At 41.6% G+C, this 54,326-nt stretch overlaps 1 long non-coding RNA gene across 7 annotated transcripts; it reads right to left on the reverse strand.

The window, feature by feature from the left end:
* Window positions 1-3,452: 3,452 nt before the first annotated feature.
* Window positions 3,453-47,936, reverse strand: LOC134547116 (uncharacterized). 7 transcript variants are annotated; one of them, XR_010079381.1, is made up of 6 exons: window positions 46,985-47,936; window positions 23,788-23,906; window positions 20,368-20,471; window positions 19,283-19,348; window positions 11,994-12,059; window positions 3,453-8,461 (listed from the first exon to the last, which is right to left on the reverse strand). It is a non-coding gene; the product is annotated as an uncharacterized LOC134547116 (long non-coding RNA). The 7 variants fall into 7 exon arrangements; XR_010079379.1 differs by having other exon boundaries at window positions 23,788-23,924; XR_010079377.1 differs by having other exon boundaries at window positions 23,788-23,936.
* Between the last annotated feature and the right edge of the window lie 6,390 nt (window positions 47,937-54,326).

Below are 54,326 nucleotides of genomic sequence, written 5' to 3' on the forward strand. Positions count from 1 at the left end.
CAGAGGGGTAGATCATCCACCAGAAACAGTGGTTATGCTACCTTGGCTTCACTGAAGTATCCTGTCAGGTGAAAATGAACGAATATGAACCAGAACCTGCGGTGATTTGGCTGAAGACGTTGAGCGGAGGAAACATTTGCACACCCCTCAGCAGCAGGGCATTCTTGGCTTCCTCTGCTCTGTTGTCCAAGGGTTTGGTGTGTTTGCCTCCAGCAGTAACTGCATTTCAGCAGTAAATGAAATGACTCAAATACTTGGGACTGGGATGTATGCAGGTAATACCCTAGCCTATAGAGTTATTTATGCTCTTCCCCGGGGTAGGGGAAATGGGAGTTATTTGTTTGCATATTTTTTAATTTGAACAAAGATTTGGAGAATGTATATTCAAACCAATGGAATAAGGGAAACTCCCTTTTTGGTATCTGTGGTCAGTGATGGGAAATTGAGTTTAGAAGAATTTTAAAGCATTCTATGTAAGGGCTGCAATCTTGATCAAGATGGTTGACTTCTTCTTTAAGACAAGTAATAACAATAACAATAATAATAATAATAAAGATTTCCTCTGTCCATCAGTACATTTTTCAGGGAGAAAAAACGATCTTAACACATAAATGCTCCTAGCATTTGAAGGCAAACCCAAGGAAGGAAGTGTCTGTTTCTGAGCCATTCAGGTCTTCTAACCTTCAGCAATGGCAGATCAAAGACCATGAGGGAAACAGACTGCAGGTGCCAGTCAGGGCAGGTTTCATCTTGTCACAGCACTCCGGGAAGAGGCATTTGCTAGTGTCTGTTAATCTCATGGCACGCCAAAGGAGAAAGACAGAAAAAAATTGCCACAAATTCTTCCCTTTCCCAAGCAACCCACACCCAGGCTCAGGGTGGCTGCACAAAGGCTTGATGGCTTCCTCTAGAAGGGAGAGCAGCGTGGGAGCCTGTGCCTGCCCTGGGGTGGCTGGGCAGATGTGGAGTCACCCTGCAGGAAGAGTGTCTGGCTCTGTCAGGGAATAAGGATTGAGGCAGCTGCAGAAGGAGCAATGCACTAGAGGTGGTGGCAGCAGCAGTAGCTGAGACCATGAGAAGAAAGTTCTTCCAGTGAAGAGAGCCTAAAGTCCATCGTGACTGTTGCTGTCTCCCACAGAAACACTCTGCAGCCAAGGAGGAAGCTTAAAATGCTGTCCAGCACCATGGGGAAGAAGTAGCAGCAGTGGAGGTAGCAGGGTCTTTACCAGCTGCAGGGAAAAGAAAGGATTAGGCACAGCTTAGGGCGCTGTAGGGGATGTCTTTGGCCAAGAGCCAGATTTGCCCCTATCTTTCTTTTGAGGTGTAAATGGCATGCAAGGAGGCTTCTCCCAGTGGCTTTCCTGTGAAGATAAATAACCTGATCCCCCGGTTATTATCCCCCTGCTCTCCTCCCCTTCCCCCTGACTGACTTTGATTATTGTAACTTTACATGCGCTTTTAATTTGCGTGCAGGCAAGTACAAAGGCACAACCGGATATACCTGTTATTTGCCAATGACCTGAAAGAGCATAGTTTATGTTAAGCCTTGGGTTATGGTAAGGTTTGCACGCGATTCCTCAATATACATGCTGCAGGCAACTGATGGATGGAGGTGATGGAGGGTGGAGGAAAGTTTTAAAGTGACAGAACCTGATTTGGTTCCTAATTAATCCACCATTTACGTAAAGGCCTCTGTGGCAATTTTGTGTGGAGACCAAGTCTTGGCCTTTCTTCAGGCAAGGAATGTATGATCACATTATCCGGGCTGTAGTTTGTTCACGGCTGCACCTGCAACTGATCGTGAACGCTTTATGAAAATTAGGCAAAAAAGGCAGTAGGATATTTACACCTGCCTGTTTGTACATACTCTTGCATGGCAGCCAGAAGATTGGAAGTGGGGGAGGAAGCTACACATGAGATAATTCATGGCAGCAGAGTCAGAGCAGAGTGTGGGGGGATGCACACCTCGACTGAAGTGTGGGGGCCTGAGTAGAGAGGGGATCCACATTTTGTTGAATGGGACTCAGCCCCCACACAGTTTGGAGAGGTTTCATTTGACCTAAACTCCCTGAGCAAGATATAAAGAGCATCCATCCTTCATGGGTTACAGCTGAAGACACGTAGTTACAGCAAGGAGGTGTGGATCCAGTGCTCAGCCCAAACACTGACTTGCTTACTCCACAGAGAAAGCTTAGTGATGTTTGCTAAAAATTTCTTTTCAGTGATTTCACATCAAATTAGCTAGGTCTTCAAGTGGAAAAGAAGTGTCTTTATCTGCCAGGCAGATTAACTTTGAGGTCTTAAACTTCAGTGGTTTTATTGCTGGTATGTGTTTTAACCTAGTGTTAAAGGTTGCACCAGAGGAATTAATTACACATTTTGTTTAGAGGTTCAGGAAAGGGAAAGGATCCCATTCATCGTCAGCTCCACCTCTTATCTCCAGGGAGTGGAAAGCAATATGAGTTAAATTAATCTTTATGGGATTTAAAGGACAGATCTTCTACTCACACTTCTCTCAGAAACAGTGGGAAAAGGTGCAGAAAGTTAAGAGCTACTCTTACAAATGAGGGCATCATTAAATGATTGTTAAAATAACAGAAAACAAGATGGACCTATTGTTACAAGACCTCGGTGTATGTTTGCATTTCTGGACAAAAGCACATTTAAACTTTTTTGCCTCTGGTTCCTCCTAAAATTGGGAGAGGTCATTGTGTGTGGATCTGCCCAGTATCTGTTCTGCTGTTCTCCAGCTTAAAATAGACCTTGTACAGCCAGCATCCAGGAAAATGTTGTTTACATTTGTAGGACAATGATTGATGGACGGAGTTTTCAGTCATGTTTTTAAGTCAAAAAATGCAACTCTGCCTTCCCCCTGCACAAGCCCACAGTCATCAGGCAAGCATGGTGCACTTACAAAAGGCAATTATCTGAATCACCTTTCAAAATGAATCCATTTGATTTTCCCTCTTTTCCTCTGGTATTTTTTTCGCTTCTTGCTTGCAACCCTCCTTAGCTGTCTTTTTGAGGAATTTGTTTTAAAAACTCTTCTTTTCCTTATTAGTTTACAATTTACCCAGTTTTTCAGTTCTAGGAGTCCAAAATATATAAGTTTTACATATTTGCATTTTATTTCTGCCCCATTTGTCTTGATAATTAGTGCAAGTGTAGAAAAATCACATCTAACGGTGACTTTGCAAAAGCTGTGAACTCTTAAACACACGGTTGGTCTTTCTGTGGTCAGTATATTTGCAAAAGTGTAAATGTCTCTATAGGCGTCTTCTGATGAAGAAAGGTTTTCATTTAAAAAACCCAAACAAAACCCACCCAAAGGAAAAAAAAAAACAAACCAAACAACCCAAGACATATTGCTGTCCACAACCTGTTTATTAATAAGTGTAGCAAATTACCTAATGTTACTGTAAGCACTGAGGCACAAACCCCCCCCCACCCAAAATTCACCCCCACTCCCCCTCCCAAAAAAAAAAACCAACCCCAAAACAAAATCCATACCAACCTTGAAGTTTTTTGCACCTAGAAACTTGAAAGAGTGTGAAACTGTCTGCTCCAGCCCTGGAATAAAGCATTCACAACAGCAAACTCTGTTGCGACAGGGTTAAACAGTCAGGAAAGGGTTACACGCTGCCTGCTTGTCACTTGATTCATCAGGGGCTTAGATGAAGATGTGTGCCCTTTTTCTGGCATGGGAAGCCTGGGAGCCCCTGCAGCTGGCTTTGGATGAGGGAATAGCTTTGCTTTGTGTTACTTTATGAATTTGATGTTTGGATAATAAACTGTGTCCTGGAGCGAAAGCTGAAGAAGACTTGGGTATTTCTGTGCCTTGACCTTTCCCTTCCCCCTGGGCAAGAAAGCCCACCAGCATACAGGCTGTGAAAGAGCGTGTGACAAGTGTGGTAAAATATTTTCCTTTTCCTTCATTAAAGTAATCCTGGGTTATGTTATTGAAAGAGAAGTGTGAGGAGGCAGGTATGAAGAATTAAAACAGCAGCAGGCCTACATTTGACTTGTACATGCAAGAGAAACTCCTACTGAAGATAAAAAGTAGATGAAAGTAGAGTGATTGAGATTAGTTCAGGATATCTGACTCAGCATTTGCATTTGGTCAGGTTGCAAAGCTGTGGCTGCTGGAGCATGAGTTACATCTTCTGTCTTCAGAAAATTCTAAATTCCCAGATAGGAAACTTGACATCAGATTAGGAGGACAAACCAGTTACTGTCATCTTCAGCTGCATAAGGATCACAGAAATGGATGCCAAGTCTGAAACAATACAAGGGTAAAATAGGGTGGCAGTAACAATCTGCTGCAGTTTCCAAAGTGGGCAGAGCTCTGCCAGCATGGCACTTACTGCTGTGGAGGTAAGTGGGAAGTCACTCCCAAAAGAGTGCATAGGTCAGGAGAGAGAGAGGAGGGAGGTACAAGTAGTTCAGTAGGTGTGACCACTGTTTATATACTGCCCGTGGAAAAAGTGATCATGCCAGTCATGCTAGGCTTATAATAAACATGGCATGGCAACAGGTTTTGAAAAATCTTGACAAACTCAATATTTTCCACATTATCTCACTGAATTGTGCAGCATAACATTTTCTTTAAAGTTCTTCCAATCAAGAGACATGATAGACCATTTGATTTAAGTCATTATTTTCAGATTGATTCGAGTTAGAGACGAAGGCTTCAGCAGGCTGCAAACATGGGAAACAAGCTCAGTATCTCAAGGGATTTGGGTATGCTGCAGAGAAGACTGGACACCAAACTGATGAAGTAATAGCGGTGCAGAGAACGAGATACAAATGATATTGGTTCATGGTGCCTATCTGATAGTCAGTAGTTTTAATACTCATGTCCCTGAATGGCAGCCTTGCCTGAGAAGGCAGCCTCTGCATAAGCATCAGGGAACTTTGTCAAGTTAATTAATCAAAGCACTGTATTCAAGAGACACCTGTAGCAATGTTTAAGAGATGGAAACCCTTTGCCTTGCTTAGGCTGATAAAGACTTCAGTAGTTAAGTGGATATCTTAAAAGGTAATGAGGGCCAAAGCTGTTTTTTTCTAGCTCTTACGCATGTCTAACCAAAACTTCCATGATCACCACACAAGATCTGAACATAGAAAAACTTGGTACCGAGACAGCACGGGGAAAGGCTCCCCATTGGAGGTTTTGGCAAATTAGGAAAGTGTTTCTCTGCTGTTGTCATCATGTACTTGGTTCTAGCTTGTTTTGATTGGTGTGAATGAGTTTAACTGTGGCTCATTTCAGGATTGCTTGGCCTGTGGTATCTTTGCAGAGCAGGGGTGGTGGTGGCTCTGGTGCACTGTAGTGCACTTTAATACACTTTTACCAAATATTGGAGGTGGAAGCAGCCAGGGAGCTGCCTTCTCTGTGCTAGCCCATACACCTTTTCTCTTGCAGGGCTCTGAAGCTGACTCTTTGTCCTGGTAATGTCACTCACATCTGAGTGCTTTTTCTATCCTATTAGTTAAGAGTCTTGTTAGATTATTTTACTATGCATTTCAATGTTCACCTTGATGAGCACTCCTCCTTTCTGGTAACATTAAGAACTGAAACCCCTTCATTTAACTCTCCTTCAAGCTCTTAATTGTTGGAAGCCAAAGCAGCACACAGCATGCACACTCCTCTCTGGCCAGCCATCTCCCAGCATGCTGAGCTGTGGGATCCATGGATGCACAGTAATGCCACCTCTATGTGCTATCAGATCATCTGACACAACAAACTTGTCCTATCACAGTTTCTACACTTTATACCTGCTGCATAAGATGTGATACCCATAAGAGCAACCTGAAAAGAGATCCTATCTAGTCTGGCATTACCTCTGCACAGGTGACCGTGTATCTTTAGAACAGTCTGGAGCAATCTGAACCGACAGAGCAAGTTTGTGGCAGTTTTACAAGCCCAGATATTTTAGATATATATTCCAAATAAGCTTGGCTTGTGGAGGTGTATTACTGAGTTGTTGCCTGACTTGTTCTCTGTGGAGCATAATTCTTACTCTTCCATCAAGGTCAGCTGAAATCATTATTTCAACAAGTAAGTACATGGATTCTCTTTATTAAGCCAACATTGGACATTTTAAAAAGTGTTGCTTCCTGTGATTTTTATGGACGCCTCCTCAATATATTTTGCTCTGCAGCATCCTTGTTACACATTACAGGACAAATTTTTACTGGGCTCTTCCCTATTTGGTGTCAACTTAAGATTAGGCAACTGTCCAGATTATACAGTAAACCAGTTTGTAATAAGTATAAGTAACTCTGTCAATCCATTGTACTAACTATTGAAGAACAATTTAAGTGTAAGGAGTTACTTACATCTAAATTCCAGCCAGCATCTGAAATAAATCACCTGGGGACACAGATGTATTTGCATAAATGTGCACAGATCATAGAGATAATTATGTGAACAACATTTTTTTGCCAGCTAATCACAGACCCTTTCGCAATCATTCCTAAGCACAGCACTACAGCACACTTGTGAGGTGGGTAATTAATAAAATTCCATTTTAGAGAGCAAAACAGTGAAACAACATGATTAGGGACTTTCCAGAGGCCATCCCTGACATTTTTTACTTGTTTGGAAATAAAAGCAATTTTAATTACTTCTGTTCTGTATTTTATCTCCAGATTCATGCTCCTTTTTCATAGTTCTGTCTGGAATTACTTTTCATACCTAGTATCTTTTTACATTCAGGCATAACCTTGCTAAGTGTTTCCAAGGATGGATAACATTTGACAGATTTTTTCATCTTACTGAGAAAATGTGAGAAAAAATCCCAACGTCTTCGATATCAGGAGGAATAAATACATGCACCTGCTTCTGCTGATTCCCAAACCTTGTTTTGACATGTCAGACCTGTATTAATATGAGCTAGGCACCACACTCACTTCCATTTAATGCCAAGTGCTGAGGCTGGCTGATAATACTGGCTCACCCTACTTAAAACATTTTCTCGGCACCTTTTATAAACTCCTTTGGGAAATCTGTCAGCAAAGCACAGATTTAAAACAGCGAAAATAGAAGGAAAATAATTGTGGCAAAACACAGTCAACTCCACATGTGGCCAGGGAGAGCGTGCTCTGTCACACCTGTCAGGTTGTCACCTGGGACAAAGGACTCCAATTCTGCTGTGGATGTGGCCATGCCCTGGCTCATGGGAGAGGAAACCCGTGCATGGCTCACCTGCTGAGACCTGGAAACACACCTTGGCTGCAGGTGCAGGTCTCACAGTACCAGCAACGCGTGCGTGAGCATCCAGAGCACACAGGATGGGATCCCTTGTTCCTTGGCTTTGTGTCCCCGTGCACAAGGTGGAGCGAGCAGCCTAGGGGGTCAAGTGGCTGAAAACTACAGCTGGAAATTGCCAAGAAGAAGAATTACAGGTCTGGAGCCATGGAGGGCTGAGGAGAATCTCCAAGGATAACACAGACCACCCTGTTGCTGCCAAACCTGGATCAAATGTGCCTTAATGCTTCCAACAGATGTGTGTGTGAGCTCTCCTGAAAACCCTTCCCTCTGGAGATCCCACTCTGTCCTTTGACAGTACATCTGGGGCTTTGTTGCCCTTTGCCAAATGTCATGCTGCAGGTTTCCTTCTTGCAGTTCAGACACATCACTTTTTATTCCTTAAAGATCCAGTGAATAAGTTCTTCTGTCTGCAGCCTTGAATACATTTGAAGTCTGACATGCTGTCTCCCCTTAGTTTTCTTTAGATAGAGCACACAACATTGTAAATTAGAGCTCCCAGAGTTATGGTGATTCTTGTTCTTTTTTTTTTCCAGATGCCTTGCTATTCTCCTATGTTGCTCTAAAACTGGACAGAGTACTCAAAAAATTACAAGTGAGTAGAACAAAAATATTTCATTTTTTTAAAGATAAATCTTGTGACACATCACTCTAGAATTTCTATTTGTATTAGCTTGTGCCTTTTCCAAGCAGGAAGGACTTTATTTCAATATTGTATGTCCTGAAGCAAGATCTTGTGAACTAATGAAAAAAGTTGAATAAATGCAATGTGAAGAAGTTGTAATAGTTAAATACGTGGATGTGTCTCTCTCTTTGATTTACATTGCTTTTATTAGTGTTTTTATCATAACAATGTTGTGATAATTAAAAGTGTTCCCCGTTTCCATGGGAATGACACAGGGGTTTATGTGTCCCCAGGAGCAGCTATTCTACTTTAGCAGAAGCGATTTTTTATCATCTTGGAAAACACTTCATTCATTTCTGACTTCTCATTCTCATCTCCCAGCAAGTCTATTTTGATGCTTGAAAAAATACAGTAGTGTTTATTTGGGTAGAGTATACAGTAGGATCATCTTCTTCATCAAAATTATCTTTAATTTCTTTCCTTCAGTATCTGTCCATCCCATCTCTTCAGCAAATGTCTCTGGTACTTCACTGGCATATCTTTTATCATTCAAAATAGCTGTGCTGTTAGGGACAGAAAGTAGAAAGAGGGCAATTTTGTAAACTGGGCAGACAGGAAAGACTAACGAGAATCTTGCTAAAGAAATCAATGCCTACTAGGATAAATTCCCTCTCTGAAGCTGCTGCAAGTGCAGTAACTCCACGTCCATGGTAAATGCCTCTGCTCATTGCAGATGTGAAGGACTCATTTAATTACTGCACCCAATTATCATGTTCTTTCCCTATTAACCACATGAAATGTGGGATTCTTCTGGGATTTAGTGGAAGTTACAAGGCATTTCTGTATTCCAATAAGGTTCTTCATGTGTTCCTCACACCTCTGGCTTAGCATATGCAGTAGCATTTCTTTTGACTTGGACCTTCTTCAGTTGGGAGGATACAGGTTAACCCTCTGTGACAGCAGACCTGTTTTTCCATGGTATATGGGGCTGATTCCTTGATTTTCACTAGAATTTTCTTCTATGACTAAGCTGATGTCTTCTAGCATGAGAGGCTTAAACTGCCATGAGTGCACCAGCTTGGAAAGATTGTGAGTGAGAATGAGGACAAGAATCATTAGTACAGAACATTACACTAAAAAAACACTGAAAATACTTGGCTGTACTGTGGAACGTTGAAACTATTAAAAAGTGAGATGTGTCATTTTTTTTCTTCCAGCTACATGCAGCATGTGTTTCCCATGTCTCGTATTACAAGCAAATGTGAACTGAGGGTTTATGGTAATACCACCTAGGAAGTATGATATCATCTTCCCCACAGGTGGTAAGTCAGTTTTCCAAGGTGTGTTTACATGGAGTGTTTCAGAGCACCAGCACATACACCAGATACTTAAATAATATCTGTAATTATGGAAGAGTTTGAAGAATAAACACTGTCTAGTCAGGTATGACTTCTAAAACTCCATATGGCCAAATATTTGATGTCATTCATATTATCTGGATAAATCCTTGTTAGGGCATGAATTCAACTAAACTTAAATGAAGCTGATAAAGTGGTTTATAAGTGTGAGCACGCAGAGCTTTTGTAAGCAGACTAGTTGCTAATAAGATAAATAATCTGATAGTGTGGAAACAAATCTGCTTGTATTTTGGGAGTTATAAATCCTGTGTTTCGGGATGATGGTCTGTTTTTATCTAAGTTGTAAACCACAAACATGACAATTTGTACAAGGTTACTAGAGGAAAAGTGACAAACATTACCATCAGTCACATACCCAACTTGACACATTTATTTTCCTTTTGGGTCTTCAAAGGACTGAATACCAAATATTGTTAGGTTTATTGAAGTATTAGCTTCCTTTTATATTCTTTTTCTTTGTTTTTATTGAAAAAATGTCATGAAGTTTAACAGGCTGGAAATTACTCTTGCCAGCTAAGTCTGTTTGCTATTTGTTATTTTTTTGCATTGGAAGCACATATATAAAATAAGTGCTTAGAAGGTGTTAAATGGTGTTAAACCATATCTCTATACATCACTTCAGTTTCAGTGCTGGCTCCAGGACAGATTCACAGCTGTCTTTCTCTAGGACCTGGGACATTTTTGTCAGAAAATGGAACAGAAGGGTGAGACTCTCTGTGCAACTGCCATTGCAGCACTCGTCTCTCACTTTGTTTTCCATTGTTGCTTTTTCACAGTCTGATCCCGTTCAAGTGGCTTAGCAGATGTGCTTGACCACCTACAGCCTTTTTGGACTGTTTTGCTTCCTGGCTTTTCAAGTTCAGCTATTCATGAAATCTGAACTATGTGTTGATCTCTGAGGCTGTTCCAGCTTCCCTTAATGCAGCAATTATTTAAAAGAAGTAGGCAGCAGTCCTGCAAAGTATTTGTCCACATTTCTCTTGGATGCTTTCCTTTAGTGAGCAGATGAGTGTCTGGTTTAAGCTAGTTTCCTGCAGAGGCAAAGCAAGTGCAATACTTGCTGTCTGCACATATGTGTGTGTCTTAATGACCCACAAACAGCTTTTGAACCCATTGGCCTCCCTAAACTAGAAAAACTGAGATCCCCAGGGTCCTGGAAATCCTATAAACTTCAGTCAAACTAAACAGAAGAGAGATGTATCATCAGAGGTTTGCTGAAGGGCATACTTCATCACAAGCTCATCCTTTAATAGACAATTCAGCCACAAGACCCTACTCTGCAGGGGCAGGTTCAGCAGTTCTACATCCCTTGGCCAGAAGTGAAGCAGTGCTCTTGTGGGTGCAAGTCTTGAATTTTATGAGATACCTTTCAGAGCATATTTCTCTTGACTTCCACATCAGTCTCTTGATAATTTTTTTTCTGGTCATTTTATGCATTAAGGAGCACCACAAGGCTTGATACTGCACCTACTTACTTTTTATGCATATATATTGTTTCTCAGTGCATCTTTTCACTACAGAGCTACAAGGCATTGCTACATTAATCATTCTTCAGCACTCCTTCTTTCCTGATGTGTCACTTTCTTCTTGTTCGTGCTGTGTTCGAGAGAGAACATTGATATAACACAAGTTTTTGATCAAAAAAACCTGAACCAACGTGATGTTTTGCCAGTTTTGTTGTTTATGTGACAGCATTTCCAGTGTCTGTTTATAAACTCTTTAATCTGTGGCACTTGAACGTTGCTGGTCTTCCTTTTCCTTTTTCTCTCCAAGGAGAAATCTCTGACTGTCAGGCAGGTCTTTAGGTGTGGCTCTTCCCAGCAGGAGCCCCAGAGGGCTGTGGATGGCAGCTCCCAGAGCCTTGTCCCCTCCCAGTGGTGTGGTGAGGGCTCCACCAGAGCTCAGTGCCAGGAGGGGCTGGCCTGGGACAGGCAGGGCACCCCGTGGGATGCCCACCTCGGCATGCCAGTACGTGCTGGTGTTGCACAAGGCCCTCGGCAGTGAGAGGGCCTTGCAGCCGTGCAGGGGCAGGCTGCTTCCTAGGATCATTTGAGCCTTTTCTAAGCTATTTAGTCTGCATATTTTGGATACCATGAATATGCATACTCAGGACTTGGCCATTGCCTTGGGTTTCCAAAGCAGGTGGTTTATCACAGTCAGCCCAGTCATTTTTCCTCATGGCCTCAGACTAGTCAATCCCAGCTCCTATTTTTTATAGTTGGTACAACTTGGTTCTTGCTGGAGCAGCAACAAACTCATATTAGCTATTAGGGAGAGATTTGCTGCCAGACCTCCTGCTCTCAGTTTTTTTGACTGCTGAGTGTGATAAATACAGTAGGGATCCAGATCTAGACACATTCAGCTCATCTGCATTTCTTTCTAAGAAAACTATCTATTTCTGCCCTCTCTTATTACATCTTCAGACGTATGGGAATTTTTTCTAGTTTTGGATGAAGCATTTGTTTTTTGCATTATAAAACAATAAAAGACCTCTCCAACTCACTGATGTTGCTCAAAGGGTGGCTCTGGGAGGAAAGATAAAGTAGCCTGGGCTGTGCAGAATCCAAGTATTTCAGTTTTTGTAATTTGGGCCTCTCTAAAAATTATGTGCATTGCATGAATGAGACATTTGGGTCCACTTTCCTGCAAAAGTTTTGAGATGAGGATTCCCACTTACAGCAAGCTTTATCCCACGTGGTATGACCCATTCATGGCAGTCTTCAGTTTTTCAGTCATTTCATATCTATGAGAAATAAGATTATGCTGTGAAAAGTATTAAACCAACAATGACATTTGAAATCTGAGTATCTGCTTTCACTAGAACAAAGCTTGTATTCTCCTTGGGCCACTGTAATCACTATTCCTTTTAGGAAATACATTTCTAAGATGGATTTGAAATGGTAATATTGAAACCTAACAATAACTAAAGAAATGTGTTTGAAAGATGATTTGCACAGCTCTGCAACATTTGCCGTCAGCGATGCTTTAGAAGAAGAGTAAAGTTTCTAACTTGAAAGGAAAGAAGGCAGCACTGGATTTAGAAGTGTCTTAAGGTGACTAAATGAATTACTCCTGTTTCATCTGTTGACATGTGAGGTGGGAGCTGCTTTTGTTAGTGACTGACAGCACAGAGACAGAGTTACCCAGGAAAGCACCTGATAGTCTAACTTACTCATTGCCTTCCTCTAGCTGACAACCAAGAAATCTACAAGCAAACAATTTTCTCAGGATGCCTCAGGCTGATGTATAAAAAAAGCTGGCTTTGTCTGGAGCATGCTTGGTCCAGCAATTTGGTCTCCATGTCTTCAGATATTCCTCATCAGGCGTGATGTGTCAGTCCGCTTCCGACTGCAGAGGTAGCAAAGCTTCCTCAGTTTCCCCTTCTAGCACATGAAGAGTAGAAAGAGGCTGCTTCTGCCTCCCTCAGTGAATCCAAACTTCCATAGAGAAAGAAAAGATTGATGCTTTTTCATTTGGCATGGCATAAGCAAAAGGGAATGTGTAAAATTGGACAACATGGTAAAGCATTCAGAGCAGTTAGACTTGTTGCTTTTATTACCTTTCTCACAACACAGGAGCAAGGGAGATGAAATACGAGCAAATCCCAAATAGATTAAAGGAAATGCATTTTATGTAACATACAGCTGGAGCTTGAGACTCATTGCCAAGAAATAACAACTAGACTCAGGAGTGAGTGAGACTAGGAAGAGGACTGGGTCCTTCTGTGAGCAGCGGGAATTTTAGAAGTACTTTGAAAGGGCTCAAAAACAGCTTTAGAAGGGATATAAAACCTGAGCTAGTTGAGAAATTTGCGTGAATCAGCCCCCTCAGATTTAAACATACAAACTGAATGCTCTTCATCATTTGATCTTTTGAGCCTGTAGGTAAACATCTCTGTCAAACCTCACTGGTGTTAATTTCCCTATGAATTAAGAGTGTGCATGGGGTGCTGCAGTTACACAGACAGCACTTTGTCAGTGTCTAGTCTGGGTTTTTCCAGTCTTTGGGTTTTCACTGTCATCTTCTAGGAATAATTCAGCCTCTCCTTTTTCTTCAAGATTTTAGACAGGTAGGAGAGCCTGTTTCCCTGTAGGAAATGTTTGTCTGGGGGATTTATTTGAGCAAGTCCTGAATGCTCATAACATCAAGTGAGTTTTGAACAGAATAGGATTTTTGTGTCTGGTCGTGGTTTGTATGTTAGTTGTTCACCTCCAGATCTAAGTGCTTTTTCTTCAAAAAGGAGGATTCTTTTACTTGCTGGATCAAAGAATCACAGAATTCACAAAGAATCACAGAATATGAGTCCTATTCTGAATTGAATAGGACTCATAAGGATCATCCAAGTCCAACTACTATCCCTGCACAGGCCGACCCTAAGAATCACACCATATCTCCTCTGATAATGCAGAAGAGCAGATTTATTTATGGGTTCTTTTGTTCCTGTAAAGATGTCAGCCTGCAGGTTTCTTTTCCCTCTGGGTGATTGCATGGTCACCATTTGCACATTTCCAACAATTTTTTATCTCCTCAGGGCATGTCTCTTTTGAATGCAGGGTTGTGTCAGGAGGTTGAGAAGGAACATACAGGTAAGGTGAATTTCTTGTAGGAGACAAAAGACCTGGCTATTGTCCCCATGTCCTTCTGGTAAGACAAGAGGGAAGAGTCAAGCAATGTAAACCCACAGTTGTATCATCTGTGTCACCCACATTGTGAAAACTAGATCCACGAGCAAGGAAAGAAGAGGAAAGCTTGCTTTGTCATGTGAGAAAAAATGCTTAGCCACAGTGAGGCATTTCAGACTACCTTCTTATTTATTCTTAAAACACTTTTATTTCTTTTTAACACTAGTCATCAAACAAAACATTTGAAGTTTTTAAGAAGCACAGTTACTTTTTGCTTTGTAAATAAGAGACTAACGTACTCAGCTATAGCTGTCTTTGTGATCCGTTTTGTGATTCAATGGAAAAGTGATGACAGGTGTTGTCAGGCAGTAATGAATTCTTTCAGCATAACTGTCCAGGCTCTTGAATGATTTATTTTGTGCAAAGTATTTGGCAAAAACGGAATATACTTAATCTGTTTAAACAAGAGAAAATTATTAAACTAAACTTGCTGCCTGCCTGGGTGCTGTGTGGTGGAATGCAGCACCTCATCACTACAGTGAGAGGTGCAGAACCAATTAAACTGATACCTGAAAAGGTCTCATAATGAGTGATTTTCTCAGTGAGAAGAATGACAGCTCTTCTTTTAGATCAGCACCGAAACCATAGAATCATAGAATTATAGAATTGTTTAGGTTGGAAAAGACCTCTAAGATTTTCAAGTTTAACCTTTAAGCCAGCATTGCCAAGGTCACCACCAAACTGTGTCCCTAAGTGACACATCTATCTATCTTTTATACACCTTCAGGGATGGTGGCTCAATCACTTCCCCGTTGGTAGCCCTTTTGTGAAGAAATTCTTCTCATATCCAAACTAAACCTGCCCCGGAGCAACTTGAAGCCATTTCCTCTTGTCCTATCTCTTGTTATTTGGGAAAAGAGATCAAGCCCCATCTCACTACATCCTCCTTTCAGGTAGGTGCAGAGAGTGATGAGGTCTCCCCTGAGCCTCCTTTTCTCTAGGATAAACACCCACAGCTAGGGTAAACACTCTCTAGGATAAACACTCAGCTGCTCCTCACAGTATTTGTGTCCCAGACAGCCTTGTTGCCCTTCTCTGGACACACTCCAGCACCTCAGTGTGCCCCCCTAATGATGGGTCCAGAGCTGGACAAAGCCCCAGAGTGTGGCCTCACCTGTGCCAAGTACAGGACAGTCACTGCCCTGCTCCTGCTGGACCACTGTTGCGGATACAGGCCAGAATGCCTTTGGCCTTCTTGGCCACCTGGGCACACTCTGGCTCATGGTCAGTGACTGTCAACCAGCACCCCCGGGCCCTTGTCCTGCAGGCAGCCAGCACTTGGCCCAATTGAGCATCCTACATTTGGTGTCACCCAGTAGATCCACTCTGTCCCAATCCCTCTGCAGACCCTTCCTAAAATCCAGCAGATCAGTGCTGCTGCCCAGCTTGGTGTTGACTGCAGACTGACTGAGGGTGCACTTGATCCTCTCATCCAGGTTGTTGATAAGGTTATTAAACAGGACTGGCTGCAGCACTGAGCCCTGGGGAGCACCACTGGTGACCTGCTTCCAGATGTAACTCCATCCAGCACCACTCTGGGCCTGGGCATTCAGCCACTTTCTTACCCTGCAAACAGTGTGCCTGTCCAAGCCTAGAGCAGATGCTTTTTCCAGGAAGATGCTGTGGGAAATGATGCCAAATTCTTTACCACAATCTGGGTAGACAACACCCTGTCCTGTTTTTTGCTGAGATAGAGTTAATTGTCTTCCTGGTACGTAGTACAGCACTGTGGTTTGGATTTGGGATGAGAATGATGTTGGTAACACACTGATGGTTTAGCTGTTACTGTGCAGTGCTTACTCAAGGACTTTTCAGTTTCCCATGCTCTGCCAGTGAGGAGGTGCACAAGAAGCTGGGAGGGAGCATGGCCAGGGCAGCTGACCTGGCCTGTCAAAAGGGATATTCCATAGCAGGGAACACCATGGCCCATATATAAACTGGGGGTGTTACCTGGAATTGGGTTGATGACTGCTTAGGGAATGGCTGGGCATCAGTCAGAAGCTGGTGAGTAGTTGTATTGTGCATTGCTTGGTTTTTTGAGTCTTATTCCTTTCTCTTTTTGCTTTCTCCCTTTTCATTACTGTTATTACTAGTATTAGTATATTTTACTTTCTTTTAATTATTAAACTGTTCTTAGACCATGAAGTTTGTTTTTTTTTTCTGATTCTGCTGCTCATTCCAGTGGGGTGGGGGAAGTGAGCCAGTGTCTGTGTGATAGTTGCCAGCTGGGGTTAAATCATGACACATCCACAAAGTTTGTGGATCCATCATTGTTCTTGTTCTTGTTGTTGGTTTTTGCTGCATTACAACAGACTACAGCATTAAAAACAAAGGTCTTCATTCCCCATATCCATTACTTTGTTCTCATGAGAAGAAACCCGTGTCTGCCTGTTATAATAAACTGATGTACCAGATTATGGTGAAGTTAATCGGAACTGACAGTATAATAGGAGCAACTGCAGCTTAAGTTGCAATAAATTTGTTTGTTTATAGATGGGATTTTGCAACAAAGAGAGTGTTTTATAAATCAAAGAGATCTCCCACCAAACTTACCTTACTGAGGAGTAAAACAACATCTAATAACTAGAAAACAGAATTGTTCTGAGAAAGCTGTTTATCTAATTTCTTTTTAAATAGCTGGTAGATGAGCATTTTGTTTACTTGGGCCAATGCAGCATTGACACTCTTTAATGCAGTCCCACAGGACCATAATATTTTTTTTCTACATCCTGATGACAGGTGAATGCCAGTTTCTTCACTTCCCTTTTGCTTTTAGTAAATTTCAGGACTTTTCTGGGTTCAGGAAAAACCTGGGCTATCAAACCAGGAGTCAAATAGACTTTTTAAATTCTCTTACGTATTTTAAAATATCACAAAACTCAAAAAATATTATGGCTTAAGTCTAACTCATGTTTTTTCATTCTTGAGTTGACAGTTTTGTTATTGTTTGTCAGTCCTGACAAGATAAATCCCATCAGGATGGGATCTATGCTGTCCTCTCTGCATATGTCCCAGTCTTATTTCTAATTTGAAACTTGATTATAGAAATGGAACAGTAATTATCATCTTTTGCTCACTGTTACTGGGCTAACCACCTTTGTATTCCTCTTAGCAAGGCATTTGGGAAATGAACAGGTTTGGATATATGCTTAGAAAGCACTACCAGGAATTTTCATATCAGTTTATTTGCTATTCCCAGAAAATGAGTCTTTTTCTTTTTGATGGATGGACCATGAGTGTAGGCTTCATACATAACTGTGTTTTAACCTTCTGTAAATCTTCTGGTATTGGTTAATGAACTTTTAAAATTATTTTCACAACTAAATATTTCAAAATGTGTACAGCAGAAAGCAATGCTTTTCTACCTGATGGATTAAGAAATATGGAGCTATATTAATGAAACATTAAAGCAGAATGCTACAGCATTCTTCTTTCAGTATAATAGACTATAGATCAGTAATTTGCAGCTTGAGAACGTTATCATCTCTTGCCTGCTGCTTAGATGAAGTTGTTTGCTTTCACTGCTGCTACAGGCAGGCTGCACCAGAGCATTTCCCTTCTGACAGTCAGCTTGGCTGGATCTTCCCCTGCCATGGCACTTTCCCTGGGCATGAAATTGCAGCAATATAATATCTCAGTTTTCATTTTGTCAGGATAAATTCCTTCCATTTTCTCTTGCATCAGGCATTCCCATTCTCTTACCATCTTTGTGGTCCTTCCCTACCTGTCTCAGATGCACTTCATTTTTCCTAAACACACAGACAGCAAGATCTTTGTACACCAGTGCAGCTGAGGTTTTACTCATCTGTGACATTAGCAATAACACTGCTGTTGCTGGAAGCTCCCTTAGTTTTTCTCCGCAGGTAATAATGAGCGATACCTGACATCACGTTCAGCACAATGCAGGGTAGCTGGCAGGACCCAGCACAGCGTGGACCTATTTTACAGGTACAGTGTCATCACTGCAGAGAATCACTAGCAACAGCCCACCCAGTCATTTTTAATGAATTTTCATTTGATAGATAAGACTTGTATTTAAGGACTGGATAAGCAGTGTGCCAACAGGCTCTCTAGTGCCAGGCCAGATAGGTTGGGATAAGGAATGGGCTGTGTCTCTCTGAAAATCAACAGCCAGTTTTCCTCAGAAGCTCATTCTCAGGCTTACCTCAGGTTAGCACGTTACATTTTTATTGCTGCAGTGTTTTGTGCTTTTTAAAAATCTCCATTGGAGGGAGCCTGTTAAAACTTGCCAACAGCTCTTTCCCTTCAGCAGCTTCTGAGACTGGGGTGCTCTTGAATGCCTACTTCAGAGTGTTTGCAACTGGTCCTGGCTTTGCTGTAAACCTGCCAGGAAAGGGAAACTTCCAAAATAACTTTAAAATGTCTTCTAAAATTATGAATACTTGCATGAAAAGCGATGTTTTGTACGAAGAGCCTGCCAGTGGCAGGGTTTTATGGTCTTCAGAAGCAAGGCTCACTGTTGTGCAGTATCCCCATGGCTTGTGGACCATCTGCACCATGGAGTGCTGGCTACAGCCTCTACCTCCTTCAAAATGTTCCTCTTTGCTCCTTCCAGGACTCCCTCAGTTAAAGTTACTTAGTTTCGCTGGCACTAATTGAGCTCATTTGGATTGAAAGGGACAGGATGGCTCTCACAAGCCAGGAGGTGGCAGCCCAGACAAGGGAGGGTGGGGACAAATTGTCCCCACACAGCTACATCACTCGGAGATGTCTGTCTGCAGCCAAATGTTGCCACATGCCAACGCTGTTGGGAGTCTCTTATCTGCATTCATTCAGGGCCTGCCCTCTATTCCTTGAAACTGTGAGGTTTGAAATTAAACATCATGTTCTCTATAAATAATCTTAATTGGCAGCAAGCTCATTGAATGTGGTCTTTTGCATACAAATTAAAACTTGCTGTAGCGCATTTGAGGCTGTCCTGGAACAGGTTCAGTGTTGCAAGTGGACTTCAATTTTGTGCCACTTCACATGAATTAGTCTAAAACTGGCCTACCAGGGCACTGCCCTTCTTCAGGGCAAACCCCTCTCAAGTAAGGGTGGCTGTTCCACAGCCAGCTCTGAATTTGTATTCTGCGTCCTACAGGGTATTTGGCTGGAGCTCTAATAGGAATCATTTAACTGTGCCTGTAGCAAGAAACTCTGGAGAGCATGTCCTTTCATTAGCTGCCTCCAGGGTTTGTCCATACTCGTACCTCCCCAAAATAAATATATTATGTCTGTTGGCTGTGGAAACTTAACTATGCACCTTTTTGTAAGCACTTACCTGTAGCCTTTGAGCGGTGTTTCATCCCATTCACTTCAGTGAGATCACTTCTCCCTGTACATCCATCTGTACAGAAATATTGGCAGAAGACTAATCCATACTTGGTTTCTCTTTGGATCTTTTTCCTGTGTTATTATCAGTGAACTGTACAGCAAAATCACCACCACAATTTCAACCACAGCAGAAACAATCACCTTAATAAAATCAGTGCAGTAGGTGCTAGAACGAATCTTTTGAAAGTGGGATTCTGCTGCATGGAATTGAAGGGGACTGGGGTATTTGAACAATTAAGAAAGATAATGAAAGCTAGAGTTCAATTTATTTTACAAATGTCTTAGTCTTTTGAAAGACTAACTTTTCTTGAAAGAGAAACTTTTCTTGATTTTTTTAATGTAACAGAGATATATCAATTTATTATCTGAATCTGTAGAAATGTGGGTTAATGCTAGAAGCAGCTGGCAACCCTTGAAGTTTCTCTATACGGGACTTCAACTTAAATCTGGAAAGAGAGAATATTCACACAAGACAATGAGGATCTTGCACAGCCCTCATAAATTCCTTTTGTGGCCATTCCTCTTTTACCTCAGTGCCAAACCTGTTTGTGTGTGGCTGAGACTGCTCCAGCCGGGGTAGAGTGAGCACTCACATGCACTTTTTGAGTATCTTATTTTGGTTTATTTTAAACACCTACTAAAAATAGATGTCAACTAAAGGTAAATGGAGAATACAAGCTGAAAGGGTGAATGGCTACTTTTCTGCAGGGTTTTTTTTTCATCTGCAATCTCTTTTTATGGCTAATTCCTTTATAAATACAGAGCAGGAAAAAACCAGTCAGCATCTACTGGTTAAGCATAAAGCACCTTTCCAGATTAGAAAGCATGGAGTTATTGCAGTACAAGCTTAGTCAGATACGGAGAAAAAAGTAAATATTAGGGGAAAGGGGGGATTTAATTTTAAAACCTCTCACTATATCAGTTGATTTCCAACACAAAACCTTAAAAAGATCCAATTGAAAACAACGTGAAAGAAAGTGTAAGAAATGTTATTAATGAGATTGTATCTGCTGAAATTGGCTAAGTACTTACACAGGTTGCTGAAAGAAATTTGATGCTTGATTGTTTCAGACTATTTGGATGTTGCCAGAGGTGGTGTTCCACCTGCCTACAGGATACTATCTTCAACTTCACATCTGAAAAAAAAATTTAAATTTATATTAATCATCTCATTTACAAGCTACAGGTACTATACATGTCGCTGCAGATTAAATGACTCATTGGCTGGGTTTCAAATAGCAGAAAACAAGGCTCTGCTCCCACATCTTCCCTTTCCATCTCACTGATTCGACTGCTATTTGCATTCTTTTTATCCCATCTGGAGCCTTCCTCAGAAGGGATTGTTTAGTTCTGGAAGATTAAAATTGGTCTGATGAGAATCTGACAGAAATTTATTGTGTTTTCATGCTGGCATTTTAGAATGGGCTAGGTTTCCATTAGGCCTGTGTGGGCTCCCACATCACTGGGGTAGGTCAGCTAGCCAGAAATGATAGGTCATGGCCACACTGTGATCTAGTGCTGGATGGCACGGGCTTGCTGGGAGGGATAAGCCCTTTGCATTTCCTGTGGTAGCACAGGGTAAGACCATTTGACCACTGAGTAGGAGATTATATGCTTCTATTTCAGGCCTGGCTTTGCTGTCTCCTTCCGTTGATGCTGTCCTGAAGGAGGAACGAGCCTTCTGGGCTTGAGAAACTAAAGAGGTGTATCCAGGAGCGAGGCAGGTTCTCCATCACTTCATTCCTTGTGTGCAGTTCCATGTTTGCAGAGAGGAGTGTTCCCAGGGCAGAGGTTGATATGTGAGAAGGGTCCCTTCTCACACTTCTCACCCATTGTTTTGAGCGTCCTCCCCACCCTCCTGCTGCTTACTGACAAATCTAGACTACCACCTGCTGAAGGAATTGTCCCTTCGTGTTGTGAGGACTCTCATTGTCTGATTGTGGGCAGGGCTCTGGGCCAGGGGGGTATTGCTCTGCACACTCGGTGCCTGTTAGATGCTCCAGGAATTTGCTCGTCCATTCTTGAATCACTAATTTCTCATACATAAAAATTACTCAGAATCTACAGGATACACATAAACTTCTGGGTGGCACCTGGGAGAAAAGAGATGCAGGACATGCTTTAGGTGCCTCTAAACACCCATGTTTAAGCTACTGCATTGAGATCTAGATCCCTAAAACACCCTATAATAGAGTAATTAATCTATGAAGGGCACAGAGCAGCTAATAATTACCCATAAATGCTGCTTTTGTTTATCTTACAGAGAATAAATAAGGTTTCTGATAGCAGTTGTTGTTGTTCCTGATGATCTTACTTGCTTTACATTTTTTTACATTTCTGTAAATCTTTGTATCCCTAAGCACATATCTGCAGCTTGAGGTCAGTGCTTTGTGGGGCTAGAACCAGGCAGTGTTTGTGTGCCCTTGCAGATGGAGATGGCAGCGTGCAAGGCTATGCCAGGCTCCTAGAAGCAAAGCTGCCTTTATTGCATCTCTTGGACCTTCCAGCAAACAGAGAGACAGGGCATCTTACAGATGAGTTGCTTTCCAAAAAATCAGAATAAGTGAACTGGTTATTGACAACCTGTCATTAAACTGTTGCTGAAAGCACTAAATTGTATTGTTTAACCTGGTTCTGCAAGACAATTATCATGATGTTGTGAATCATCAGTCTGAGATGTATCAGTTCAAAAAAACCAAAAGAAATATTGCTATTTTAGCTGCCTAAAACATTACCCTCTGCTTTTACTGCAAGTCTTATGAAGGGCCTTCCTGTGAAGACACTGCACTTCTTGTGAAGACTGAGAGGAGACTGACACCTTATTAGAACATTTGGGTTAAATTTCCCCTCTTTCTAGATGTCTGTATTGCTGTTAGTTCTGAAAGTTAATATCCCATATCACAAATTATAGGAAAGCTGGCATCTTCAAAAGACATCCAGAGCAAAAGCTTTGTGTTTCATGGATGGTTTTTGTTTGCTACTTCCGGATCATAAAACACACACAAATCTTCAATCTCCTATGCAAATACTGTTTTATATATATCTTTGCAGAAGTAAATTGAAAAGCATTGGCTATTGTTTGCATTTATTTCTCTTTGCCCAGGACTGGCTATTTACCCTCTCTTCCTCACCTCATTTTTAATGTGGTACAACAATGCATTTTACTTGTCTGTTCTGAATTCCATCAGGTTTGCATGTGGAAAACATAGTGTTTAAGCCACCCCAGAAACATTCTTCTCTGAGACAGGAAAAGGATTTTGCTGTGGTTGAAATTCCCTTTTCAAATGTGAGCTACTTTATTTTGTGGAACAATGAAAGGAAACCACACTGACTCCATATGAGCACATAAGTTGTAAAAATGAAAACTGACAGGAAATCACAAATAAATAGCACTGACTATGTGATGATTTTTCAGTTTAAGGTCACATTTTATAAGGATTTGTTAGGAAGTACAAGGAGAGTAAAGGGAGAAACCTAGAAGTCAGCCTGCCTGGGAGAGCAGATCATTAATGCAGTTCCAGACACCTCTGTGTGAAAGAGTGGTTGTGAGAAGTACCAACAGAAAAGATATTGCTGCTGTTTACTGCAAATAGCAATACTGTAAATAGTCAAGGCAGAATAAAAATAGCATGTTAGGTAGACATAAACAAGGAAATTAAAGTAATTGTTTTCAAACCCACAGATCCCATTACATCCAAACTCAAGGTTCTTCCTGCTTATGGAATATGACTGGAGTGATGCTTCCTAGCAGAGTTTACCCAGGTTTTATTAATTTTGGTTGGAATCTGGAGAAGGCAGAAGAACCTCTTTAGGCATTCAGTAGCTGAGAAAGTCTGGAATGGAGGATTTTTCCCTCCTTACTCAAGTCATGTGGTGCCTCATAAATGTTTTCTACTTGCTTTGAAAGGGAAGTTGTTGTGCTCATTAAGTGAGCCAACACACAGTGCTGGAGAAGGAAGGTTAATATAGGAGGGAATCTTTACAGTGGATGAAAATAAGGAGACAGTTGAAATACGAAATGTGATCAGAATACAGCTTTGTACCTCCAAGTGAGAAATGAGTCTCTCCCATCCTACTCTGTCCTTCCTAATCTTCATCATTGCTCTGCTCACGTTGGGATTTTCAGATGATGGTAAGGATTTGCCATCTTTGAGGATTTACTCCTCATTTGCACTGCTCCCATTCAGGCATTTTTCTTTAATCTCTTCCCTATTTTACTGCTACTTCAGTGTTCCCACCAAAACTTTAGTCTGGATGTTGACTATAGCACTCCTGAAATACTGAAATATCTTCTGTTTAGCCTCCGTTTTTCGCTTTCTTCCCCAAATCATATTTGTCCATTTGTCCTGCCTTGGACAGACACCCCTCCAACCATGCACAGGCACACACCTTTTGGCTCACTCCTCAGGTCGCCCTTGCTTTTTCCATCCTATTCAAAAGTTTTGGGTTTACCTTTTATGGTCCTGCAGACAAACATTCTGTGGCGTCTCTTCTTACTTCTTCATACTGCATCCATCTGTTATCAGTGTTTCACCAGTTCTCTTTTTCCACCCATGTCCTTCATGCAAAAACTCAGAAAACAGCAGCAGCTGAAGAAAGATCTGAATAAGGACTGTGGATGTTATCCTCTTGTACCTTAAGTAGCAGAATGGTTCAGTCCAACAAATTCTGAATACGGACACGGGAGTTCTTAGAAAAGAAAATAGCATTACAACATCCCCTTTAAAGGGGTACTCATTAGTGCAGTGAAGACCTAACATGTGGGCAAGTGCTGATGAACCTGCTTTATCCCTTTCAAGTGCATAAAACTGTAAGAAATTGTAATAAATACCCTTTCACTCATTCAGGCCTAGCAGACTTGAAAAATTGTAAATCTCATTTCCGTGCAACGTCATGCATAGTGTATTTTATGAGAAGCAATAGACTGTGCTATACCTCCTGTGTTAATTGAAATACAAAACCAGAGAACTGGTAAGGATTCCCATGAGCCTGCAACTCCACTGGTCACTATTACTTTTCAGGCATAATCTCTGTTACACATTCCATCACTAATATAGTAAAAAAAAAAAAAAAAAAAAGCATTTGTTCTTGGAAAATGCCCATCAGTGTTGCAAATGACTGTGATCAACAGCTTGGATATCCTAATTGCAGCCTATTAGAAAAAATGAGATTTGCATGGTAGAACCCGGAGAATTACACGGATAAAGGAAAAAATTCTCAACATAAAGGTTAACATAAACATATACGGCCTGCGAGTGCAAAGGACACATAAATTGGTGGCTCATTACTGCAGACTGACCCATGGGTTGGAATGTCACCCAGCTCAGAGGCTTTCCCAGGAAGTTTGGCTGCAAAAGTTACAAAAGATAAGGACATGCTTGTGGAGTCCACTAAACTAATGAGAGCTGAAAGTTGTTTGAAACATCCCGATGACCTCACAGATGGGATGCTTATTAAGGTATCTGCATCAGTCTCTTTTTTGTCTAACAGATTGTTGTGAAGCTTTGCTGAGGCGTAGCCAACAGTCCGTGAAGGTGTCTTCCTGCTTTCTGACATACTAAGGGCTGGGGTTTTTTTAGATTAGGTTGTTTTTTGTTCTTTTTTTTCTGAATGAATTCAAAATGAAAACCAACACACAGATGCAATTTTTGTTTGCGGGCAAGTTTGTGGACTAGCACATGCGAGGCAGTCAATTATGATTACTTCATCAACACGGGGTCTGCCCGCTACCTACGTGCCTATCTGCTCGAGTGCGCTGGTCAGGAGCCAACTGCAAATTTAGGTCTTGAAAGTCTGAAGAAAAGCGCTTTATGTGCAAGGGTCCCATGAAGGCTTCGTAATGCAATTAAGCCCCATTTTAACAAAAGGCTTGCCATTTTGCTGAGGCATGACATGAGTAATTAAAATATCATTTTAAAAAAGACAAATGAGGGTTCTTCTCTACTCTCTGATATTGTTTAAAATAGATGGGGGGAAAAGATTATGATTTTTGTTTGTTCTAGAGCCCTTTGAGTGGAAATCACAGGCAATGCAGTAAACCTGCAGCAAAACATATGTATGCAAGCCCCTAAGGGGATCCTATAAATGAAACAGTAGCAAAACCTATTTCCTTCCCTTCTGGAAAGAAGTAAGTTTTGAAGTGTCTTTTTTTTTTTAGTTTGTTGTAAATGACTGTGTAAGTATAGAAGTGTTTTAGTAAAATCTAGGCATGAAGGAAAAGGAAATGCATAGTACAAATTGGTACACAGATTTTGATTGCAGTGAAATGCTGCTGGAACGGCATGAGACCATGGTGGGCCAACCAAAAGAGTAAGAAATAGAGTGACCCTAGGTTAAAAAAGGGGAACTGTAGTTCTAGTGATTCCTAAAGATGAGAAAAGAAACATAAATTTGGGAGGAGAAATATTGTGCAAGGTATGTTGAAGGAAGCATATTTCAGTAACTTTATTTCAGTAGCTCTTTTGTTTGACTGTTTTTGCTAAATCACGATGACATGTAAGTGTTGCAGTGCTTTTGGCTAAGTTATGATGGATATCTCCTGTGAGGCAGAGGCGTGGTAGATGTTGCATTCAGCTCATTTCCCTGGATTGGCATGGAGTTCGTTGTTGCTATGAAATCCATTGTTTTATAATATATTGTCATACTGCAGTTGCAGAGATGCTCACTGCAACAAGGAATTCAGTAATTGTCCAAGTGTTGCCAAATCTACTGCAATGTTTGGCAACCATACATTGAGATTTAAAAGCCTAATTTTAGGTTCTCAAATGGAAAAGATAGATGGAGTGAGAGAGTGTGTGAGAGAGAGACAAAGAGAGAGTGAGAGAGAGAGAAAAAATCTTGTTAGGAAAATAGCAAGTGAAAACAAATTAGAGACCCACTGAACACAGCACCAACTAGGTCTTTTTGAGGCCACACAAGTCAATAAATCTCTTCAGTACACATCCTCTGCTCACTTGACAGTTGCCTTGGATCATTGTCAGAAAGGAGCACAGCAGTAAGTCACAGCCACAAACCCACATTTTGCTAAATTACTTCAGTGTCTCCCTTGGCCTTTCCCTATGGATCTGTTCCTTTGCTGTCCCACAAAAGCTTCTATGGTTTCAGCTGCAGTGGGCAGGAGCCCCCCAGTAGATACATGAGTGACCCTAGTCCTCTCCCCACACCTTCTTCCTGCTGCAGGCTCTGCTTTGAATTAAAACAGCAAAGAAATTCAGGATCAGCAATTAAAACAAAAATCAGGGAGAAGTCCTGTTGTGGCTCTGCTTGCTTTGAACTGGGGAGCATGAGTGGTGGGCATCAGGCCCCAGGGAGCTCCATTTCCTACAACTACCCTTAGGAGTTTGAAAACCATCCCAAAGCCTTACCGTGGCTGAGGTGGTGCTTTTGGGGCAGTCTGTCAGCCCCAAAACTTTTTTATTCCTGCCAAAAAAGCTATTAATATGTGTGCATGCATTGGACTATTGCTATGACATTTCCATTATGCTACAAAACAGGATTTAAAAGTATTCCAAAACTGGTGTTCTGTTGGTTTGCAACTTCCATAAATACCAGAGAAAGAACAAGGTCGTGGGTCTCATGAGAAATTACTGAAGGTAGCAAGGGAAGGGCAGAAATATTCACACTTGAAAGTTGTCATTTTAAGCACCCCAGTAATTCTACTGTAGGAAGACGCCATTTGTGTGTGTGTGTCAGGAGAACAGTTGCTCCAAGGATTCGAGTCCAGCAAAGGTTGTAATTCAATTTTTATAACCCTGTGCTGGATCTGAACTTCTGAACTCAATATTATCTTGGGTTTGTCCTCCTGCTAATGTGCCCATGAGCAGCTGTGATACCATTACATTTCCATTTTCCCCAGTGTGCTGTCATGCGGTTCCATATTGAAATGAAAGGGAAAATGATTTATTGTATAGGATCAGGTTTTTGTCCTCCACAGTGTATGAATGTAAATTTAGGGCAATTTCCCATGCTCCTGGAACTAGGTTTTGCTTGAAAAAAATGTCTAGGATCAACAAATGGGAAAACCACTCCAGAACACTAAAAAAATAGAAGCATTTCTCTGCCTTCCTGTGCTGGTTCAACAGGGCTTTGCTGACGTTGCTAATGACTGTGAAATAACTTACATGTAAATTCACTAAACCTCTTCTTGTAATTACATTTCATAATTCTGTGGAACTGAATACACAAATGATGTTAAAATAACAGTCATATGATTCCTCTGAATTCTTGATGTGAAGCTATTGTGAGTTCAAGATAACTGCCACCAAGAGCTATTTTACAGAATGAAAATTCCTGAGAAACAGAAATTGATGATAAAACATTATCAGTATTACAGCAGAAATCCAGACAGCAGAGAAGATATCCAAGCACTGAAATAAATGGGCTAGTCTGGTGTTAATTGAGGCATAGATGGAGTATACATCATTTAAATTATTAAATATATGGTAATTAATGTTGTTCTAAGCTCATATTTTATACTGTTACTCTCGGGGGATGAATTTCTGCCAATCTTATCCACAGACCCAAGCAAATCTCTCTCCCACTGGGACTGTTTAATTTCATGATATGTGATATTCTTTGTCTGCAATAACATCAGAGTTGTTTGTCTTCTTATTTTAGACTGTAAACTTTAAGGATGTGTAGCCGTATCTCATCTATAGCCCGTATCATTCCAGGGCTTGTGTCTCCACTGGGGCTTTCAGGACCTAATGCAGCACAAATCATGGTGAATAAATATTATTTCTTTCTCAGAAGAAAAGAAGTATCAACAGCTGGATTTTCACATTGTCTCATCCATTTAATGAGAACGTAGTCCATTCTTGACACAAGAAAGTTACTGAGAGGTGAGTGATGAAAAGAGTTTATCCAGTAGAGGATCACAGAAGATGTGGCCAAAGTACTAAGACTTGGATAGATTTTGTCTGTGATGTTGGCAGATACAATGCTCTTAAAGCCAAAAAGATATCCAAGGCCTCATGGGGGACTGATGAGGAAAAAGTTCAAGTATATGGCATTTCTTGAGAATTTCAAAAGCTTGGGAATCCATTGACTCCTACAAATCCTGGCCGCAGATTTTTGCTTCAACAGTTTTTATTTCCAGTCAAAGCTGGAAAGGATGATAAGAGCTTTCTAAAATGTTAAACCTTCCTTTCTGTTAGCCAAATAAATACTAAGAAATGGGACAAATGAAGGATGGTAATTAATTTGTGATTTTTCTGGCCAGTGCTATTTGTAAGTGTCCATCTGCACCAGGCACTCCAGGGGCTGATCAGGGGGCCTGGGAAAGAAGATGAAGGCAGACTCTGCTGAAACAACTTACTTTTTCCCACTTGGAACAAGAATGTAGGTTGATGGGTGAAACAGGATCCTGCAAAAAGATGGAGCAGCTGAAGTGCCAGCAGTCAGGCTCCAGTGTGGCAGGCAGACTGGAGACTGACTTTTGCATTGTGGCATTGCACACTCTCTGCTGTGGCTCTGAATTATTAATTTTGAGGATAACAACCTCCCTCATGGTGCTGCAAGCTGCAGCACAAGGGCGATGGGCACCCCTTCAGACTGAATCACACAACGATGGCTGAGTTGTTTTTATAGTCCTACGAGAGCTGTCATTAAAAGTTATTGAAGCCTGACTTTTCCTCGCTCTTTGTCAGCCCCCCTCAGCCTGGGCTGCAGATCCCACGTCCTTTGAAGCCATCTGAGCTCTCTTTGTTGTTTTTTGGTGCATAATGATGCCAGGCATCTCTGCTGCTGAGACACCCAGCAAGACCCAATGAAGCATGACTGGTGGAAAAGCCAATACTGAAGTAAGCTGGGAAGAAATCCCCTGCAGTATTCCTTGAGCTCTGCTGCTGGGTTTCAGGGTGCCTGTGAAAAACACAGTGCTTATGCCAGTGCTTTGCCAAGGGTAGGGTCCAAGTCTGTGTTTGGTGTCTTGTAGGGCTTTGGATAAAGCAAGGGGTCTTTGTGTTTAAGGTTATTGACATTATGTGACTCAGTTAGTGACACAATGCTTTTGGCTCATGAGGGTGATCTTGTTAGCTAGGACACGTTGCTTCAAAATCATAGAATGTGTCATTTCTGAAAAGGCTGTCTGCTGTCGGAACCACTGCTTTCTTAGGTATTTACTTTCCCATTTTGCCATACTGCAAGTATTAGTAGTCATTTCTATCACATCAGCAAGAGGCTGACGACAGGATTAGTAATGAAGCCACTTTCTGTGAGCATTCAAATGGGTCTGTAATTGGTATTATACTCTAATCACTGCACAGAGAGAATAATTTCTGTCTGTATAGAAAACACTGGTGTCTGAGGGATTTCTACTTGAAGTTAAAAAAAGTTAAAGAAACTTGTCATGTGGGGTCACCCGTCACAGACCCTTCCCATGCAACTTCTGCACTCTTCATTTCTCTCTCTGCCAGCCCTGTGAACAAGATTTTGCAGATCCACACTTGTTTGCAGCTTGGAATTTCCACTCATGGCTGTGCATTGTCACTGCTGTCTTTTCCTCTCACACACACAGGGCTGAAGCCATTTGTTGAAGGGCAGAAAACAAATTAATTCTGCTAATGACACCTTCCAAATTCATTCCTCTCAAGAGCCTTTATATTTTGTAAAACCTGGATATAGCAAAGAGATGACCACATAGAGCAACCTCTCCCTGTAAGTGGGAGCAAACAGTTGCCTGTGTCCCTAAGGGCCTTTGGCAGTTTCACTTGCATTTTATGAGCCATTTGGGGCCATTCTTATTTTCTGTGCTTCTTATGTACTTCCTACACTGGCCATCAGCTGGAATAAAACAGCAATCAATGGATTTTTGAACTCAGTTCTCTACATCTTTTAATTATTTGCAGTGTGCTTCATTCTGTGCTCGTCCCCACTTCTGCTCTTCCCTCCAGTGGACATCCCTCAAAAAAGTCAAGCTCTAGAAACAATGATTACTCCAAGGTGCTCCTGCTGACACAATTTAAATTTAATTAAGCCAATAACTTACAAATGGGAAAAATCTCTTGTTTTTCATGGATGAAATAATTGGCTATAAATTCCTGAGCCCTTCTGTTTTGTGCCCAATTAAATGTGGTAAGTAAAATCTTGTTCTTTTCCCGAATTTACAGTGGTGTATGACAATATGCAGAGTACATCTGCCTACAGATTTATTATTGAGTCAATGTCATCTGCATGCTTTAGTGGTAATTTAAATAATGAATGCCATGGAGTCACCAATTCACCCAAATAATTCCTGAGAGATGAGGTGAGCAGTCCAAAGTCTATCCAAGGAAAGCAAGTACAACCACTGAAGTCCCTTTTGCTGTTTCTTTAACTGCTCCTCATTTCTCTGCTTCAGTTCTGCATCCATCCAAGGCCCAGATTTCTTACTAATCAAGTCACTGGCACCATTCATTGTAAAATGTTTTTCAACATTACAAAGAGCAAGTGGACACATAGTGGGAGCATGAGGAAAGCAGTCTTTGCTCCTCACCTCTCATCTGCACTGTGGGCAGGAGACCATGAAGTGATCCTCTCTTACCCATCCAGCCCCAAACAATGGCTTAAAGAATTACCCCTGGAAATTAAGTTTAGAAGACAAATATAATCATCATTGGTATGAGTATTTGAAGAAATTTGTTTGCAGAACTCTACTTGTGTGATTAATTGCCAGGATAAGTCCATAGCTGCAGCATCAGGCACCAGTGAGGATTTTCGAGTTAAAAGGGAGCAGCTGAGGAGACTCATCTTATTTAGGGTGTTACCAAGTTAAGAAAAGTTGCCATTACAGGATCAGAGTTGACAATCACCTGGCTGAGGCATTGTAATGTCATATATTCAGGAGCCTACTGCATTTAAACAGACTAAGTAGGACTATAAACTTGCAATCAGAGCAGAATTTACCTGTTGCTGCATTTCTGCCCAGGCTACATCCCATGCTGTTAGCTCAGCAAAACACAGGAATATCCATAGTCTGCTCTGCTATGAGGTTGCCTCCACTGTGGCAACTTGATTTGCAATTTCATATTCAGCTTGCGCCTTTAAACCAGTCCTCATTTTTCACATCTCTTCCAGCATCACATATTCCCAGATTTCTTCATTTCATGAACCATATATTTGAATGGAATTTGCCCAATAGAAGGCAAATATTTTTCTTGGTCGTGTCAATTAGGCATTAATCCCACAACTGTAAATATTTAAATTTGCATAAGCCTATGCAAGGTAAGCCTATTGGTTTACTTTCTTCCCATTGTTTATCTCTGCTGCCATTGTACAGTTTCTCAGTTGTCAGAGGTTATTAGTACAGGTGTGAAATTGTTTTCCAGTATGTCTCATGAAGAAACAGAAGAAATAGAAGAAATAGAAGAAACGGAAGAAAGCATATGATTGAATACTTGGTCCACTATGAGCAACATAATCAGATTATCATGTGGATACATCTCTGGCATTGTTGGCTGTTCAAAAGACACCAACTTTTTTACTCCAACCATCTGACAGGATATGAATATCATTTTGCAATACACTTATGTATATTGGACCAAAATACTCACCTTCACAGTTGTATTTCCCAGAAGCTGGAGAACGTGTTCTTGCTCTGGGTGAAAGGAACAGAGATTTATGACAGAGGTCTTATGGCTTTGGAAATGAAGAGGGATGACACTTCAGGTCAGGAATTAAGATGGCAAGGAAGAGCCGTCTAATAAACTCACCCAAACATGGCCATGAGAAATGTGCCAGAAACAGGACTGGCTTTACAGACTACCAGGAGGTGGTAAAATCATGTAGAGGCACTTCTGTCCAGAAATGCTGCTCTTTACAAGATCTAGGACAACTTGCAGTGCCTTGGACTGCTGGACCAACTTCATCCAAAAGGTACAAGGACAGGTCAAAGCCATCTCTGCTCATCTTCTTCCCTTTTTGAGTACTTTCTTTAGGGTTGTAGGACACATAGCAGATTTCCACATTATGAGTATCTTAAAATATATTCTATTCAGAGGCAGAATGTCCTGAAACATTAAAATCATTTCAGACATTTTCAAGAGGAAAAAATGGCACAAAAAACTAACTCATAAAGACACTCATGCCAAGTCCTGAATGAATCTAGGGATAAAATAGTGTTACTCATTCATAACACACAGCTGTGTAGATGTTTCATGGACAAGAATGTATTTGCACAACTGCTGAACTGGCTGCTAGCTTGGGGTTGCATGATCAAACTGAAATTCAAACACAATTCCTCTCCTCTGGAAAATGGCTGCAGACAAGAGGGCATGAGAACTAGCAGGTTTTTAGCTACCCACTTGATCTCTTTAGCCAAAAATTGATGAAATAAAGCAGAACTGTTCGAAATGTGATTGTCTGGGCTTTCATGACAACCCTTGCTGCTCGGGTGGTTCTCTCAGCTTCACATTCAGTAATGTTGCTCTGGTTTAAAGGCTGGGATTAATACAAAATCTCCAAATGACAAGTGTAGCCAAAATGAGACAGAAGATTTTTATACCATTGAATTTCTGATCTGTTCCACCTAAACCCTTAAATTTCACATCTTAACACATCTGCATGAAAAAATGCCATGTTTCCATAGCAGTTTCCATAGCAACAGAAAATTGCTGTTGCTGTCTCCTATAGCACATTAAATCAAAGAGGTGTTAGGCCAGGCCTGACTGACGTTATTAACGCTACACTTTGGTGAAAGATTTCTGCTCTAGGACAATCAGGAGAGCAATGAAAGAAATACATTTACCAGACATTACTGGTTGTATTCTCACTATTATCACTCTAATTTTGTGCCCTTATATTGTTTTTGCATCCTCTAATTCTAACATGCATTTCAGTTTTTATCTGAAAGATACTTTAAATTGTTTTCCTTCAATCTTAGGCTTTTTCTTCCTTCTATTACTGGATGCTCATGGAAGAGCAGCACTTTATTCGCTGGATGCCACCTCCTAACTGTTGCCAATGTTTAGGGTCTGTGAATGAGGTGATGTTCCAATTTTTTACAAGATCTGACACAGGACAAGCAGAGATAATCCAAGTAATACCTCTGTGCCTGTTCTAGAAAGCCTGGCCTATGAAGAAAACCAGAAAGTCTGCATTGGGTGAATAAATAGTGATGATAGCAGTTGACACACAGCCTGTGTAGAGATGGTGATTAGGGTAAATGTTCTAAACACCTAAGAAACTTTCTTTTATACTGTAAGCTTATATTTTCACTAAATGAGAACTTCACATTTACTTCTGGTGGAAAAAACCAACCCTGACTTTCACAAAATATTCTATAGCAATCCAATCAGTAATAAAAGCAGTGTCACTTAAAATAGAAAATTAAAAACTGAAGAACATATTAATGGGAGGGAAGAGAAAAAGTTAGTATGTAATGACTGAGATTAGAATTTATCTTCTCACTTATAAGACATCTGTTTCCTATTTGTATTCAGTATATTCTGTTCTATAAAGATACCACACAGTATATCAGCAGGTTTCTTACCAGTTTTCACAAAATACTGATCGGAACGTCACATCTCTGAATTAATTTTTGTCAGACTATTGTTCCCCCTCAGCAGTTAAAAAAAAATCTTTAAATCTTAGAGACGTGTTCTTGGCAACCACGATGGGGTTTTATAGGGGTGCATGGAGCTGTAAATACACTGAACACCTCGTAACAGTGATTCACACGGGCTGTATTCATTCAGTGGATTTCAGTTATAGCCTGTAGGCAGTATCACAGCATGGACAGCAGATACTGTAGAAGCATCACCTTTCATACTTGTTTCCTCATTTAGTGGTGGATGGTAGAAAAATTGTTGGTAAAGCATATAAGGTGAGCATGTTCTTTGGCAGAGCTGAGAACAGCGGATATCAGAACAGTCATAGACAAATCAATGAAGCGTGCATCACGCAGGCCAGCTGTTACTGAATATAAAGTTGACTAAATCTCTGTGTGCATAAAACCCGGTGAATTTATATATACATATATATGTAACTTCAAAGATTTGCTGCTTAAAAGTGAAATTGTGGATTGAGAAAATCTGTGTAAAATCCTTTTATCGAGAAAGAAGGAACTGCATTTAGGCGTTACCTAAAGGGGTTTGTCCGGTGGGTTTCTTCAAACTTTCAGCATGCCTAATGAGTCTATTCTGCTATTTCAGGACTCCTATCAAGAAGGTTGGGTTTTGTGCAACACATAAATTGAATCTTCTTTGCTGTAAACTTACATAATTTCTTTTTATTTTCTCTGAGTAACTGTGGAGACAAGTTTATCACAGTCCTCTCTCAAATAACCTTTAGAGAATCCGTCAAAAGATTGCTATCTGATCACTCTCCCCAAACCTGCTTGTGCCTGGGGTAAGCAAGAACAATTTTCTCTCATAGTCAGTGCTTCAACATCTTGTAACCCAGACTCTCTCTCCAGTTTCTCCACGTCTTTTATAACCAAACACAGTGTGACATTTGAGATCTTTCTGGGAAAGAGAAGAAAGCTGTCATTATCTCCTGTGAGATATGCATGATGGTGCTATTAGTACAGCTGAGATGAGTTAATAGCATTAAATTATTATTTAATATTCTGCTTAAGAATCAGCCTCAAACCCCAGCCTCCCTTTTTATCCAAGCACTTGCATGCTTGACTTTTCTTTCTCAAGTATTGCACCATGCACTATCATTTCTGAATGTCATCCTTATTTGGGTTTTGCTCTTTGTGATTCCTTACACTTAGCTTAAATTCTGGTCCTTGATGGTTCACAAATCTTCCAGCATGTTGTGCCACATTTCAGCCCACGTTTCTCTGTCCTCTCAGCTGTTCACTGGAATGTTGATTACTTTGCTCAGGAAAGGCCCTTGCAGGAGCACATATAAAGATGGACATCAAATTCCTGAGGTGTGCTCCTTCAAACCGTATTTCCAACCAGCTGGGTGTATTATATTTATATCAATGCCCATTAACTTGCTTTTGTGAATATCATGTGATGCTACTTAAAACCTTACTGAAGTCCAGAAATATCTGGATCTAAGGCTTCCAACTTATCCACCAAGTCAGGGACTGTTCTTCAGATCCCCATGCTGATTATTTTCAGCCTTGCTGATCTCTTCTAAGTAATTCCAAACTGATTTTACAGTTGCTTGTTCAAGAACTCTTGCTGGTATTGAATGTAGACTCATTGGTTTACTGTTTGCCAAGTCCTTACCAAAGACAGGCACAACATCTGATCTTCTGTCACCAGAATGGGCACTCTTGCTGCCTCCCTTCTTCAGTGGTGCCAGTGTTTCCCTCTTAAGTGACACAAGAAAGGCAAAATATCAACAGTACTATATTCTCAAGTTATGAACAGAATCTTCTTTGTCAAAAGGAAAAATAAATGAAGAAAATTATGACTGATCCCAATTTTCAAGGCGAGGGGAGGAAGGTGTGAGTGTACTTTGGGTGTGGCAGAAGAGACAGCAAAAGAAGACAGGTATCTTTACAACCAGCACATTATTCCCACTGTTAAACCTTAAATTCTAAGAGCCTTTTTCCACCTGAAAAGTCTTTCTCCCATTTTCTAGATCAGATTAATTTCTTTAAGCGCCTCCTGTGAGTGACCCAGTTCAAGTGCTTTCTAAATCCCAGCTAGGTAATATGACTGAGATCTGATTTTTTTGTACATTTGTTGTCTTCAGCTAACTCTAGGAAGTTTGTGATGTATGACTTCACTTTGCAGAAACCCTACAGCTTTTCTTCAATATGTTGTGTTTATCCATATGCCTGCTAAACGTGATCTTCAGAACATTTCTGTTCTTTTGCCTGGTGTACATCATACTTACCTGAGTTCCTATAAATTCTTCTTTCATTTTTTCATCTGCAGTGACAGCACCATTTCAATGGCACACAATTTATTCACTGGTTTTAGCCCAAAGAGGTGAGATTCATTGTATTATTAGACTTTTACAGTAGATTCTTTATATTGTCTTAAATCCTCAAACACTGATTTAATGTTTTCACAGACATCGTTCTGCAGAGTAAGGCCAGATCCTGCAGTGGCACAGATTAACATGTCTCTGGTGTTTTCAGCACTGTGTTAGAGTTAATAAAACTAACCTAGGTGTTCACTAGTCCCCTGTCTAAGCAAATAGCACGATGGCTTTTTAATTTGAGTATCACAGTCCATCCACAAGACATTACCTTTGATGAATGCCTCCTGCTGGAAATTGCCATAGGCCCTCCTAATAGCCCAAAGTTGTTCTCATTTTCTCTCCTTCACTCTCCTCCAGCCTAGTATCTCACTAGAAACATGTCACTGCAGTCTCTTTTCTCCAAGTGTAGAGACCTCTGGTAATCTGCCTCCAAGATGCCTGGCTGAATCTGTTATCTGATCACTTAATGTGTTGGTGCCTAGAAAAAGATGTGCAAGTGTTATATTCACAGTGCAATGGTTCAGGTCTTAGAAAACACCTGCAGTGGAGAACAGGCAAGTAAGAGAAAGAGGGTTGCAGTAAGCAGTATTTTCCTCCATTTAACCTCTTTCATTCACCAGGAGGGGATTATGGAAAGGAGCATAATTTCCTAGCTCAGGGATTTACCTGACTTCTGAAGCAGCTCCTGAAAGCCAGCAGAGACAACGTGTTGAGGACCAACACTCCAGAATTTCCCATTGTGTTATTGTGTTATGGTAAAACCAGAGCCAGCATAGCGTGACTGACTTGCTAATCCCAAGGTGTTGCGTGCCAGGACAGTTGCCAAGTTTTTAGACTGCGTCTTTGTTGTCTTTCAGGCTGCAGATTGCCAAGATATGTGGTTTTGGCTGAGTTGGAAGCACTTTTTGTTTCAGTATGTCAACATAGCAGGCTGGTAGATCAAAACATTCTATTACTGAGTTCCGACATGCATGGGATACTGGCAAAGAAAGGGGTTTCTTTATCTCTTCAAAAACCAGGCAGCACAGGATGTGTTCATGTCTGTGATGTTTGCTTTTGATTCATTACAGGTTTAGGAGCACTGAGATGGTGGCAACTTAGATCTCAAATATGAGGTCATGGCCAGAGGAGAAAGTTGTTCATTGAAGAAATGAGAATATTGACTGCAGGTCTTCAGGCCAGAAACCTGCAGAAATGTGATGTTTATGTATTCATTCACTATTCACTACCCACTTGCTCCCAAGACTGAGTGGCCTCTATCTGTGTGCTGCAGAGAATTTCTGTTTTGGTTTTGCCTTCCTTTTGTCTGCCTGTTATGGCACTGTCACCAAATACTCTCGTGTTTCCTTTGAACCGATGCTTTGTACTCTGCATTCTCAGCGCCCTTGCTGTAGTACAATTTTGTGTTTAGCCAGCCTTCAGCAGAAGCAAAGGGAGCCTTCACCATCTGCAAGTTCTGAAATTGCATGATGTTCAGCTTTATCTCCCAGGGAAGCTCCAGTTCACTTTGTTCTCTGGACCTCTAAAAGGCGTCATGTAGAAAAATTGGCTAGAAAGTCAGTGCTCAACTTGGTCTTGTGAGTGAGTCTAGAAGATAGCCAGTCCTCTGGCATAAATTGAGACTGCATTTCTTCAGTGTTCACCACTGAGTGTGCAGGATAAGAAGAAGATTTAATGAACTCCAGCAATTTCTAGTCTGTCCCTTCCTTTCGGCAGCAAAAGACAATATCATCCATAAATATAAACATTTTCTTTTTGATTACTCTTTCTGATACTTCTGATTTGTTTTTTTCAACCAGGATTTCCTTCTGAGTTTCACAGGTCTGTCTGCTTTTCTACTATGGTTGAGGCTTGTGTCTGACCAACAAAAAAAAATTATGTTAACTCCACTAAAATAAGAAGCAAAACCATAGAACTGATTATTTGAAGACTTAGGACAGTTTCTGGATATACGAGTTATAGAAAATAGCTTAAAAGACTGCCTGCAAAGTCTAGTGTGACTTCACTCTAAAGCACCTCCCTGTTGGAGCTGACCACCCCTAGGCTACCAAAAACTTCTTCAACACACAGAAAGGACATTCATGAAAAATGTTCACCCAGGTATGGTGGAAACTTGCTGATCCCATGGCACTCACATGTACACCATCTTCTGCTGAAGAAAATTTCCTAGCAAAGCCTGGATTCCAAGATTCAATGTCTAATTAAAAGGGGAAAAATGTTTTTGGGTAAAGCAAGAATGCTCGTAAGAAACCAGAGGCAGACTTAACCCATGGGGGATTGACTCTGTTCCTATTGCAGTCACTGCCTAAAAGACAGTGGTCAAGAAGTCATCAGCTGACGTAACTGCAGGTCTGAAGAAATCACAAAGAGTTAGTGAGGAAATACCAATCCACAGGAGATTTTGGTAAAATGTGTTTTATTGGGAAGGAAAAGCCTGTCTGGAATTCATCAGTGATACGGAAGAAACAGAGGATTCTGGCTGACTGAGGACACAAATGCAGATGGCGCAAAAATCAGAGGAATAATAATAATTAACAGCTAAGGAAGGACAGAGGGGAAAAAGCACCCTCTGGCTGTTTTGTTGTGATAGGAGCAACTAAGTAGTGAGAAAGCCTGGACTGAGGGGTGGGAGCTCACTTCTGTGGGTGCTCAGGAGGCTGGTACCAAAGGGTGTCCATATCAAGGGTGCCTTGCCCAAGGGGACATATTTGGGGGCCACAGAATGCTGAGCACTCCAGCACCAGCAGTGTAGAACAGGAGAGGAGGACAGTGCCGTGAGAGATCCCCTTGCCATCAGTGCCTGCCACTGGGGTGGGGCCAACTGCAAAGAGCTGGGACAGAGCAGTGATTTGGGGAAGGGGAGGCTGATGGGCACAGTACATTTAACTAATTGCAGAGAAAGAGAAGAAGGAATTCAGTCAGAGTCTGAGTGTGTATGTGAACGGGAGGGGAGGATACCTGAAACTGTGGGGCTCTTTAACCTAGCAGATAAAGGCAGGACAAGATATAGTTTCTCATAGTTGAAACCTGCCAGATTTAACACTGTGCACAATTAACTGCTGAAATGGGAGGAGTTGAGAAAGTATCCAGCAATCAGAGTCCCCACACCAAAGCTGGATGTTTCTGTCAGGGACAGGCCATTGCTCAAGCACAGATGGCAATCAAAGATCTCAGCAGCTGAACAAGAGTCCACAGGTCATGCTGTTCCAGAAATCCAGCTGTATCATCATATACTCTCTTCAGCTCTTCTGTCTGGATTTGTGATGGCATTTGAAACCAGGATCAGCTCTGTTGGTCACTAGTTGTTGGGACACTCTTTACAGTCACAGCTGGAAGTTGCTATTGTCATCGTGACAATCATCACCATTGTCCCTATTCCTGCTACCCTTGCTATTTGTACTAACTTAGATCAGGATCACTTGGTACTGAGGGCTGTAGGGACACTGTGTAGCAACTAAAGCAACCATGTTTCTTGACCCAAAGAAAAGTGCTGTGCCTGTTAATTAACAAATGCATAATAGAAATTGCCTATCTCTATTCCCTGCCCCTTCCCCTCTTCTCTTTTTTCATTAAATCTTTATGGATCTTATGGATTTCAATAATTTACTATCACCCCCCCCAAACCTGTCTCAGAAAAGTAACTACTTTATTTGTCTGTGTTACTGAGTAGTGAGAAACCTAATCTCTGCTGCCCAACTGGGTGTGTTTGGCTGTTTCTCAAACTAAAACAGGACTTGGAAGATTAAAGTGGAGCTTGGCTCAAGATCAGGTGAATCAGCACATTTATAATGCCACAAAATGGCCTGCAGGATGGCCTTCTCTTCTGTAATTAAACAGAGATTTTATGTGTACAGGCAAAGGAAGTAATTTGATTTATCTGTTCCAATTAAATATATAATGTGAGGAAACAGTGATATGTCTGTTTAAGACATGCTTTAGGTTCTTTTGGTGAGAAAGTGAATGTGAATATAAGAACTGTGCTTTAATGTGACTGTAGCTTTCCCATTAATGCTCACACTCTTAAATGTCATTTACGTAAGAAACTGTAATGGCAGGTTTGGACTGGCATTTGGGATGAAGTTTCATGCGAAGAATGGTACTAAGAATGCAAGCATTTCCAACTTTTTATATTACATGAGCTTGTTTTCCAATCCCTTCCAATCCCTTTACCTGGGGTAAATCCCCATATCCATGGAAGTGAAATGAAATCCAGTTATTGCAGAACTGGGACCAATTAAGATATTTGATAAAATTAATTCCCACAAACTGTAATGGAAGCCAGGTATGACCCACATGTGGCCATGGTCTCTTTTAACTGGGAAACAGCCATATTTCCTTAGGAGGAGTATTTGAACACTGACATTCAGTATTTTTTTCCTATCTATTGGTGTTTGCCTGATCACAAGAGTCCCGCCTTTGGTTTCAAGAGCCAAGGTCAGCCCCAAGCTCTAACAAGACAGTGTTAGTAAGAAGTAAAGAAAGGGAGGATTGTGGTGAATGAAAGGAAAGGATTTATGAAGTCAAATTTTCAAATAGTGCTTAAAAATGTAACAAGAAAATGAATCAAGTTTTCCCATTGTGACCGTCTTATCTAGGGCCAAGACAAGCTGAAGAGTTGTTTGGGGACAGTCATCAAAAATAGTGTCAGTGTTTTAAGATCATTAAGGATGTGCTATCTTAACAACACCATGTGTTTTGCAGATCCTTTCACATATTTCTGTGTGTGACTTTTTAAAAAGGACTAGGATTCCTAAAACCTGCCCAATAAGTGCAGAGGACAATTGCTCTGGAGGGAAAAATGGTTCTGTGCTCTAAGCATCCTTTTGCTGTAAGCTGGAACTATTAAATTATGTGTCACTGGTTTGTAGTGGTGTGAGTTTTGCAGAAAGATTTGATGTTCCAGCTGTTTTAAGGATGAGAAAATATGCTGTATATTCTTATGTTCTGTATATTGGACAACAGGGTTTTTTTGGTGGGTTTTTCTTTTTTTTTTTTCTTTTTTTTTTCTTTTTTTTTTCTTTTTTTTTTCTTTTTTTCCTCCTGAGGATTAGAGCTAGGCTTTGAGGGGGAAAAGAGAATCTGAGCAAGTTTTGGTCCTGCTGACTGGTGTCATGCCAGGGAGACATACCTGGCTAACAGCTTGTCCTGGGAACTTAAAATGAATATAAAAGAGAAAGGGTACTACCTGTACCATCCAGGAAGTCTTTGGCAACATTATCCTGGAAAGCTACCAAGGGAAAATGATATTTCTGGAAGAAACTAATGACTTACTCAACTCCCAAAGTTGGTGGTGCTAATGACTCAGAGAGCAGGGCATCTTATTTGTGTAGTTGAAAGCTTTCTGCTGACTGTGAGCAATGGGTTTGCTAGGGCAGAGCCCATCCAAAACTTGCCAGCAAGCCAGGAAAAGGGTGAGGCAAGTACATCTGCTTCTGACTTTCAGGAAAGGGCTGCACAAGCTGCCAGGGTGAAACATCCATGAAGGTGTCTACTGGCTTTGCTCCCCGGTGCCGTTTGAGAGAAGCCCCAACTCCTCCCAGTGCCCTTTGTGCCTCCGCTTCCCCAGGATAAAAGGGAAGGCTCCCATCTTCAGTTTTACCCTGTACCCTGGGGTGGCTGACATACAGTTCATTCCCCACTGCCAAAAAACCTGTTGTTTCTGGAAAGTGACTGTGGCTGCTCTAGATTCCCTTGTCCAGGCTTTGATAAAGATATTAAACCAGACAGGGCCAAACACTGACCTCTGGGAGTGCCACTTGTGACTGGTCACCAGCTGGATGTAACTACATTCCCCATCACTCTCTGGGCTCAGCCATCCAGGCAGTTTTTCACTCAGCAAAGGGTGCACCCATCCAAGCCATGAGCACCCAGTTTCTCCAGGAGAATGTTGTGGTGTCAAACACGTTACGAAAGTCCATGTAAATATATCCACAGCATTCCCCTCACCCACTGTGTGTGTCATCCTGAAATAAAAGGATATCAAGTTGGTCAGGAAGGACTTGCCTTTCATAAATCCATTCTGGCTAGGCATGATGCCCTGGTTGTCCTGTACATGCACTCAAGTTGTCCTGCTCCATAACCCTCCCAGGCGCAGAAGTCAGACTGACAAACAGACTTGTAGCTCCCCAGATCCTCCTTCTGACCCTTCTTGTTGATGGGCATCACATTTGCTAAATTCCAGTCAACTGGGACCTCCCTGGTAAGACAAGACTGCTGGTGGATGATGGAAAGTGGCTTGGTGAGAGGCTCTGCCAGCTCCCTAAGTACCCGTGGGTGGATCCCATCTGACTCTGTAGACTCTTACATTTCTGACTGGTGTAGCAGGTCACTGACCATTTCCCCTTGAGTTGTGGGGGCTTTCATTCTGCTGCCCATCACTGTTTTCCAGTTTAAGGGGTTGGGTACCCTTTGGACAACTGGGTAGTCCTCACTATTAATGACTGAGGCAAAGAAGGCAATAAATACCTCAGCTCTTTTCTCATCCTTTGTCACTGTGTTTCCCCCCTCATCCAGTAAAGAATGGAGATTCTCCTTAGCTCTCTTTTTGTTGTTGATATATTCATAGAAACATGTTTTATTGTCTTTTATAGCAGTAGCTAGGCTAAATTCTAGTTCATCTTTGGTCCTTCTTATTTTCTTCCTGCATAATCTGCCAGCATCCTTGTAGTCCTCCTGAGTTGCCTGTCCCTTTTTCCATAGGGCATGAATTACCTTTTTCCCTGAATTCTAGCGAAATCTGGAGTCCTGTTCTGACCACTGACATGGTTTTAACCTCAACACTTTGTTAAATCCCTACATCACTGTGCTTCCAACATGAGAAACTTCCCGTTTTTCACTTCAGACTTTGCTGCCTCACCAATGACACACAAAAGGTGAGCTGTCTCTGCCAGCTGGATGCCCACCTTGTAACTGGAGAGAGCCAGAAGGTGTGGCAGGAAGTGGCCTGTCAGGACATAAAAAGTGTATAAGAAGAAAGGCACCAGCAGCCATCGGATAAGCAGGGGTTTTACACCCAGTGTGAGATAATCCCTGAGGTGCTGCCGTGTGAGGTGCATGCCATGAAACACCTCGCAAAAATGCAGTGCCAAGGATTGCAGAGCTCCCCTGTGTATTGAGCAAAACCTGTTGGAAGCACAGATTTTTCTCACATCCCCATTCTAGTGATACAGAGACCAGGACATTGTCTTGTATGCCAGCTCTGAAATCCAAATGTGGAAAATCTCTTTCTCATTCTCTCAACACAGGACACAGGGATTTCTCACACAGCCAAGTGAGAATCAGCTGTAATAGAAAGGCTGCAGGAGACTTTGTAGTTCAGGAGGCTTCCTTGTTTCCTCCTCCTCCCGGTCTCCTCTGTGTTCACTGACACCAACGAGGTCCTGCTCATTCTGCCCTGTAGTTGGTCTGGATCAGGTCTGGATTGCTTTTGTGGGCATCCCTCAGACACTGCAGTGTTTCCTGGCCAGTGTCAGTGGCTGTGTGCACCCAAGCAGGGCACAGTTCAGTGGCACTCATGCATGCCACTGTGGGCAGTGCCTGCTCCTGGCTGCATCTTCCTCTCTCTTCCAGCCTTTCTGGGCCTGTCCTGCTGGGTCTATAAAACATCCTGTTCAATCACTTTCAGCTAGTTTTACCCTACCTTGCCATATATGTACTTAAACCTGCTCACCTACAGCTTCTGGTAAGACTTATACCAAACACTCTCCTGAAATCCTTACTTGCTGTACAAAGCCTCTTCACCCCATTCAGAGAAATCGTATTCCCCAGATTATTCCCCCATTGCCCGCCTCTGCTGACAGTGATAAAACATATGGAGTGCTTCATTAGCTCACTGTGTGCACACAGACAATGTGCTAGCGAGACTCACAGCATTGCTGCTACTACTGCAGCCTCCTGCTTTTGATTACAATTGCTGAATCCAAAACACTCCTTCCAGTATTTGTTCTTCTTGCTACCAATAGTACATCTGACAGAACGCCTCCTAGTATCACTTGTAGGCTGCAGGTTGGTCATACCCGTGGGTTTTTTTTCTCTGTCTTGCAGTGCTTCCATTTTTACTTCCATCATGTTAAGCAGGAGAGGCAGGAAATCTTAACCTGTGGCAGAGCAGGGTTTGTCATCCTCAGGAGCTTTGGTCAGTTCAGCTGGACCTCTGTTGTGGTCTTGGGAGCATGAACACAGAGTTTGAGCATGGCTGGAGGCAAGCTGCTCTTCACAAACTTGGAATTTTCATTGCCCCACAGGGCCCGTAGGGAAGGATAAAGTGAGTAAAATTACAGGTACACATTTTATCCCCAAATGTATCATATTGAACAATGACACTGAACTGCATGATCATTCACCAGTGATCAGAAACAAGCATGGCAGTAAATAGTCCATCACTGCAGTTCCCTACCAGGGACTGTAGGACAGTGACTGTAGGCTCACAACTCCTTGGAAGAGTTCTCCTACCCCTAATTTTCAGTTCCACGCAGTGGCATAATCCATTTGTGAAAAGAAGGTCTTGAAGAAAAAGACCATTGTGAACACCCAGTGATCTTACAAAGACAAGGTACTTCAAGAAAACCCTTCCTCTGATGTAGGAAGTCATAAAAAATAAGTTATGTTTAATTATGGAATCTGTCCATATATGTAGGGTGGGTTATGTCTATACACCCATATATAGAGAGAGACAGATACATCTACACCTTGCACACTTCCCTATTCCAGTTTTCCTGTTCAGCTAGGGTTCTGTTTCAGAAGTTTTCCACCTCCTGCTTAACCTTCCTCCGTCATTATATTATAATAAGCATTTGTTACTGCCTGATGGCATCTGGTTCAAATACCTAGCAAGATCAAACTCAGGAGAAAATAAATGGGAGCCATAAGGCCCTCTATAAAATAGCCTACCCCTTTCATGGACTAGAATGGATGTTTGTCAGTAATGAGGCACTGTAATTAAATTAAATAAGCCTTGGCAATACCTCTGCCATATCTGCCTGTACAATGCTCCCTTAAGCAGCAGCACTCCCACGGGAAATTAAATATACTGTATGTGCATTAGCCAGCCTTATTGTTTGGGTGTTTCTGCAGCTAAGAAACCCTCACTGCTGTCTCCTAAACAAATGGAGGGGAGGTTTGGGGCTTTTCTGGAATTTGGGTGCAGTTCAAGATCAGACACCACCTGGGTCACTCTGACATGCCTGCCCTGGGGTGCAGGCGACACCACGGGCAAGGAGATGGAGACACCTTGGCTCTTCTCCTTCACTGGCTCCCCTGCTCTGGGCCCTTTCCCCTGCGGCACATCTAAGCACGGGTATAATGTGAATGAAACAATAGGAGTAATAGTCACCATCATCAATCACCGAAACACTGAAAAATCATGCTGCTTTCCTAGGATGAAAAGGATCAAACACAAGTTGTCCTTTTCTCAGGAGATTACTCAGTCTAACTCTTCTAGTGGACGTGGTGGTCTTTCATTAGCCACTGAGGTGGTGGTGAGCTTTCCTATTATTGGGAAAGCCATGAGAGCCTGAGGAGAGCAAAAAGTGTTCTGTGATAATGCTGTCATGACAGCCTCTCTCTTTGTCAAAATAGGTGTTTTGGGGGAACTCAGTGCTTCTCAAGGATTCTTTTTTTCTTATTAAAGGTCCTTTCACCCAAGAAAAATGTTGTGGGAGTGAAAGAGAAGAACTGTTTTGTCAGCATGCTTTTATCTAAAAGCACTAGGTGGACACCACTTTGCATATCCTTCTGAATTGTCTGCAATCCATACTGTAGGAATTACTCACTGGCTTTTTGTTATCTTAATGTAATTTTTTTCTTAAATTATGTGCTTATTAGACTGGAGAAAAAAGACTAGAAATGTATGAACTAATGCTTTCTAAATTCCTTCCGTGGTCAGAAAAAAAGAAAGCACAGTTGCCTTCACAATGACTACAAAGTCTTGGTTTGACATCTCTTACTTTTTAAAAATAATTTAGTCAAACTCAGCTTCAGAGTTTTCTTTGGAAACTAAATTTTCCAAATAGTTTCCCAGATGTAATCAGTATTCTCAAATATTTTCCAAACTGTTAAACTTGAGATTGCATTTTTTTATAAACAAAGAGTTAAAAAAATGTATCTAAAAGTGATGTAACACTTCAATTATTTCTAAGACGAAAACTATCAAACGGTTTTCTGCTATTAAATATGATGGTAAGGGTGACAACACAGCATTGTACTCCAGTGTAATTAAGTTCTTTCCATTTTCCCATGAAACTTAGCTGCTTCAAAGTCTATTCTCAGAAAATGCCAACTTGTTCAAGCTACGTAAATCACTCCAGAGTGTAATAGCCTCTGAATTACCTTCACTTTCATGTAATTAGTTGCTTTAGAAATTTTTTGATGGATTTTTAAAAAATAGAACTAAAAAAAATCAAGAGAAAGAACTGGGAATAGGTAGTTCAATAATGAGAATCTCAATTAGAATATAAGACAAAAGAAAAAGAATAATAGTAAGGGAATTAAGAGCCTTTGATATGAAAGAATACATGACTATATTGCTTTAGGTCTAAAGAGAAGGTGCACGCAAGGTGAAATACTACAGGCACATGCATCTGTTTAGACATCAGTTCAGCATCTTTTCCTAAAAGAATAATGACACAAAGATATTTTAAAATTTAATTTGATCACTACTTTCACAGAGCATATGTGCAGGAAACACTAAAATGAGTGACAGTTTGGTAGAGAACTCTAAGAATTGAACTCTAAGAATTGACAGACAGAATTAGTAAAATCCAGAATCAAATCAGGTACTTACCTAAGGAAAGTGTATATTCCAGAGAGCTGAAGTAGTCTATCTGTGTGCAAGGGGTCTGTGTCCTCTCTCTTTGCTGCGTTCACAACTGAGCGCTCCACAGCGTGGTGGGAAGTGCTGAGCTTGCCTCCTTCCTTGTCCTCTGCAACACCTGGTGTTGACAGCTGTCGGGAAAGGGGAGTGGACTTGGACACTGTTCTTCTGATTTGCACTGGTAATTCCTGCAGTGCTGTTGCAGAAGTCAGAAAACACCCAAATATCAGTTGTGTGGAGAGAAAGAAAGAGAGCAAGAGAGGAAAGAATGAGAGAAAAGAGGAAAGAGGAAAGAGAGGAACTGCGGAAGACAGAAAGAGATTAAAATAAAGAGAAAGTAGGAGAGAGAAATAGAGAAAGGGAGAGAGAGAGACAAAAAGAGAGAAGGAGAGCAAGAAAGAAAGAAAGAAGAAAAGAAAGGAAGAAAAGAAGGAAGAAGTAAGGAAGGAAGAAAGAGAAATAAGGAACGAAGGACAGAGAAAAGGCAAAAGAGAGAAAAAGAACCAGAAGAGACATCCCTGCCATGGAAGCTTGGTCAGATGCTCAGCTGATGTACACCAGCAGAGCTTCTTCCCTGTCTTATGTGGGCCTGCTGCATCTGACACCGACTTGGATCTTACCTGTGACATTTACACTCCCTAATCAAGTCAAAGTTTAATACTGCAGGGAAGAAGGAATGCAAAATGCAGCTTTCAGTTACTTTGGAGGAATTGGGAATCCTCTAAAGCTACATGTCATCCTGGGACTTAACATTCAGGCCACCCTCCTCACGGTGTGGGGTGAGTGACATAGGAAGAGGTGTGCCCTCTTTAGCCTGGTGAGAGTTGAGATTGAAGGATGTCTTTTAGGAGCTACTAATTAATGCATTTAGCTAACTAATATGCACTGTTACTGTTTTTCAGAGAAAAAGTTTTGGGCTTTGTCACCAATGGAATGAGTTGGTTTTTCCTAGACTTAAGTCCAGCAGCAAATGAAAGCATGTGCAATGTGGGCACTTAGGTGATCTGAGCCCCAAAATAAAATAGGAGCTGCTTCACCTGTGACCTGGGCTATGGATGGCTGATGCTGCTAACTCCTGGCAGTGGTGCTGGTGAGGTCTCTGGACACACTAAATTTGGTAAATGAAACTCCTCAGTTGTTCATTTGTGCAGCTTCTTTCACCGCAATTACCTGTATTCAATGTTGCTGTTAGGATTTTTTGTCTTTTCTGCCGGATACTTAAAATAATGAATAGTGTCTTGGCTTCAATGCCAGTGGGTTATATAAAGGAGTGTGTGGAGTTGCTGATAAAGGGGAAATCCCAAATATAGGCAAAATTATTTGAGATTCATTTATGATTGAACAGGCAAGGGCAAAAATACTGTTAATCGTATCAGATTATAATTTTCTTTAAAAACAGACCAGGTTTTCATGACCCACGGCATTCATTTTAAATAGATTTCCTTATTATAAAGATCTCTGTTTGTGGGTAGATGTGTTTAGCTGAGTTTGAGGATACATTATCAACATTATCACATTATTATTATCACATTATGCTGCGAGAGAATAAGTAATTTAGTTAAAAATCTCAAAATAGGAGATTTGCTTGCATCTGGGATAAGGAAATTATCTTTCTGTTTTAGCAGAAGAATGTACCTATCAGAATAAGGTGTCCTATCACCATTAAGGAGTTCATCACTTTAAACTATTCTTTTATAAATCAGTGAATTTTTCCTTTTACAATTTAGAAAGTATATTTAGAACTCTTGCTCCTTTGGGTAGGAACTATATCTTCTTAGCACCAGGTACAATTTAATGTGCACATATCTTCATTTTTTTTTCCTGGTATATAAAACAGAAATGCCTGTCAGCCTTTGAGAACAATTGTCTTTGCTGCTATGCTGTCATGGCACACTGGTTTCATTTAATATTTTATCCAGTCCTTTTTATACACATATCAGCTCTTTTATTTGTTACTCACTGAAGCTCATCCTGATTATATTAACAGCACATTAAATTCCTGTCCAGCTATGGTTTCACAGTGCAAGGGGCAGCTCTCAGTGCAAACCTAGGCCCTGATGATCCCCAGCACCAAGCTGGTGATTTGTGGGGTTCTTCTTTTGGTCTTTCCATGGCAATTCTGGCTGTCTAAATCCTCTCCCAAAACTGGGGGTCCCTAGCATAGGGAACAATTACCTTCAAAATTATGCTGTATAATTTACATTTAGTCATATAATCTGAAGACATTTTTTATTCAGTTTTAAAAGGTGTACGCACCAGTTGAAAGTGGTGATAAACTCAATTAACTAGGCTGCTATAAAACTTACTTAAATCAAATTAAGTGCATTTCTGCAGCAGTTAGCATCTATTTCATTAATTGGGATTAAAAACTCCTTGGGAATTAAATTGGTGTGACTTTGAATATAGATAAAGTCAGAGGAAGACAGAACTGGCAGCTGAGCCTGAACCAGACGGGAAAGTTTGGAGTTCTTCTTTGTACCCAGAACACCAGGGCTTTGTTTCTTTTAATTAAAACTGGGATCCTGCAGAATGTAATGGATGTTGTTTAGAAAAGCTGCCCACTTGTTTCTGATAATTGGATTTTTCTAGCCCAGATACATATCCTACTATGCCATTTCACTGAGTCCAAGAGGATTCCTCCAAATAATTAAAAAACGAGTGCTGAAGACTACAACCACCTCATTAAGATAAACTTACAACAACATCTTGGGTTCAAATAAGGAGTTCCTTTCTTTTTTTTCTGGAGACAGGCCACAGTTTGTTTAGCTGGGCAGCAGCTACAAACTGATTTTCATGTATGCAAAAAAGCCATTACTGCTGAATCATTGTCTCTCAAGTTACAGGAAATTGGACTAGTATGCTTTTACAGGGGTCTGCAGAAATTAATTTTGAGGTGCTTACAGCAAACAAGTAATGAAAAATAAAATGTAAGTGAAAGTGTAAATATTTTGAGAGAACTTCTGGCATGTAGTCTCACACCAGAGGCTGATAAACACACCTACCAATACTTGATCCTAGAAATAATAGTTACTCTCTTTATTCATCAAAGTTACGTTACAATTTTGTTGTTTATGCTCAATATATTATGTAGCAATATATGTAACAACACTTACTAAGAGAAATGATGGCTTGCTTTATCAGCTGATCACCTGATATTATAATGACAGATCTAATTCACGGGCCATTTTTTGTTAGTCTGCATTTTTTCCTACAGAAAAGATACAGAAAATTTCTGATACAATTTAGCCCTAAAAGGAAAGCTGGCTAGACAAGCTAGGAAGAAGTTGTTGGAAAAACTTTAGAGGAAAATTACTTGCAGGCACTGGAGGAAAATGGGAGGATTACAAAGGTCCATGTGAATGTTTAAAAAATAAATTGAAATTACCAGAGCTGTAGCAATGAAGAGAGTCAGGAGGTCACCTGCATTTGGTGGCCAAGACAGCCAATGGAATCCTGGGATGCCTTAGGAAGGGCATTGCCAGCAGGTCAGGAAGGTGATCCTGCCCCTCTGCCCAGCCCTGGTGAGGCACAGATGCAGTGCTGTGTCCAGCTCTGGCCTCCTCAGGACACGAGAGACACGGAGCTCCTGGAGTGGCCCCAGTGGAGGGTAACAGAGATGAGTGAGCACTGGAGCAGCTCTCTTACGAGGAAAGGCTGAGGGAGCTGGGCCTGTTCAGCCTCGAGGAGAGGCACTGAGAGGGGACCTCATCCATGTCTGTGAGTATCTGCAGGAGGTGCCAAGGGCATGGAGGCAGGCTCTGCTCAGTGGTGTTGTGCAATAGGACAGGGGGCAAAGGGCAGAAACTGCTGCACAGGAAGTTCCACCTGAACATGAGGAAGAAGTTCCTTACTGGGCAGGTGACTGAGCACTGGAACAGATTGCCCAGAGAGGCCGTGCAGTCTCCCTGACAGGAAATATTCCAGAACTGTCTGGATGAAACCCTGTGCTGGGTGCTCAGGGGTGGCCCTGTTTTGAGCAGGGAGGCTGGACCAGATGATCCGCTGTGGCCCCTTCCAACCTGACCCATTCTGAAAGCTGTGTGTGTTTGTGTTTATCACATAGGTGAGTCACTGAGGCGCTGCTTGAAACAGATACAAAGCTAAATTTAAATCTGAGAGCAGAGGGATAGTGCTTGCACCTGCTGAAATCTTAGAAGTCTCACAGGGGCTTCCCTTGCTTTGTGAGAGCTGGATTTCGACAGACACTTGTGCATAGCTTTACTGAGAAATTTTTCCTAGTGAAAGGTTCACATTAACAGTTACCTCCAGTAATATCACATTTGCAGGGGTGAATTGTTAGTATGTACTTATAGAAATATATTGTTTTAAATGAATATTTCAAAAATGTCTTATTTCTGGCTCCCATCAGCAGCAGTACCTTGTTTACCCCACAGGTCATCTGTCTGGACTGCTGCAAGGCTTTTGCCATGGTTATCCATTATATCCTTCTCTCTAAATTGGAGAGAGATGGGTTTGATGGGTGGACTGGTTCAGTGGATGAGGGATTTACTGGATTGTTGCATTCCAGGGCAATGGTCAATGACTCAGTGTCCTGATGGAGATCAGTGGCAAGCAGTGTTCCTCAGGGGTCTGTACTGGAACCAGCACTGCTTAGTATCTTCATCAATTATATAAATGAAGGTATTGAGTGCACCCTCAGCAAGTTTGCACATGGGCAACTGAAGAACAAGATGCCATCCAGAAGAATGTGGACAGGCTTGAACAGTGGCATAAGCTGTATCCAGACCATTCTGTTGAGCATATTCTTTTGGATGTGCCCTCCACAAATTGGTTTATCCTTTCAGAAACCATTTATATTTTGGAAATCACGACATGTTGTGGGCATTAATTCTGTATTTAAGAGGTAGGATGTCCCTCTTCCTGAATTGATGTGATTACCACTTGCCTTGTGCTCACCTGCAGAGATCCTGGGTGTCAGTGCTAGGGTTTCTTCACTTTCTTCCAAGCAGTGTTCAGGCTAAAGCACTCACTGTGCACTGTGTTCCTCTGCATGCCAGATGGCCAAATACTGACAAATACCTGCCAGCAGCTGTGGGTTTTGTCCTGGGAAATTCCAGGTAAACACGATCCCTCAGCCTCATGCAAGTAACAGCTGCTACTTTTGCTCAAAGGGAATTCCCACTGACTTTGATCTGTAAGAGAGGACATCACCCCTGCTTTGTTTCACTACAGTGAGGTAAGGCAGTAGCTAAAATGTTTGTCTAGTCCATGTGATAGCAGCAAGTTCACAAGCAGCAGGTCAGACTGTTCCACTGCTTTCCTTAGTTATACACACTTTACTCTTAAGGGTCTTGTCTCTGCACTCCAGCGAAAGCACAACTGCAGTCTGAGCCAAAATACAAAAAGTTGGGATAGGACAGATACCAGCTGTTTCTCTGGTATGACCTGTGGAAATCTGCAAGCATGGATTTTGGCCTTTCCACCTTCTAAATTTGGTGTCTTCAGTGGAAGGAAAAGCACTGAAGTTTTAGGAGGTCTTTATTGTGCTTTTTAATGCACAATAAAGAATTATTATTTTCTAAAACAAACAAAAAAATTATTAGCTGTGTTTATTTTAGGCATGATAGCTGGCCAACCTTCTGTGCTTATTTTGTGCTAGGCTGGAGAAATGTGTAGTAAGACTGGTCACCCAAGGAAGCTTAACAAACATATCCTGAAAAATGGGTGAGACAAGAGAGAGGAGCTGGATGGGCAGGGAAAGCAAAAGGAAGATAACAAATATAGCATGTAGCACAAAATTCCTAGTTAGTCATATGACACAGCTGCACTGACCATTTATATTCACTATTCCAGACTTTAAGCATCAAAGTTTTGATATCTCATGTCATTCTGGCCTGATTAAGGCACAAAGGTCTGTTAAAATCATTGTATTCCCCACAGCTGGTGTATGTGTCAAACAGGCAGTCACTTAGACAAGGTAGCATCCTGCCTTCTGAGCATCAGGGAAAGATCCTGGGGATTGTGTAAGAGCATTTTCTCTATGCAAACACTGGATAATATTATTTAACATTGAAAAAGACCTCCTCTAATACTAGGTCTGTTGAGAAAGCCCAAAAATGTTCCTAGTACTTTTAGGAGAAGGTGCAGCCAGTGCAGAAATGTGGGCTTTCAAGTGTGTACTCTAATTCACAAGTACTTGCCAGAGGTGCTTTCCTGTGGGAATACTTCTGTACAGCCATGCTCCCAGGTGCGAGAAGAGTTCCTGAATGCAAGGGAACATTTTGAGCCACTCCAAAGCACTTCTTAGTCTCATTTTATGGATAAGCCCTGCCACTATGCTGATGTCCTCACCTTGGAGAGCTTCAGGGGAGGCTTTGCCTCATGTTCAATGGCCAAGGCCATTAACCAGGACCAGACGTATCAGGTTGTGAGCCATGTCTCAGCCCCAAGCTTGCTGTGTGCCTGTTAGCCAGTCACTGTTTTGCCAGGTCTTGTTTCTATCTCTGCTAAGATGGAGACAGCAGTATTTCTGTACCTCACAGTGGGAACACCCTTTATTCTCTCAGCATGTTCTCTTTGTCATCTTATAAATTCTGTCAGGACAAAACCTAGGGATTCTTACACATTTCCCTGCTTTGGTTGACTGGAGCAGTAGCAGCAGGTCCAGCCGTGCTGCTGGAAGTCTGGCAGCCCTGGAGCTGCAGATGGCTCACCAGCACGCTGGGCACCCGTCCTGTCTACACACCATGCATCTATTGGGAGCCAAGTCTGTGCTGTAGAAAACCCACTACACCATGTGTACAACTTTCTGAGATGCAGAAGCCCCCTGCAGGTGACGGTCAGTGCTCTCTTTTTTCCGTGCTCTCAGGGCCGGTGGGATGGCTGGGAAGGAGGCAGCCTGTGAGGGGGCTCTTGCAGGCCGTGGGCTGGATCTGCTGAGAAACTGGTCCCCAGCTGCCACCTGCTGAGCCCTGAGGTAACAGCAGCAATCCCTCCCCTGTGCCAGGCTTCCTCAGGCAGGTACCTAAAGCCATCACCAACATCCAAGCCAGGGCAGATGATAAACACTGAGTCATTGGGCATGTAAAGGAAAATCAGCCCACTTCTTCAGGAGTCCAAACAGGAACAGGGGTGCTGACTGCAGAACCAGCCTGAACTGCTTGTCTGGGGGCACAGACAAAAAGTCCACAGAGTGAGAAAAATACAATGCAGTGGAAGATATCAGCTTATACAGTAATCCTTTACATGACGTCATAGAAATACAGGGCTACTATGTTTATATTTATAGGAAGAGGAGCTCATCAGGACACTTTTGAAATCATAAGCTATTAAAGCATAAGCTGCAGGAGAA

This window comes from Prinia subflava, chromosome 2 (assembly GCF_021018805.1).
Source record: "Prinia subflava isolate CZ2003 ecotype Zambia chromosome 2, Cam_Psub_1.2, whole genome shotgun sequence".
Taxonomy (NCBI): Eukaryota; Metazoa; Chordata; class Aves; order Passeriformes; family Cisticolidae; genus Prinia; species Prinia subflava.